The sequence below is a fragment of the Equus quagga genome, chromosome 2 (genome assembly GCF_021613505.1).
Source record: "Equus quagga isolate Etosha38 chromosome 2, UCLA_HA_Equagga_1.0, whole genome shotgun sequence".
Classification (NCBI taxonomy): domain Eukaryota; kingdom Metazoa; phylum Chordata; class Mammalia; order Perissodactyla; family Equidae; genus Equus; species Equus quagga.
Genome location: NC_060268.1, coordinates 173,241,456 through 173,308,376, shown reverse-complemented (window position 1 = coordinate 173,308,376; position 66,921 = coordinate 173,241,456). Strand labels below are relative to the sequence as shown.

General features: G+C 40.4%; 1 protein-coding gene and 1 non-coding gene across 2 annotated transcripts; both read right to left on the bottom strand.

The window, feature by feature from the left end:
* Positions 1 to 7,859: 7,859 nt before the first annotated feature.
* WDR11 (WD repeat domain 11) lies at positions 7,860 to 64,830 on the bottom strand. The gene is made up of 29 exons (XM_046653725.1): positions 64,672 to 64,830; positions 63,595 to 63,706; positions 58,504 to 58,657; positions 57,368 to 57,541; positions 54,718 to 54,904; positions 52,432 to 52,597; positions 51,913 to 52,027; positions 50,855 to 51,050; positions 50,448 to 50,551; positions 47,233 to 47,409; positions 44,649 to 44,733; positions 38,722 to 38,828; positions 36,224 to 36,299; positions 31,645 to 31,753; positions 29,234 to 29,358; positions 28,345 to 28,492; positions 24,397 to 24,503; positions 23,861 to 23,975; positions 23,300 to 23,471; positions 16,983 to 17,091; positions 16,020 to 16,082; positions 14,760 to 14,825; positions 13,773 to 13,953; positions 13,031 to 13,126; positions 12,345 to 12,510; positions 11,732 to 11,829; positions 10,922 to 11,067; positions 10,047 to 10,126; positions 7,860 to 8,829 (listed from the first exon to the last, which is right to left on the bottom strand). The coding sequence occupies exons 1-29, from the start codon at positions 64,755 to 64,757 to the stop codon at positions 8,672 to 8,674; spliced, it is 3,678 nt and encodes a 1,225-aa protein (XP_046509681.1). The 5' UTR covers positions 64,758 to 64,830; the 3' UTR covers positions 7,860 to 8,671.
* LOC124236568 (U6 spliceosomal RNA) lies at positions 19,266 to 19,367 on the bottom strand. The gene has a single exon (XR_006887799.1). It is a non-coding gene; the product is annotated as a U6 spliceosomal RNA (small nuclear RNA).
* Positions 64,831 to 66,921: the final 2,091 nt, after the last annotated feature.

The window sequence follows — 66,921 nt, the reverse complement described above, 5'->3', positions numbered from 1 at the left end:
CTCCTCCCTTCTCTTCCTTCCCTCCTCCCTTCTCTTCCTTCCCTCCTTCCTTCTCTTCCTTCCCTCCACCTCTCCTCTCCTCCCTCCCTCCTTTCTGGGACTCCAGGCTGCTCCAACATCTCCCAGGGGCTGGCCCATAAGGAGCTGTTTCAGGGCTCGGTGCAGAGGGGCGCTCAGAGCCTGATGGAGTGATGAACATCTCCCAGTGCTGTGGACGGCCCCAGACAGCACCTGCCGTTGTCCCTTGGAGGTGGCTGTGAGGCCCGCAGGGCTGCAGGGCAGGGAGAAGACCCAGAGGGCGGGGATGGCTCCTCCCATCCCTGGTGCAGGACCTGGAAGCCAGGTCTGAAGGCAGGTGGGAAGATGCACTCCTGGCAGACAAGCAAAGGGCGCCCTTACTCTCCCTGTCTAGGCTCACATTCCCCCGGGGTGGGGGGAGGGGTGGAACGAGCGCCCCTGGTTCCTCCCCCAGCTCCTTCCTGACGGTGTGAGGCTGGTGGGAACCTGGCCACTCCTGGGCCACACCGGCAGTTACTGCTCGCGAAAAAGCAGGCAGGTGACCAGGCGCTGTTCTCGCCTGGCCTCCCTGGGTTCCTTCAGTGGAGCCTGCGGGCCGAGCAGGTGTCCCAGGGGCACCTGGAGGTTAACTAATGGGAACACTAATGATGCCCTGTCCTCACTTGGCTCTTTGGGCTGAGAATGCAGAGGGGAGGAGGGTGGGCTCCTCTCCAAACCCAAGCTGCGCACAGCTCCTGTCAGGGGCGGGGAGGCCTCCTGATTCCTGCTGATGACTGTCTCCCCATGAACAGCCCGCAATGAGAGCCAGTGTCCATCACGCCAAGCTCTGTTCCCAGAGCTTTACAGAGGCGCTGTCATTAAGCCCCTTGCACAGATGAGGAAACTGAGGCACGGGGTGCTAACTTGTCAGGGATCACACACCTGGCAAACAGTGGCGCCGGGATTCAGACCTGGACCCGCTCGGGGCCCAGCACGTTGCCACCTTGGGGAGGCGAAGCTGGCAGAGCTGCCGGGAGGAACACGGCGTGGGCAGAGCGGGCAGACCCCAGGGTCCACTCCCAGCAGGGACCCAAGTCCTGGCTTTTCAGGGCAGGGCTTCCTCTAGGTCTGACAGATTTCAGAAAAGAAAATACAAAGCAACGACACGTGATTTTCCTTTCTCAAAAGTACCTTTTTGTGTATTCATTGGCTACAACAGAGGAGGTCGTCAGACTCTCTAAACACTCCAGTTAGTAAGTTTTCAGAGTTGTATTTAAACAAAACACCATGTGTGTTTGCTAACAGAAATGAAATATGATGAGAAAGAGGCGTGTGAGGGGGCTAGTTCTGTGACATGTGACAGGAAACAAACGGAAACTTTTAAACTGGGATTACCCAACACCTGTCGGTAACCTTTCTAGAACATTCTGTGGAGAGTCAGGCCGGCCTGTGAGCCTGTCAGGCGGTCAGGTGGGAAGGCCTCTGGGGCCTCAGGGGTGAGGACTCTGGCTGTTGCTCGGCTGGGGCTGCCCTGAGCCCTCCTGGGGCCCTACCTCTCAGCAGCCAGGTGGCTGTACCCTCCGTGGGTCAGACCCTTCCTCAGGGACCTAAACATGTGGCTGTCCCCCATCACGTGTGCTGAGGCTATCTCAGGCTTGCACCAGCCTTGACTCAAAGCCAGCCCTCTCTCTGGCTTTTCCCAAAAACCCAGTCACATCAAGCATGTGGTGGATTTCATAGTTTTATTAAAGATTTGTGGGGTCATGGGGAGAGAGCGTACTGCACAGGCCATGGCACTCCCGAGAAAAATCCCCATTAGGTGTGTCTTCTCTCAAGGCAGCTCCATGACAGCACTGCCAGGAGGCGCGTGGAGCAGACGTGGGCAAGGGGCCTGCAGTCCCCAGCACACGCTCCCAGAGACGGGTACTCAGCGCCTCAGTGTGGCCCGGCTCCCCCCTCCAACCCTGCTCACCTGCCACCGGGCTCAGGAGGCAGCCCTCCCCAGGCAGGGCTGGTCATGAAGAAGCCCCAAATTGCTTCTTGCTGCTGCCGCCAAGGCAGAGGCTCCCAGGACCACCCCCTAGGGAACTCTGACCTTTCTGTCCCCTCCTGTCCCTCTCTGCCTGCCTTCTCAGGCTGCTGGGGCCACTCTCGGGAAAACTGAGGCTGGGGGGGCCTCTGCATCCATTCCTCTCCTGGACGACAGATGGCCCGCACATTTTCACGCTGACGAAGAACTCGTTCACCTGCAAACCGGGCCAACAGGACGAGGGCTTGGAGAAGGAGCAGAGGTCCCACGGGGTGGTGGCCAGGCTCCCTTGCCCCTGCACAGCTTCCCTGCCTGGTTTTGTCTGAAGCAGGATATGCAGGCCAGTCCTGGCCCCGAGCGCTTCGTGCCTGGGAAGGAGTCAGGGCTTCTGCGCAGAGACGGCCTTAGGCACACTGCAGACCTCATGTGGCCCTTCCTGGTCTGAGGCCCTGGCACCTGGGCTTGGGTCCACTAAGCAGCACAGGCTCCTGGGCAGGGGACAAGGGGCAGGGACCCAGGGAGCACCTTGGTCAGGAAGGAGCCCCCGGTAATTGGTTTCCGGGGGAGCTGCTCTGACAAGAAGATATTGCCAGCCTCACTGGGACAACTTTGGCCTCTCCTGTTCCTCTGCCGCCCACCAGGCCCCCTTCATTCTGTATCCCTCCATCCAACATTTATTATCCAGGGCTTTCTACGTGCTGGACCCTCTTCTGGGATCTGAGGATTCAGGAAAGAACATGACAGACCCAGCCCTGCCCTCCTAGAGCTGACAATCTAGTGAGCGAGCCAGGCAAAAAACACATCAGGAAGGGGCCGGCTCCGTGGCCGAGTGGTCAAGTTCGCGTGCTCTGCTGCGGCGGCCCAGGGTTTGAATCCTGGATGCGGACATGGCACCGCTTGTCAGGCCACGTTGAGACGGCATCCCACATCCCACAACTAGAAGGACATGCAGCTAGGATATACAACTGTGTACAGGGGGAGTTTGGGGAGATAAAGCAGGGGGAAAAAAAAAAAAAAAGACTGGCAACAGTTGTTAGCCCAGGTGCCAATCCTTAAAAAAAAAAAAAAGAAACACATCAGGTAATGTTGGGGTTCCGGAGGAAAATGAAGCAGGTCAGGGAGTAGAGAGGGATGGGGCACTATTTATAAGAGCTGGATCAGGGTCGGGCTTTCTGATGATGAGGTGACATTTGAGGCGAGGTCTAAAGGAGGAAGAGAGAACCATGTGAAAGGCTGGGGAAGAGAGCTCCAGGCAAAGGGCACAGCAAGTGCAAAGGCACTGAGGTGGGTCCATGATTGGCACGTTCAAGGTGAGACAGAGATGTGGACCTAGGTAGGTCGCCAGGGGCCAGATTGTACAGGGCCTTCCTTATAGACAGGCCATGGTAAGGACTGGATTTCACTGCATGTGCGTTGGGAGCCACCAGAGAGATGTGACCATTATGTGTCTAAAGCATTGGGCTGGCTGCTTCGTGAATGGACGAAGAGCTGACAGTGGAAGCAGGGAGATGCCAACGCTGCTAGGTTCCTGGCTCCAGGCCTGAACTTCCTTCTCCAGTGCAGTTGCTGGGACCCACCACGGTGGTCTGCGGGACACACAGCCTCACTGCCGAGCAGGGACCCTTCCCTCCAAGTCTGTCCCTCTTGCCTTGGCCAGCAAGGCTGTTTTGAGAACACAGCTCCCCTGCTACCTGGAACAGCTGATGGGAGCCACTGCCCGGTTCTCCGGTGAGCACAGCATGCAGGGCTGGGCCCTCACTGTGCCCCCCATAGGGGACCAAGCAGCTGGTCCCCTCACTCGGCCCACCCAGCCCCAGGGGACATTTTCCAACATTCCTGAAAGGTGGAGCCAGCTGCTCATGTTGGTTCAAGGGCTATTTTCATGACCACACCTTTTTCTGTGCTGTCTCATCTGCTGGGCACCCTGGGTCCGTCCTGCTGGTCCTGACTGCACCCATCTTCCAGGGCCAGGCGAAGATACCTCCTCCCCGGGGGCTTCCAGGGAGTCAACCTGCTCCCTCTCCTTTCTGAACCCCACTGCGCCCGCTGGGCCCCTCTCCTGGTCTGTCTTCCGGTCACTCTGAGGGTTCTGTTCAGACCTCCCCTGGTCGGGGGTGAATTTCCCCGTGCCCAGGGCTACTCTGTACCTCTCTGCTCCCTCCCAGCCCCAGGCTTCCCTGGCTTTAGGGAACTGCCTCCCACAGGAGTCCCTGGAAGGTGATGGCTCTATACATACTTGGAGCCTGGTGGTTCCCACGGGCGGGCATGGGGCCGGGGATGGTGAGGCTGCAAAGGGCTGGGATGTAGGAAGGTGATCCTGAGTCTCAGGCAGGAGATTGCTGTTGGGGGGGGGGGGGGGGGGGGGGGAGATTTTTCGGGAGGAACTGCTGGAGGCCGACCGAGCAGGTTTCTAGACATCCCTCAAGGAGAGAGAAGGGGATCCACCTGGCTCCACATCAAGTTCTTTCTGCTCAAAAAGTTTTCTCCAATGCCAGAGTGGGTGACATTAGAGATGTTAGGAGTCACTCTGTCCTCCTTTTCTCTCTCCCGCCCACTCACGTTCTAATCCCAGCTCCCGCTTGTCTGTGCCACGCAAGCAAGACTCCCTGTGGTGAGTGAAGGCTGACAGTCTCATCCATCTTCCAATGAGCAGTGAGGCTGACAGATGGCACATGTTCCTGAATAACTAGTAAGGATTGGAGCATCCTCTAGACTGACAAGGCCTTGCACCTGTCGTCTCTCATCGTTCTCTCAGCCACCCTGGGAGGTCGGCAATATTAGCACCATTTTATAAATGAGGCTCAGGTGACAACTTGCTCAAGGCCAGGCTGCTGGATTGCAGGGACGCACCGTCCCTACTCCTTCCCCTTTGCTCCCGGTCTCTGGCACTGGTGTTCAGAACCACAGGGCTGAGTGGGTTCCCAGGGGGAAAGAGCAAAACCCGAGGCTCGGCTGAGTTATTGTGAGCCAGAGTGTGGCTCTGGCAGGCCCTCTGAAACATGCAATGGCATCTCTAAAAGCAGCAGCTTAGATCAGCTTCTTAGCATCACTGAAATTAACTTACGTTGGGATCTTGCTAGAATACCACCCCCTAGGACTGCTCTCTAGCTACTTAATGGGACCTGGTAGATTTTCCTTGGCTTAACTCTTGGCAAAGTCTAGCAACTTAGGACAAGCAAGGGTCTGTCGTTCAATTAAATTCCCAATTGATATGCATTCCAGAAGACCATTGGGAAGTAAGCCTAATCTGTACAACTAAATTTTATTGCTGGACACATAGTTCTTAAGAAAACGATCTGAGTCATTTCCCCCCAAATCAGCCTGAAGAAATCTTCCGTTTCTTAGGCCTTCCTCCTTACCTCACTCCCTTCCACAATGTATCTGTGCAAACTTACGGTTTGCCAATCTCTTCCTTGAGCTTTCCCATTTGACTATATCGCAGACTCGTCGGGTCTTCTCTTCTGATCACTGCTCTACAGTAGTGCCCACGATGGCTTCGGACGTAACTATTTTTCATCTTCCACCCTGCCTGAAGCATTAGGGCTTAAAAATGATGGTGGAATGTCAAAGATTGGAATAAGGTGAGGGTCTTAATAGGGCAGAGCACATTAGGAGGTGTCTAGAGGAGAACTGAGATTTGCTTAAAAATGATGATAATGGGGGTCGGCCTGGTGGCGTAGTGGTTGAGTTCGTGTGCTCCGCTTCAGTGGCCCAGGGTTTGCGGGTCTGGATCCCGGGCACCGACCTAGCACCGCTTGTCAAGCCACACTGTGGCAGCATTCCACATAAAACAGAGGAAAATTGGCACAGATGTTAGCTCAGCAACAATCTTCCTCAAGCAAAAAGAGGACTGGCAACAGATGTTAGCTCAGGGCCAATCTTCCTCACAAAGAAAAAAAATGCTTAGAATGAAACAGTTCTTGGATTGAAACTTTTCTATCATCTATTGCTGTCTTCTATCGTGGAACTGTCAGGAATAAGAGTAAGGTCAGCCTGGGTGATTCATGTTGTATGTAGTTTCCTAGACCTACTGCCACAGGGACTTGGGCCAGTGAAGGAGCTGGATGGGATGAAACTTGCAACAGCATCTTCCTGAAAAGAGGTAGGTTCTGGTGCACCTAGTCGTAGACAACTCGCAAAGGGCCTTACACTGCCCTGTACCCAACAGGGCAGCTGAACACCTGAAATTTCACCACAAGGAAGCATTTTGGACCTGGAATAGGAGTGGATAAACTCGTTCCTGTAAAGGGGCGGACAGTAAATATTTTAGGCTTTTCAGGCCCTGTGGTCTCTGGTGCAAACCACTCAACTCTGCTGAATGAAAGCGGCCACTGACGATGAGCGACGGGCATGACTGTCATCCAGGACAGCTTCTTAGCATCACTGAAATTAACCTCACAGTCAAGAGTCACTTACCAACGGAGAGACGTTCTGAAAAATGCCTCATTAGGTGATTTCGTTGTTGTGCAAACAACGTAGAGTGCACTTACACAAACTTAGATGGCAGAGCCTATTACACACCTAGGCTATATGGTACTGATCTTACGGGACCACTGTCATATATGTGGTCCATTGTTGACCGAAATGTTGTTATGTGGCGCATGACGGTATTTATACAACAGGCAGCCAGCAGGCCGAGGTCTGCAGGCTGCAGCTTGCAGACCCTTACCCTAGAGGAACAGTCACAGCAAAGAGGCCCGTTCTTGTGCAGCTCCCCTCCCCTGCCTCCACGTCAGTTCATCGTACTTGAGTGACGACTGCCATCTCAACAAGCTGGACTGTGACAAAAACCCAGGCACTCAGTCTCGTCCGCTCCACAGGTTCCTACCGAGCTGCCGTGCCTGGTCGTCTCTGTTCCCACCTCAGGCAATGCCCCACTTCCTATTTGTGGCCTCAATCCAAAGCATATTTAATCTTCAAAATGCCATCCTCTGGAATAAAATTTATTTTTCCTCTCTACTTACTAAGACCAGTATTCTTTTTTCCTTTGGCTAGTTGATGGTTGAATAAATAAAATACACCTGGGGGCCGGCCCCTTGGCCGAGTGGTTAAATTCGTGCGCTCTGCTTCGGTGGCCCAGGATTTCGCCGGTTCGGATCCCGGGCGCAGACATGGCACTGCTCATCAGGCCATGCTGAGGCGGCATCCCATGTGCCACAACCAGAAGGACCCACAACTAAAAATACACAACTAAGTACCAGGGGGCTTTGGGAAGAAAAAGGAAAAATAAAATCTTTAAAAAAGTATATATATACACATATCTGGACAGTGATTTAAATAATAAACAATACAGAGAGAACTGTGTTGGCCTATGGCCATCAGAGACTCTGTGTAACCTGCCTAGCCAAAGGAAAGGCAAGCAAAGTGAGCGAGGCACAGGACCAATGGAAGGATCTTGGGTTTGTTAGGACATTTAGCCAAAGCGTCAGCCTGGGAGCAAGCATTCCTGGAACAGGTCCTTCCTCTCCATGGGTCTCAGCTCCTTGCCTAAGGGGATAGGAGCTACGATTCTATCTAAAAATCAAACCTCCTGGTGGGTGTGAGGATACGTGCCACCCTGGACCTCTGGGAAGGAAGAGACGGGAATGCCATGCCCTTGCCTCGCCCCTGGGAGCTGGGGCTGAGCCCTGCTCCCTCGGGAGCCCTGAGGCAGAGCTGCCCAGGCGCGGGGCTTCAGTCCTGCTCTCTGTCACACCCCGGGAATTCCCACACCGGTTTCTCTGGATTCAGTGAGTGGCCTGGACCTCGGGAGGTGGGAGGTGGACTGACTCCTGAGAAGCCAGCACAGCACCTGGCCTCACACGCAGCGACAGAGAGAACACGAAGGCCTGGCTGGGATTTCCTTTCATTTATCATTTCTGTAGGTTATAGACAGACATTTAAGTTCTCAGCAATAATTTATAATAGTAACATCTCATATCTCAATTGTTGGAAGAACATAAAGACAGAAAAATTAAAGCACAAAGAGAGACTTCAAAAAGGAGGTTACTATAACATATCACGGGAGTTAAAATTCAAAATATCAAAGACTCCACATATCGGAACAAAACATAAAGCCTCAAATTTCCCCGTGAGCCTATGAGCCTGAAATTACAAAACACAGCAACTGCCTAAAGGAGGGAGGCAACGGTTCTGTTTTCAAGGTGAGGAAACAAGGAATGCTTTGGTAAGCAGTCCTTCGCGTGCAGACATTCTCGCTCTGTTGTATCTCGAATGACTGCATGTAAACACGGGCACTGCACGTATCTGAGAACAGGTCTCACCAACTTCTTCTACTATAGATTCGTCGACCATCTTTAGTCAATGAGAAAAGTGATTTAATCACTTGAATTTTAAGTTTAAAAAAATTAAAAGTATTTCCAGGGACTCTCAAAGCTCAATCTCCCAAGGTATAAAATGTTGTACATTTTTGAAATCTGAAGCCCTCAAGTTTTTTTCTCTGAGATAAATACAGGACAGAGAAGCTGCTCCTAATAATGTAAATGCTCACATACTGTGCACGCATAGCCTTAGAAGTGTGTGAAACAGCTCACGAGGACCCTGGAGGGCATCCTCATCAGTCTGGACCGTGACCGTGACACAGCTAGGCCGACTCCCCGCCCAGCCCCGCTTGCGGGGTCAGCTTCCCTGGCACTTATTAACCTGTCACTCTTCAGCCAGTTCTTGCTTGGGGGATTCCAGCTCATTCAATAAATCTCTGCCAGCCGCTCCAGCTTTCGAAGCAAAAAGAATTGCTCCCTGTTTAAAACCGAGGTTCTTCAAACTTCGGGCATAATCTGCATATATGGCAGACACGAGTTTCTGTAAGCCAGAGTTAAAGGAAAGAAGGGCAGAAAGGGCGTGACCACACTCCACCCAGGCTCCCGCAGGCAGGGAAGGAGGCCCAGCTCCGCCGGGACGCTCAGGAGGGCAGCACCGGGCCAGTGCAGGCACACCTGCTGTGGGGGAGGGCAGTTCCTGGCTGGGGAGGCCATGGCTCAGTCTGCAACCAGCTGAGCCCAAAGCTTCTCCTTCGCCTAGACGACCCAACTAACGTCCTCCCAGTTTCTCCACGACCTGAACACAATTAAAGCCCGGAACAAGACAGAGACCAGCAGAGAGACTCACATGCCCACCCTGGTGCCATCTGAAAGGCTGAGAGGCTGGCAGTTTGGGGCAGACAGAGCCCCAGTCAGTGAGGTTCTATTTACAAAGCCTGCCCCGAGGCAGCAGCTGCAGACAGCTGGGTGCCGGGTCTTTAGACGCCCTGCTCCACTGTGCTCTGACATTCAAATGCTCCTTCCATCTACAGTCAACTTCGCCAGTGTCTAGATACTTGATGTTGAGTAAGTTCAAGCTTAGTTTAATTTTCTGTAAAAAATATACAGAAAACCAATATCTGACACGTAAAGAGGCCACAGCGTAATAATTCAAGAAAAAGGGCAGTGAGAACAAGTAGGGCTCTGCAAACACAACAAACTGGGGGTTGTATTCTCAAGCCCATTCTTTTCAAGGAACAAATGTGACTCAAGCGATGTCTGGAAGAAATAAAACGCTCCTGGTTAGAGGAGGGTTAGAGGAGTGACACCTGCATGGCACATCTCCTTAAGTGCTGTGTCTTGGTCGACATTAGATTGTCGCTGTGGGTAACCGTGAGTCCTTCTTTCTTAGTTATTCCAATATGTATTTTTCAGATAAATATAAACAATTTTACTCCATGGAGTGCGCTGCTTTGAAATGATACTATTTTAAAGTAGCAGGCTCTTATACATTTCCTAAATTATTTTCTTTATCTTTAAGTTCAAACAAAACATTACAACATGTGGGATCCCACCCCTCTCAGTCCTTCCTGCCTCCCGGTCCAGCTGAGAGCTGACGCCAGCAGTGGAACGACCTTCTTTCCCTCCCTTTTCTCCCTCTTTCCTGGCTTTGGTGAATCAGAATATGGATCCTTCTTGATAAAATTTAGTTCCTGCCCAGGCAGCAAGACTGAGAGGAATTCTAAAACCCACTTTGGCATAAACACCCTGGCAAAGGATATCTGTGTCCCCACTGACTTCGATCGCGCCGTACTTGAGACAAGCTTCCACAAACAAGGCAGCTCTGTCGAAGTATCTCATGCTGCTCAACAAACAAAACAAGGGTTAGGCTTGTGATTTACGGCATTTGGGGTAGAACCATCCAAGGGCACATTTCTACGTAAAGACTTGTACCCATTTTCCCTGGAAACCCGAGTGCTACGTAAGTTGCACTAGCACCTTCCTAAGCCCTGGCTTACAGAGGAAAGGAGGGGACAGTACTCATGTCTCCAACCCTGAGCTCTTTTTTATTAATACTTAAAAAAAATTGTCAAATAGCTGAAATACACAAAAATGTACAGAGATAGAACAAATATTCAGGAACCCCGTGCTGATTTAACAAGCAATCTTTTGCCCTATTTGCCTCAGCCTACCTCCTTTAGTTTTAAATAAACCAAATGTCCCATAACAAGAGAGGGGTATTACCCTCCAAGATTTTCAGAGGGGACATCTCCAACTCACCACTTTCTGGGACCTTTCCTACCGTTCTCCAGCCTTAGTTTCAGTTGCTCCACTGAAAGCTGAATTGTCCCCAGTTCTCTGAAGACTTCTTTTACATTCAGACTTATTTTACATACAAATGTAAATTACATTTACATTACAGGTCCCTGTTAGGTCTGACTAGTATGTTGGTAGGAAAACAACATAGCTCCTAGACCAAATGAGGAATGAATAAACAAGGGCTCTTCCATTCTCTCTAGGTTTTGTAATAAACCTAAGGTATACGCTTCTCCTTTCATGCCACACATGGAGTCCCACCACCCACCCAACAGAGCCTCGAGAATATGGCGTGATCAGGCACGGCCCTCCTGACCAGCCACGGGACACGTGCGTGTACCTGTGAAGCGTCTCGGCCACGCTGGAGAAGCAGCCCAGGGAGAGGAGGACCAGGAGGGCCTTGGACTTCTGGTTGACTTGCGGAGAGCAGAGGTGGTCGACCCACCGCTTTAACACATCTGCGCACTCTTCAGAGTTCAAACGGACCTGCGAGGGAGACCAAGTTACAAAGACATCCTGCACTACACAAAGGAAAACAGAACTCAGTAGAAACGGCATCTGCTCCGATGAAGCAAATGAGGCTCTGCTTTATTAGCACACTGCCCTGACGCAGCTGCTGACTATGAACAGGAGTGAGAAGAGCCTGAGCCTGCGGGAGGCAGGGGCCCGGCAATGCCTCTGGGCTGTGGTCAGGGCTCACACCCCAGCAGGGAGAGCAGCCAGCTGCTTTCACTTCCATGCAATCTCCATTTTTCCATTAGAAGAAATGTAATTTATACTCATAAAGAACAGGAGGATGAGAGTTGTAAGAAAATATTTGCAAAAGAGCTTTACAGTCAAAAAATACTTCATAATCATGAGTCAAAAGTTCAAAACTGAATTTTTCTTTTCTTTCTTTCTTTTTTTTTTTTTTTGGTGAAGAAGATCAGCCCCGAGCTAACATCTGTGCCAATCTTCCTCTATTTTATATGTGGGACATTGCCACAGCATGGCTTGATGAGCAGTGTGGAGGTCTGTGCCTGGGATCTGAACCCAGGAACCCCGGGGCCACTGAAGTGGAGCACTTGAATTTAACCACTATGCCACTGGGCCAGCCCCAAGACTTAACTTTCTCTCCCAAATGCTCAAGGCATCATCTGGAATCACCTACTTTTGCAAGCCAGGCAGCCCGGTTCCACTCGCCGTACGTCTGCAGGTAACGGCAGGCGTCTGCAGCCTTGTCTATCAGGCAGAGCAGCTGAACCCCCTCTGGAAGACAGAACAGCAGCCCCCTCAAATGACACTGTGGCGCTGTCTCTGACAAGCCACTAAAAAGTAACATCACTATTTGACTTCATCTAGTCTTGTGCATTTCATACCTACTGAAGACATTCTCAACTTAAATTTTAAAATAAAATATTAAAATAGAGTTCTACAATGTTGAGTTCTACCACTCAGGCAACCAGCGCAGGAAGCACAAATGTAGTCCAGAAAATGGCCAGTAAATTCTCTCTCTCACTGGTGTTCATTGTTTTAATTTGCCCGGGTTTGTCCAATTTATGCTATTATTTTGGTATTTATTAATAGTGCCCCCTTTCACTCTTAAAAGTGTTCTGGTTTAGACGATAAAATTATATGGCCATTGTATAATTGGCTAGCAATAATCTATTTTTCTCTACCATATACAAAAAAAAGAGAGAAATATCCCTAATAATCACCACTTTGCTGGGAAGGGGCCTCATTTCCCAGAGTGCTGACGAACATGCCCACAGAGCGGGCCTTACCTGCCAGCTTGCCGTTGGCAATCATATTAGTTGCCACCAGCTTTATGGTGCTCTGGGAGGGGCCCGATGAGGTGACAGTTGTGACCAAACAGGCCTTCAGCGAATCACAATAATAATGCTGGTTGTCTGCACTTGTTTCCAGTAGCAACTGCACAGCTCTGTCTGTCTAACAAGAGAAACAGTTCTTCTAATTCTGAGACCATTTTCCTCCAACACAACATCTTTTAATTCAAATTTGGAACGCTGAAGTCTATTGCTGAAAGGCGACTTTCACTTGCAAAAGCTGCTCATGAGTGCTTTGTTTCCGTATACAAAACTCAACAGAGGTGCTGCACCTCTTCTTGGGACAAACGGAAAACCACAGCCTGGTTTATGCCGGTGCTCAAGGGACAGCTTATTTTAGCTCTGTACCAGTCAATTCAGAGACACACAACAAAACAAAACAGGCTTCATTTGACCTCAAGGAGGCCAAAATCACATGCTGGTTAACCACACATTTCCGGTGTCTCACAAGGTCTGTTGGTCTTATTTTGAAAGTAAGCCTAAATTTACACTTATACTTCCAGGGACGCACTATCTCACACACACACACATACACACACACACACACACACACGTGATGCTCTGAAATACGAATCAATTAGCAATTCCATGAAACATCAAAAGACTTATAAAAATTGCCGTACTTGACCCAAGAGAAGTAGCTGGTCGGTACATTTCCTTGTATGATCATAAGTTGACCGTTTTACTTCCTGTAGATTAACCCTCTCCAGCTGAAATTTCTACAGTAGGAAAAAAAAAAAAGGAAGATTTTGAGCCTGGATTATAAGACTTGAATTATTTAAATTTTACTATACCTAATGAAGTCATTTTAATAAACATTACTTTGACTTCTGAGGTCTTAGACAATCAACTTTACAGAAATCCAACAATTCAGTAAGAATTTGAAAAGAAAAAAATGTTGAAATGTAGTATCATTTGTATGCAAGTCTGCCTGCTTACAGAAACTGGCACTTGAATACAACTGGATGAAAAAACCCTGTGTATTGAAGTACTCTACTGGAGGTTAAAGAAATTATGAAGCTATGTGTCTATATACAGAGAAGTAAATTCAAACCAAGTGAAAGAAATATTTGTTATTTGTAGAAAATTAATAAAGAGAGAAAATTAAAATGAACCCTCTAAGTTAAAATGTTAAGAGAAAGAAAAAATTAAAAGACTGTAATAAAATTTTAATGTGTATTAAAAAACTCAGTGAGCGTTTACGAGCTTTTCAAGTCCTGAGTCAGGCTTTTGTAAGCTAAAGTGCCAAGGGACTCACTTCTCCCATGTGGACCTTAACTTAGTTCGGAAGTTTCCCAAATTTAAGATACTTACAAAGACCTAAGTAATCAAGACGACAGCTTTAAACTCCATGAAGTGTCCTACCTGAAAGTAGGCATTTTCACAAAGGACATCATAACATATGTCCAGTGGGTTGGTCACCCTGTGGTCCCGAGGAGCAGTCTCTGTGGTGGCTGGTGCGCTGGCTGGCGTCTCCCAGCACAAGCTGTGCAGGTAGTGGGCCGCGACCGTCCAGAAGTGCAGCTCCGATTCATCGCCGTAAAGCCTGAGGGGGGAAACCCACGTTCCCACGGAGCGCACTCAGCCACTCGCGCCTGGATGGGGGCTGCGCACCGCAGCCTGAAATGCTGGGGGCACAGTGCTGCCACATGACAGACATGAAGTGCTGGGGGCACAGTGCTGCCATATGACAGACCGTTAGGGACACTGGGTGTGCCTGGCAGGGTGAGGAAGGGAAGCAGCAAGTTCTCCAGCCCCATTACTGTCTCCAACAATACGATGGGCTGACTGCACAGGGCCCGTGCCCACGCAAGCCTCTCTCTGTTCTGTGTTAAGAGCAACACGGCGGTTCTGAAGCCTGGGCCACTGTTTACCCACACGCCTTTCAATCTGGACCACAGCTTCGCAGCAAGGAACAGGTTCCTCTTTGTAAGTCACTAGATAAGGTGTGGAAATAATTTGCAATTCATTCTTTGGGGAAAGGAGGGAAATGTCTTTTTCCTAAGGGACAATTCTACAACAGTGAGGAAGCACAGGTTATTGCTTCTAAATATAACATCGGTATAGTTAAGGACAGGCCTTTTGTAGTGGATACTTTAAAACACATTTTAAAAAGCTGTCTGTAGGAGGGACTGTTTTCAATAGGGAAGCTCTAGAGTTCACATTTAAAATATAATTTTTTCCTATTCCTATTACTACTTTCAAAATTAATTCTAAGTCAGATCTAAAGGATGAACTGATATATTTTTCCAAAATCTAAGAGTTGCTTGGTCTTAACTAAAAAACCCTCAATAAGAGAAACAAGTTAACCTGAAATTCTGTCTCTTAGACAGAAGTCTCACACAGTGTTACCTTGAAACGAGCAGGCACCTCTGCAAGAGTGTGAATTCCGGATCAAGCAAGAGTTTCTTTATGTCACTGCAGACAGGAAGCCAGGCAAAAGCAAGACAAAATTTTTGAATCAAACAATAAAACAAGGAAATGAATCAATATACTCTTGAAATGGAAAATTCCACTCAAAGGCTATGTTTAGAACTCAGGAAAGAAGTTACTTTGCCATGACCTTGAAATTACAAAAGCTTCATAGGGCTCAGAGGGTGTCTAGGCTGGGAAGTAGAACCATCAACCACCACAGGGGAGGAAGGCTCTGATTCTGGTTTACATTCTTGCAACAGTTTCAAAAACTCATGTTTTTCAAAATATGAACAGCTATCTGATTATAGGAACAAGAACGTCATTGTTGATAAAATGATTTTGCTAATCAGGAATAGTATATGGAGAGGATGCATTCAGAATTTATTTTTGAAACTATTCCAAAAATAAAATATTTAAGGAAGAAAGGCCAGTGTTTTTATAAATTGATAGTTCTAAAACATCCAAATATAGACTATTCATAAATCAGGGCAGGGAAGGTACTTTTTAAATCTATTCTTTTCCATTTAAAAACAAACGTTAACCTTTGGATACAGAAAACAATCAAGTAATTATTTTGAATTTGACATCCATAAAACATTCTATTATGGCTAATTTATTAAATATTATAATTATGTGTGACAGATTCTAGATTGCAAAAATATATTGTTTTACCAAGAACTTCTTGTAGACTCATATTTTTCTACTACCTTTGCAATATTATTCTCAATGCATACTTTTAAAAGCTCTTGGCTCTAGAGAGCACATTAACTTCTTAGGCAGCACTGTGCACACAGCGCCTGACACAGAGAGCCTACTTTAGAAGAAGGAAGCCGGCACACAAGAAGCGCCCTGCGCGTGCTCTACTCTGAGGCTTCACAGGGGACCCGTGGTGGAGGCAGGCTGCTGCAAGGACACTAACACCACAGCTCCTGCTCCTGCCCGGACACGAGACCAGAGCCATCTGATACTTCGGAACTTGTGGAAGACAGATGTTCTGTCACTGTAACTATTAAATAACTACTTTTTCTACAAAACAAAGATTCTAAAGGGAAATAAACTTCTGTGAATAGAATGGTTTTTCTCTGGGCCACTAGAATTTTCTAAAACACAACTTATTTTAATTTTAAAAAGCCTAAATTATTATATTTTTCTTTCTTATATTCTCATCTTCTAATAAAACATAGTTGGAGTGCTTACTTAGACAATGAATTCAACTGCTCCTGAAGGAGATTCTTTATTTCTTCATTTTCTGGATAATCACTGTACAGAAAAGATCCTGAATGAGTTATCTCTTCACTTATAACCATTTATTTCTTCACCGGGAAAAAGTTGTGGTAATATAGAAATAACCTCTTTGAAGTCCTTAGTTAAAAACCTAGTTATAGATCAAAATACCAACAGTCTACTCAGGAACCCAAGAATTATCACTAATAGCTGCTTCTACCTTAGTGAAAACAAAGAAATGAGTAAAGAGAGTGTCTCTGGCTATCAAGAAACCAGAAAATTTATCAGAGGGTTCTAAAAACTACCATGTTTAGATTCATGTTAATAAGGAACTTGGTGATAACTAAAGGAATCTGCTCATTCCACTCTGCAAAACGGACGTTCCTTTCTCTCATTCATTTTCTCATTCATTCATTCCTGGAGAATAGACACCTCATCGCATTACTACTTTTTTGTTCCCCAACCCATGCCTGCCTGTGCACTCCACACGGCTTAAGTTCAATGACACTTGTGAGTTTAACTAACAACCACTAATAAGTTTCTGTGAATATCTTTTTGCAATAAGGCAGGAATTGAGATTTATAAAACACAAAATACCTCTGCAGTAGGCCTATTTTTGCTGCTTTTAAAAAAAATTTTCAGCTTGGCCCCAATTCCTCTTGGCCTCAACTGGCCCTCTTCACGGTCATTATGCCACAGCCATGTTTAGACTGTGAGAGGTCCACGCAGCCTGTGTGCTCACAGCTGCCAGACGCCCACTTCCATGAGGCCCCAGCAGGGAAATGAGAGGCAGACCAGGATTCTTTCAGTGTGGCTGCCACCTCTGCCTCAGCTTGATTTTCAGGTTCCTTGCAGTACAGGCCACTCCTGATTTTCATGGGTGTCCTACAACCCCAAGAAAATTAAGAAAGGAAAACAAAAATGGAAAAAACTTACACATGAGAAATGTCCAAAGAAAACTGTCCATTCCAGGGCTGGTGTAACAAGAAAGCTTTCAAGGCGAGGGAGGCCCTAGGAACAAGCAGGTAGGGGCACCACACAGGCTCTAGACAAGAAAAAAAAAAGTTTTGTTTTTTTTAAATAAAATAAAAATTTATTCTACTACGAAGTCAGCAGAGAACAGGGTACAACATGGGGTGGGGGGAGAAACCGTGAGACTGCATCTCCTATCCCCCAACATGCTTTCACCCGGCGACTTCACACCCACTAATGATCCTTGCTTGAAGCAAGTATTACGATAGGAGTTGCAAATTGGTGATTTTCTAATTCTGTCTACATTTATCAGCCATCACTCTTCTGTACACATGAGCTTTCTCTTCTTGCCCACATCCCCTTCTCTCTCTTTGAATATTACTATGGAATGATAGACTGTTTTTAAAAAAATCAACACTGATATCAATACTACAAGTATTCTTGTGACGCCCAGGCTGCCCCAGATTTGATAATGGAAGTCCCTCGAAGCTGGTTTCTGTATCCTTATGATAGGTTGTCATTGGTTTTTGAACCCCTCCTTAATTTCTGACTCATCTTGCACATTTTCTGCCTCTGTTCTGGAACAAACTGTCTAAGGAGCCCTGGTTCTTTTCAGTCAGGAAATGGAATTTATAAACCAACATCTGGGTGCTAAGACTGCTCATTCCCATTGAAATGTCATTGCTTCTAGGCCTGAAATTAGTGTACAGAGCCAGAAAATACATTTTCTTTTAAAAGTCATGAATTTATACTGGCCCCTCCAATTCAAACCCAGTCCAGGAATGTTCCTCCTCATCACCTCCTACTCCACTTATATCTCCCTTTTCCCTCAGCAGGAATCCTAGTTCCCCCAAATTGCAATTTATTTACTAGTTTGTTCCAGCCTGTAATATGCACAAAACAGTTTCAGAATTATTAGAGCCACTGTTAACTACTCAAACATAAAGTTCAAAATTCCTCTGCAACTGCTCTTTTTCTCAGAATATAAAATGCTACGGTGCACAGTGAGACTTCCGTTTGTGTGGTTATGGTACCAATCGGTTGTACTGTTAAGTTCAACTGTTTCTTTTCTTTTCTGCGTGAGGAAGACTGTTGCCAAGCCAACATCTGTGCCAATCCTCCTCCATTTTGTATGTGGGATGCCACCACAGCACAGCCCAATGAGCAGCATGCAGGTCTGCACCTGGGATCCAAACTTGCGAACCCTCGGCTGATGAAGCAGAAGTGCGCAAACCCAACCACCACGCCATCGGGCCGGCCCCAAGTTCAACTGTTTCTTGTGTTCAGTTTTAGGGTTTGCTTTTCTTTCATCCTTCTTGTTTTCATTGTACTTTTTGAATATGTAAAACATTTAAATGGTTCAAAAGTTGAAACTATAGAATAAAGGTATACTCAGAGAAGTTTCAGTCCTATTCCCACTCTCCTCATCTTCCTACCTCCTATCCATAACCATTTTCTTTAGTTTCTGGATTATTCTTTCTTAAAATAAGTAAATGCATACACAGACTGTCGCCACTCTAATACACTTGCATTTTTCACTTACACATATCCCAGATAGCACTCTGTGTCAGTTCACAGAGCTATTCCTCATTCTACTTTACTGCTGCATAGATTGTTTCATTGTGCAGAGGTTCCCAAATTTATTCAACCAGTTTCTATGGACAAGTAGTTACTCTTTCCAAAATTCTGCTATGGTCCTATGTGTGGAGGTACATGGAAGGTAAATTCTTAGCAGAGGCCTGCTGAGGAAAGAGGCATAGCTTTGTTAGATGTCGCCAAATTCCTTCCTACAGGGATTACTCCGTGAGCAGTGTATGAGAATGCTTGTTTCCTCATAGCCATGCAACAAAGTGTATTTTCAAGCTCTTGAATTTCTGTTAATCTAACAAGTGAGAAACAGTTTCTCAGTGTAGGGTTTTTTTCACTCAATCATTCAACAACCATTTATCAACACCTACTATGTTCCAGGCTCTGGAGATACAGCAATGAACAAAACAACCCCAAATCTCAGCCTTGTGGAGCGTACAGTTCTATTTGGGGAGCAAAACAAGATGGGTAAATGAAACGTATAGGATGTCAGATGGTGTGAAGTGCTGTGGAGAAAAGGAGGCAGAGAAGGGAGACAGCACACCACACAAACCTGAAGTGTACTGCTTGGTGAAATTTTAAGCAAATCTTTGCAAGCCTCCCGCTGCTCTGGCTTTCCCAGAAGGCTTTTCTGGCCTCTTTTGTCTACAGTGACTTCTCAAAGATATGGAACACTGCATGAATTTGCATGTCATCCTCACACAGGGGCCATCTAATCTTCTCTGTATCGTTCCAATTTTACTGTGTGCTGCTGAAGCAAGCACTTTACCATGGTTTTAATTTGTATTTTTCTTATTATGGATAAAGTTGAGCATCTTTTCATATGTTTAAGGGCTATTTGTATATCTTTTTCTCTCTTTTGGACAGTCTGTTAATGACTTACAAAATATTTTCTCCCTATCATTTGTATTTTGTTTTGCTTATAGTCTCTTTTGCAATGAAAGTTTTTTTAGAAAAAATTTTTTCCATTTAGTCAAATTTATCTTTTCTTTTGTACCTAGGTTGTAAAGGAAGGCATGAAGTACCTGTCAAGAGTGAGGCTTTTCTACCTACCTGCAGAACTATTAAATCAGCCCCGGAAGGGATGAAGGTGGTTAGTCTACCTAAGTTCTTTGTTTCTATTCATCCCTAATAGATGGCCAACCATATGATCCTCATATTTTCAAGTCAGCCCCTTTCACTTTCAGACTGTAGTAGCTGCTGGCATTAGGTCACAAAATGTTTGGAAATAGTACATGTCAGAGAACAAAACGTTAGCAGTACAAATTAAACTCAGAATGGTTCAAGAAAGTTTCTATGCTACGTGGTAGTTTCTTAATCAACGGACAATGAAAAGACACAAGAGAATCTTCCTAGAAAGCAGCACTCCAGGGTTTTTATGTAATGTGAGCAAGACAACATTTACTAAGTCTGAGTAAACTGAGGGAAATGTCTGATTTTTAAAAACAAATATGTGCTATTTCTCCAAAGCAAAATATTGTTGATAGCATACCGATGAGCATTTAACAAATTGAAACTAAACTCTATTACTTCCTATCCTTTAATGAATTTAAAAGTTTCTTCTCCAGAGCAAAGATTAGCCATGAAAGAGTAACGGGCGATCATCTCACAGCTGGAGAAACTCACCTACAAGAGCTCATTCACTTCTGGAAATTACACAATTAGAATGAAAAGGCAGTTGGCATCATCGCTACTTCTCTTAGACACATTCTGCTTAGTCTGGGCTATGCTATCTGAGGTGTTAATCATGCCCAGGTGTTAGCTGCCTATCTGACAGCAATGCAGGAAATTAGAAACTGAAGAGCCAAGAAGAAAAGCAGAAAAGTGACTCCGCCACTTGGAGGGAGCCAATGTCAAGGGGAGCAGGCAATCGGGGAAGGAGAGGACTCAGCTCTGGTGATTTTGTTGACTGTGATGCAATGAGGGGGGACAAAGAGAGACAAGGGACCCTATTGACTTTTTGGGCAGAACAAAATTTTTTTTTTTTTCCTTTTTCTCCCCAAAGCCCCCCAGTACATAGTTGTATATATTCTTAGTTGTGGGTCCTTCTAGTTGTGGCACGTGGGACGCCACCTCAGCGTGGCTCGATGAGCGATGCCATGTCTGCACCCAGGATTCGAACTGATGAAACACTGGGCCGCCTGCAGCGGAGCGCGCAAACTTAACCACTTGGCCACGGGGCCGGCCCCCGGGCAGGACAAATTCTTCCTTGTCCAGATTGTTCCATGCTTTGCATGTGGTTTAGCATCCCTGGACCTCTGCATACTCATAAGTTATGACAACTTTTTCAAATGTCCCAAATGAAAACTCTTGGAAATGACCATGGAAAACTGAGGCAGACATAAAGGAGAGGTTCGTGTATGTATCTGATTTTAGAAAGCTTCTTTCTATATGTGCTCACTGAGGAAAAATGTGTTCAGCAGTGGCCCAAACAGCTGGGGAGGAAGTTAGGTTGAACAGTCTCTGACACGATGCTGATGCTATTTAAAGTGTGAGGAAACTGCATCGTACTAGAATGTTATTAAATAAGTCTCATACTCTTGAATTCCTTTTAGACGCTACTAAAAAAAAACATTAAGATTTTTTTAATGCCATTTTATGCCCCTGAAAATAAGGGAGCAGGCAAGAAGGGTTCTCCAACTCAAAAACAAGGGAGCCAGTCTTCTACGTTTGTCTGCCTTCCCCCTTTACTTGGGGGGGGGGGGGGGGGGGGGGGGGAGAAATGTGAATGGGGGGCAGGGTGGAAGGGGACTATCTAAGCTGTTCTAAGAAAATAGACTTGAATCAGTATTTTATGACATTTTCCACTTGTTATCAAGGAGGACTGAAGAAAATATATTGACTATGTCAACGTATGTGACCTACAATGATTTTATTTTTATCCCACATCACTAAGTCCAAAATACATCTCTAATTCCCAAGAATAGAAATGTATTATATCAAATATACTTTTTCCAGGACTAAATCAGCATGTATTTAGAGGTAAACACAATCTCTTTTTCCTAATTCCATATTTACACTATCACCAGTTTCTATTCTTTAACATTTACTGAGTGTTGTTCTGAGTTTCAAGTTCAATTTGGGAAATGTATGCACAATTTTATTGACCTTTCCCCATTACTATTTAAAAATTTTTTCCTTACTGGCTGAGGCTGCACCACTAGAGACTGGATAGGAATGATTTTTGTTCTCTTTTTAATGTTAGCAAAGCTTTAAAAGAAAAATGCAATCTAAAATCTGGCTGCAGGTTCAGATGTTCAAGCACGGTATCAAACATGGGTTAATGATGAGCTCCAATTCTGCAGTCAGTTTAATTTAAGAACAAGCTACCTTGGCTTGGGGGTTTTTAGATTTAAATTTTAAATTAAAGGTGAAAGAAAAACTTTTCAAACATTTAGATTATATTTGCACATCTCTTTACCTAGAACTGTAACTAAATAAAAAGAAAAATCATTCTTGAAGTTCCCTCAATTTCCTCAATACCTTTAGGTTTAAAATTGAATCAATGCTGTCCTTCTCAGGGAGGAGGCCTTGCTACTGCTGCAGAGCTGGCAAATGTCTCCAGGGCAGATACAGGAATGCAATGCCCAACTCCTGCCCTCAGCAGATGGCAGTCAGAGTTACACAGTAAGAAATGGTGGGACATGAATACAGCAGCAGGGGTGGGGCAGTGACAAAAACGAAAGCACACCTAGCATAAGTTAAAGGTGGCCCGGCAAGCATCAGCAGCAACTTCATTGTGCCTCAAGCATGAACCCAACATGAAAGGGCAGGTTTTTCAAAACACTACTGTCTCTGAATGTGCCAAAGTTTGACTCCACAGAAAAGGTACAGACAATTGCCAGAACTGACAATTCCATGCTGAAATTCAGTAAATGACCAAAACAAGTCTCTTATGAAATTTGTTACAGATCAGACAGGCTGGAGCATGTACCAAAGGTAGTCTTGGAGAATACTGAACGCGGGAAGTTTCCTGCTTTGCTTCAATTAGGATCAGGGTGTCTGTCTCCATCCCAAAGCAGCCTCCAAGGATGCACACTGCATTTCATCAGACAAAAGCTGCCTTTCAAACTGAGTGATGAGTGCATTCACAATCTCCTCATTCTTTTTTTAAAGTCACTTACGGGGTTATTTTTACTAAAATATTTTTCAGTCTGGTAAAAAGGAATCTCGAGACAACCATACAAAAAAGGGTAAAAGGCACGACCATCTAATTTTATTTTGACTGGCCATTTAACAAGTCATAAGATAGACATCAAAGTTCAGGATATTCGGAACACTCTCCAAAGTGATTTTTCAATGATATATAGTTGCAAAAGATATAAGGCTCATTATTAAAAAGCCAGCAGAACCTTACCACTAGATTCATGTCCTCTGATGAGTTCTCCTGAATTCTGAATAAGTCATTTTTGTAAATGTAAACATCTTTGATCTTTTGACAAAGCACTCAGAAAAGGATCAAAGAACAGGCACTTGCCAAACCAGAGTGCGGAATGAGTGACGTCTGCAGTTACAAAGGAGTCTGGCTTCTCAGCAGTAAAAACACTCAAGCTTTAAGCTAACAGATTTTCTAAAACTCAGATTCTTAGAAAGTAAGATTGAAACGAAACAGAAGCAGCTCTATCTCCCAGAAGACAGTAGCATGCGCAAAATAAAGCCAGGTTTCAAAGCACCCTTTCATTAGAATTCCATACCAGTTAACTCTTGCTCGTCCATTCTGAAACACGTAGACTTCATGGACATCTCCAGGACTCTGATACACCCATCATCTGATGCCAAGATCACTTTATCTGACGTACACCAGTCCACGTCCAATATCCGAAAGGTCACATTTCTCCCGCTTCTTAAACTGCTCACCATCTGAACCTTCAAGAGTGAATTTGGTTGTCACTTTCAGAAAGAAAAGGAAGATGTTTATCATTCTGGATTAAATGGTCAAGGAAAGACAGTGCCTGTGGCAAAGGCCCAGTGCAAGTTTGAAACTGAACAGTCTTTGGTAATCTATCCTCCACAGGCAGACTGCATTTTAAGGGACTCAAAGATAGTGAGAACATTAAAAAACAATCTGCTGGGCTGTCACCTTTATTTAGAACAGAATTATTATAAAGGAAAAATTTTTAAAAAAGAAAATTGTTTTAAGAAGCTTGACAAACCCATTATATAGTTTTCATTTCTAAATCAGAAGGAAGAAAGAAATATATAGTTCCTGTGAGCAGTAGCTTCACTGCAGTGTACCCTCGTGGAGCTGGGCCTACCTCTTTAGTATCCCACACTTCAGCTCCATCATTGTACATTGCTATTAATTTTTGGTTTCCTTTACCAGGAGCAAAACGAATCTTCCTCACCCAACTTCGGTGTGTAGGTATCCCTCTGAGAACAAATAAACAAAAACCAAAACACCAATGTGAAGTAGCGTGGTATCTTGTCACCAGAAACCATGTCCAATGTCTCTTTCTATTCCCCTTTTTGACAAGGTCTGATGATAGGAGAACCACTTTACTTTCTGGAAAAGGGGCTACATCTGACAGACAGGATCTGCCTTTTAACAACAGCTGGAATGATGTCCCAGTGCTTCTGCGTGGGCCACCTGCAGACAAGGTGTTCTATGAATGATCCGGAGCTTGGGTCAAAGCCCTTCCTCCCAAGTTCAGTGACACGCTGAACTTGTCCAAGCTACACTGGTCATGTTTAGTGATTCTGCTTATTACCAACCCACAAGTCTCCCACAGAACCATATCAAGAGGTTAATTCTTTTTAACCAAATTAACAAGGTTGCACTTTTGACTCATACCTGGATACTCTGCCTTTCAAATCCCAAAAATTTAAATTTCCGTCCATATCTCCAAGAACCAACGTATCACCTTTCCAAGCAATGCAGGTAACACTACCCATACTTCCCTAGAAAACAACAGCAACAAACGCATCTAAATTTCACTACTTGGTGCATAACAGAGAAATATTTTTACTTAATAACTGTGATGAAGCAGTAAAGATATTTTAATAAAACTTAATTATAAATGGTTTTGCTTTAGTATGGATGCCATCACACACTAACAGATGGACACTAAAAGAGCTACCTAGCACTAACAATTTCAACTACAAAGAAACAGGAGATTTTGATTTGATAGATGTTAAGTTGCCTGAACTACATTTAGAAAGAAGGGATGTCTTTTACCTTACAGAAAAGAAAATTAAAGGAAGAAAAAAAGAGAAGGAAAGGAAACGTTTTCCAGAGAGCTCTTGTCTCCAACTTCTGTCTCACTGCAAAAGGATAACTAAATCTACTCTGGGGAAAACTCAAAGCCGTGTTATAACTAATTGTGCAGTAATTTTTCTATGGATGGAGGATCCAGAGCTTCCCTAGTACCTTCTGGAATAAAGAAGGTGAAGAGACACTGTATATTAAAGGCATCTGTGCAATTTGAATTCACAGAAAGCTCTGAAAAGAAGTTAGAATATAAAGAATGAACCACTATTGTAAGAACTACGTGGGGAAGACAGGAGCTTCTGGCTCTAACAATGGCACAGAGTGAGAAGCCAGTGCTCGAGGTCAGCTGCCTGGGCTGGAATCTGAGCTTATTACTTAGTATGTTGTGTGATTTGAGGCATGTTTACTTCATCTTTCTGCATCTTGGATTTATCATCAATAAAGTTGAGTAAGCTCATGAAACTTGAGAGTTCCTATTAGTGTTAATAAATTTACCCAGGTAAAGGCCTTAAGATGATGTCTGCCACACAGTAAACAGTCAATACATATTAGCTATTAAATAATATTACTGCTCAATTACTTCTCCACTTATTAAGAAGAAATCTTCTTTTTGCATTTATAGAACAAAATAAAAATTCTCATGTTTAGTTCTCACGGTATCTGTAGTCAGGAGTGGGAAAGCTCCAAGGGTTTGCCAAATTGACTATCAATAGACTGGCATACACACCAAATACTGCATAAATCCAGGTTGGCAGTCAAGAAAAAACTGGATGAAAAATGAGTATTTTAATGAATTCAGTAAGTAAAAACTTAGACAGTTACGTTCAATAAATAGAATTCTGTACAGTATGAAGCTATGCTCCAATTTTTATTTCTATTCTCCTGACTATATTAACAGAACGTTTAATTAGGAATTTGCCTTTAAATTTACTTTTTAATCTTGAAAATTTTTACATTTTATAGTCTTACTTTCTAACTTCTAAAAATTAGAATATTGAAGTTTAAATTAGCCTAGAGATCAGTATTACTAGCTTTGAATACATGTGATGTAACACAACTGTACAATTAAACAATCTAGACCTTTCTACGTAAGACTTTGTTAATGGGATCCAAGCCATAGGGAGATCCCAGGGTGCTTTCAGAGGATGTGGCACACACTTGCTTTGTGGCTCCAAATAATACCAAGAGAAATAATGTAAGATGAAAACCTTACAGAGTATTATTAGTTGACACTGATGTGTTGCCCGGGTGTAAAACATGACGCTCGAACAATGAGAAGTCAGGCTGGCAGCACGGCAGAGAGACTCCTTCTCTCCCACTGCTCCAGTGTTTGGATAAAAGTAGTCAACTACAGACTCGCCATGCCAACATAATTTAAAATATGCCAAGCTTTTCTCTTCTTTTTATCACTTTATACACTTTATAGATCTGGAGCCAAATTCCAGACAGAAAGTTTCAACTTAAGACAAATGTTTAATACTTTACATTTGGAAAGAGGGTAAGATAAATATTGGATTAAAATAAGCAAATAAAACCTCTGCCTAAATTCTACATTATAGTACCTAGAACATATTTTAATTACAAAACATTAAAATAATGAATCAAAACCAGTTCCTCGTGTATTATATATAGCAGATGCTCAATTCCCTTTCTCTAAGTATAATCCGCTCTAAAACATAATTTCATTGGAGGCTGGGTCCTTACTTGGCGGGTCTTTCCTTGAGGAAGCTGCTTCTAGCTGCAGTAAATAAAAGGATCGGGCAGGCAGAACAGACTTACTATATCCTGACTTCAGGCCTCCACAAAAAGGGACAGAATCTTAAAAGCTGTGTGGCGTAATTATCATCCTGAAAGAAGCACTTATAAAAAGGAAAACTCAAGTCTAATGTCCAAAAGTTTTTAACTTGGGGGAGGTGGTGGGGAACTGGCATCTCAAAAATTATTATTTCTACATTCTAATCTCAAATGTGAAGTGATTAGAAAACAAAGAGACTGAGCTGTTGGTGAGTGGCAGGGGAAGGGCTTGGATGGGACCTTCCCTGGGGTTCTAAAGGAGGAGCTACATATGTTACTAAGAAAGTCAACTGATTTTCCAAAGTCAGCTACATTATACTGCAACTCTGATGCCTGCATTCTTTAACTACAGTTTTTCTTTCCACACAAAGTTAGGTTACTTTTCCTAACATAACTACCAAATATCAATCTTTCACATTTGTATTATCTTTTTCATCTTTCAAACTAGTGAAAATGTTTGGCAATATTAGAGATAGTTCAAAATAGAAATTACTAAGTCTCAGATACAACATGTTCTATATAATAGTAAAAAGGAAATGACAGTGTGAGAAGCACTTTCACACGTGAGTTTCTGCTTTTAGTAGAGAAGGCTGTTTGGACGCCCTCAATTCTCCTCTATTGTTGTTAATAAGGAAGATGTGGTAGCTGCCTCTAAGAGGCCCCCACTGAATCTGCCTTTTGGTATTCATGTCCCTTGGTGATCATCTCCCACAACGAATAGGGCTGACATGTGAACCGGTAGCATACTGCAGAAATGATGGAGTGTGACTTCCTGAACAAGGTCCTAAGACATTGCTCTTGTGCTCTTTGTGCTCTCTTGGATCACTCGCTCTGGGGCCAGCCAGCTGCCATGGCGTGAGGACACTCAGACAGCCCTATGGAGAAGTCCACATGAGGAAGAACTGAGGCCTCTCATCAACAGCCGGCATTAATCTGCAGGAGCCCTGTGAGGGAGCCATCTCAGAAGTGGACCCTCTTGCCCCAGCCAACATCCTGACTGCAACCTCATGAGACCCCTGAGCCACCTGTAAATGTGGGGGTTGGCATTCGACTAAAACACTTCATTTTTAAACAGCAATTTTAAATAAATACATATATTTTAAGAAATCAACTCATGCCTCCACTTAACCATTACAGTTGTATTAGTTAAAAACATTTTCTTAATCCACCCATTAAAAACAACCTGTGAGATACATGCTGACCCAAATTATTAATCACAAAACCTTAGTCAGAGGATTCCACAAGGCCATGAGAAGGATATATATATGTAAATAGTAATAATACTACTACACTTACAACCTACTATAATCTAAAAATAATACGAAGTTGTAAGGCAAATCCTTCAAGGTAATGCCTGAAATGGAACGAGGAGAGACAGCGGAGTCAGACAGACAGACCTGAGTTTAAAACTGCCATGTTGCTAAGCTGGGTCACTTTGGGAAAGTCACTTATTCTCTCTCAGTTATGTCACAGAAAAAACGGAAGTAATTACTCATGGATTATTATGGAGATAAAAATGAGTAGCAAATGGTAAGTACTTAATCAAAGTAGTGATAAGGCTATTCTCTAGCGGTATGGAACAAGTTTAATCAATGACATCTCCTTAAAATAGTAAAGTTTATTTACATTAAACTTTTCTGAAATAGCTTTCCAACTTCACTACAGCTTCACTAGACATGGAAACAAGAAAATCTTCGATGAGGACTCAAAGCAGATTTAATGGAGGGCTGGACTCACGTCTGGCGGAATCCGAGCGCTATCTTTCACGGAGTTCCCTTCAACAGTGAGATGATAAACTTGGCCGTCATTATCAGTAAACACAAAATGTTCCCGGGCAGAGATGTTCTGACTGAGCTCAGATTTACTTTCTGCCTCCTGCAACAAGCTGTGGGATAGAGACAAGTAAGATAAAGGTATTTCTTTTCCCTAGCGAGACACCCATAATTAATTAACTCGTCCAAAATGACATGCACTAACAGGAGGTCCAAAATCATTAAAAAAAAAAAAAACCTGTAACTAATCTTTGCCCAGCGAGTGATAGGAAAACAGACATTACTCCCAAATAGTCATACTACCAGAGAACATTTACCCTGTACAGAGGAACAAAGTGATTCAGACTTCAGACATGAAAAAGAAACCTCTGCTGTTTCTGCTACAGAACAGTCCTCAGGAGAAGAGAGGCCTTACTTTGACACATCATTCTCTCTGAGGTTTTATATTGGTAAAATTGGTGGGGATGGAGATGGAGACAGTACATAAATTCAGAATTCTTAGTATATTTTCTTTGGTGTACATAAATGAAAATATGATCTATCTGTATGTTCATGCCATGTGTACTTGAATCTTAAAGGCTGAAGGTTATAGAATAGAAGGGCACTGAGAAGGAACATACTCACCAGCGGACACTGATGTGTGGATATTACTGTGTAAGTGATTAACTGCACTAAGCATTCCAATAATAAAACTAACTCTTCAGTAATCTGGGTCTGTACTGAAAGACCAAATAAAATATGTTCAAAAGCAAGGTGAAACTTGCTAGTAGAGACGCCTTTGGATGACACTTGTCACATTCTTAACCATGACAAAGATATTACAAACGACAGTGGCAGGAAACAGCACACTGCACCTGATCACAGATGACTCAATGATGCTCAGCTCCGTATCTGAGACCACTGTCTGGCGAGCCATGGCCTCTCGGGTGGCCAGTTGTTTCTTTCTCAGGCTCTTCAAGTTGTGAGACGGTGACCACTCCTGTGAAGCAAAGATGGACACTCCTAGAAATGGTGTTTCCTTCTGTCAAAGAATCTTTCCAGAACAGCTGGGCATATTCGCTATTGCCAAGCACCACTTATTATTACTACACACGAATTCACAATTTGTTCTTAGGTTTTATCTATTTATAGAAAGGCTGAATGAATGCATTTTAATTAAAGCTTAAGGGAGAGGATTTTAATAATCTACCTCTACCTCCTTCTACCTCTGATCTTTAATTAGAGCTTAAGGTAGAAGAGTTTAATGGCAAACTTCTAAAAGGTCTAACCTTTTCATGCTTTCTTTTTGTACAAAATGAAAATAATAAATTCAATTATGCTATCTCCTGTTCCCTACCTCCACCCACTCCCCCTTAGGCATAGGGTAAGATAATCACATTCCTCTAATCATGGCCCATTACCATCCATAGGTCCACCTCAAACCTCGTTTTATTTACGATTTTATATTCCCACCTATTCTAACGCACTCAATGTAATATCCTCTAGTATATACAAATTCTTAGCACGTAGTTATTTCACATGCATGCATCTGTAATTTACATAAATATGTTATATATTTACATAAATGTGTTCTATATCTCATCCTGTTTTTAGCTCTCTTTCACTCAGCACAATGTATTTAAGTCCTATCTCTGTCGTTTCTGCATGCTGTATAATAATATTCCACGGATGCATCCACCAATTTTTAGTCTCTCTGTTCTATCAGCAAAGGACTCCAAGATTGCCTCCAAACTCTCATCATGACAAGTAACACTGCAGTCAATATCCTCACAAAAGTTCCTTCATGACCAGGAGTTGAAGAGCTGGAGCACAGAGGATGTCTGTGTTTGCCTAAGTGCTGTTAGCTTGCTCTGCAGAATGGCTTCAGTGGTCCACATTCCTCCCAGCCATGCATAAGGATTCCTACAGCCCATATTACACCCATATCTAAAGCTATCTCGCCTTCCCATTGTTGTTAGTCTAAAAGGTGTATCACGGTTATTTTACTTTGCACATCTCTAAAAACTGATGAATTTGAGTATTTCTTCATATGCTTGTTGGCCTTTCAGGTTTCTCTGACATTCATTAACAGCTCACATAGTTTGTCCATCCTTCCACTGGGGTTCTTGTTCTTTTCACTGTTTACGTGCAGGAGTTCCCATAATACTAATCCCCTAGGGGGATTAATTAGTCCCTTGTCAGTTTTAGACATCGGAAAGCTGTTTTTTTTTTTTTAAGATTGGCACCTGCACTAACATCTGTTGCCAATCTTTTCTTTTCCTTCTCCCCAAAGCCCCCTGGTACACAGTTGTATGTTCTAGTTGTGAGCGCCTCTGGCTGTGCGATGTGGGACGCTGCCTCAACAGGACCTGATGAGCGGTGCTATGTCTGCACCCAGGATCCCAACCAGTGAAATCCTGGGCCGCTGAAGTGGGGTGCACAAACTTAACCACTCAACCACGGGGCAGGCCCCAGAAAGTTTCTTTTTCCAACTTGTCTTCTATATTTAATGTTGACATTGTTGCCCTTCATTGAAAGGAAAGCATCAATTGATGTAATTAAATGAGTTATTTTTTTGCCTTGTGGCATGAACTTCTGACGTCCTCTCCTGCCCCCAGAACACAAAAATATTCTTTTATGTTTGACTATATTAATTTTATAGCTTTACCGTTTTACACATAGGTCTTTAATCCTATGGGGCCCACCTGTGAGTATGGTACTAGGGAGAGATCCAGTATTTTTCTCCATAAAGTGAGACAGTTTTCCTGATACTGTCTACTAAGCAGTCTGTCCTTCCCCTTGGGTTTGTGTGCTCCTTTACTATACAGTAAGTTCCCAAATGTTCATGGATATGTTAATGAACTCCTTATGATGCGGGTCCATTTCCTGTTCTTGGGCCAAGAAGACACTGCTTTTGTTTCTCTGGCTTTGTAAAAGATACTGTAACAAGGGGGACGGCCCCACCCCCACCCCCTACATCACTCCTTTCTTCAAGGCTGACTTAGCTATTATGACCTTTATTCTTTCATAAACATTTTAGAATATGTATATCACCTTCCTCAAAATATCTAAATGAAATTCTAACTGGAATTGCACTAATGTAATATTAGCTTAACCCATCCAAAAAAATAAGAGTTATCTCCATTTACTTAGATCATCTTCTGTGAACACACATTTTTAACAAGAAAATACATGGCAGTAATGATTTCAGTTCAAGCTAGAGAACAACATTCAGCACACACACACACATCTAAATAAACTATTCAGCTCTCCAACTGTAACTTACCAAAGCGGTCACCGCAGGGAAGTTTTTGGACATTTCTCTAAGAAGGGTACAAGTCCTGACGTCCCATAATTCCAGAGGTTTATCTTTGAATACAACTGCCAAATACTGCCTAAAATAAACAAAATTACTAAATAAGCCCCTTTTGCAAGATATTCACCATAAGTAGTACAAATCAAAAAGTTCAGTGAATCAGAAAACTCAAATGACAATTCTAAACACGGACAATTTACACTAACATTTAATCCTCACGATCAATACTCATAAGAAGGTAAAGGCCTCAGACAACCTCTGAGCGCCGCAGAGCTGTAACTAGGCAAGCGGCCTCGCTGAGAAGAATGAGAAAAGGTGCAAGTTCACATCCTAGTGACACAGCTTACTGTAACCCCACTGAGGCTCAATTTTCTCATACATGACATGAGAATACTACTATCTCAATGGATTGGTATGTAGGTTACAGTAAAAATTAAATAAAAAAGTAAGTAAAGCTTCTGTCAGGCTGACACTGAGGAAATGTAACAGAGCAGGAAGATCCCTGTACTCATTGTATCAAAGGACTCAGGTTCTCCTGCTCAGGACCAAGTCTGCCACTGGATAATTACATGGTCTCAGACAAACCATGTAACCTTTTGAATTTTATTCTACTTGCCTTTAAAATGGTGTTAATAACACCTGTCTTACCCACTTCACTAAATGCTATAAGGACAACAACAACAAAAAAAGGGGCAGCACACATAATTTTATAAACCATGATGGATTATACAAATGCAATACATCATATTTTTTATTACATCTAATATAAAGGCATGTACGTAAATAACTAATATAAGACAGAATCTGGTAAATGCTACAAAGACCCATTACGAAAAAGGAGATTAATTCTGATAATAGGGAAATGGCATTCTAAGCAGAATTACAAATGTGACAAATGGCAAAAGACAGGAAAGGACAGAGCATGTTTGGGGGAACATGCTACCTGAAATGCAGAGTATGTGAGAGAAATCATCATAAGAAAGATTAAAATGTGAATTCCAGACGGCATTATAAAGACCTGAGACACCCTAAAATGCCAGGTGAGGGTATACAGAGATTTACTCTGCAGAGAATAGTGGATCACTGAGCTCTGAAGTAGGGGGATAATGTGGTCAGTTGTTTTAGATGTATTACTTTAGCAGGCATGTGTAGAGTCAAGACTGACTGGAAATAGAGGAGACTGGAGTCCAAATAGTTACCTGAGCAATTGTCAAACTTTTTAAGTCTTAAGAGTCCTTGACATTTTAAAAAATTATTGAGGGCCACCCTCAAAGAACTTCTGTTTACGTGGGCTACAACAACTGGTATTTCGGATATTAGAAATTAAGACTGATAAACTAAGAATTATCTTTATTAAGTCATTTAAATGAAAAAAATAGAAAATAACCAGCAAGATGGTAGATTTAAACATAAGCCATATTAAATATGAATATAAATGCTGCCATTAAAGCAAAGATTGTCAGAGCAAATAGAAAAACAAGCCCCAATTATATGCTGCCTATAAGAAATCAACTTTAAATATAAAGACACAGATAAGTTACAAATAAAAGGTTGGAAAACGATATACCATGCAAACAGTAATCAAAAGAAAGCTGGAGTGACTATACTAATCAGACAAACCAGATTTACTTCTGAATAAAGAATATTACCAAAAACTAAGAGGATATTTCAACATTGATAAAGCAGCTGATTAATCAAAAGGACATAATATTACTAAATATGTATGTACCTAATAACAGAGCTTTAAAATACCCAAAGCAAGAACTTCAGTTCTTCAAGAGAAATAAACCCACAATTAAAGTTAGAGAGTTCAACACTCATCTCTCAGTAACAGATAGAAAAGCAGGCAGAAAACCGGTAAGAATATAAAAGACTTGAGTAACTATCAACCAACTTGAACTAACATTTATGGAATATTCTGATCAACAACAGCAGAGTACACAATCTTTTCAAGTACCATGGAACACTCACTAAGAGAAACCATATTCTGGGCCATATAACAATCACATTAAATTTAAAAGAATTGAAACATATAAAATATGCTCTCTGACCCTAACAGAAACTAGAAATAAACAGAAAGATATCTGGCAAAATCCCCTAAATATTCTAAAATTAAACAGTGTACCTATAAATATCCCATGGAAATTTTAAAATATAAATTGCACTAAAATGAAACATCATATCAAAAATTGTAGGGTACAGGAAAATTAGTGCTTACATAGAATTAAATGCTTATATTAAATGCTAAAGATCTGAATTTAATCATCTAAGGTTCTACCTCAAGAAACTAGAAAAATAACATAGTAAGCCCAAAGTAATCAAGGAAAAAAAAAAGATCCTCATGCCAGTTAATGAAACAGAAAATAGAAAACCACAGAGAAAAATCAAAGAAACCAAAGGATTTTCTTTGAAAAGATCAATGAAATTGACATAATTTACTGATATCAAGAATAAAAGAGACATCACTCAGATCACACCAATAATGAAAGAATAAGAATATTATGAACAAGTTTACATCAATAAATTCAACAACTTCAATGAAATGGACAGGTTACCTGAAAAATACCAATTACCAAAGCTCACTGAAAAAAAAACTACCCTAAATAGCTCTATATCTATGAGAAATTGAATTTGTATTTAAAAACTTTTCCAGAAAGAAAATTCTAGGCCCAGATGGATTCCCTGGTGAATTCTTCCTATCTAAGGAAGAAATAATATCAATTCTATACAAAAGCACACAGAAAAAAGAGAAGCAAATATTTCACAACTCATTTTACAAGGTCAACATTACCCTGATTCTAAAACCAGACAAAGATATTACACAAAAACTAGACCACTATCTTTCATGAACATTGATGCAAAAATCCTATTTTAATAAAATATTAGCAAATCAAACCCAGTAAAAGCAAAATATTAGTAAATCAAATTCAGTAATACATCACGACCAAGTGGAATTTATCCCAGGAATGTAAAGTTAGTTTAATATTTGAAAAATCAATCAATGTAATTCACCATATTAGCCAACTTAAAGAACAAAACAAAAACACACCATACGATTATGTCCATAGATGCAGAAAAAGTATCTGACAAAATTCACTACCTATTCAATGATACAAAGTTTCAGCAAACTAGGAATGGAAAACTTTCTCAATCTGATAAAGGGCATCTACAAAAACTCTACAACTAACATATTTAATGTTGAAAGACTGAATGCATTCTCCCTAAGATCATTAACAGAGCAAAGATGTCAGTTCTCATCACTTCTATTAAACATTGTACTGGAGGTCAGTCAGTGCAGCAAACCAAGGGAAAAAGCAAAGGTCCACAGACCAGAAAAGAAAGATAGAGAAGTGTCTTTACTGGCAAACAACACAATTTGTCTATATAGAAAATCCTAAGGAATCAACAGAAATGCTACTAGAACTGACAACTAAGTTTAGCATGGTGGCAAGGTCAATGTCAAAAAATTAACTATTTCAGGGGCCGGCCCGGTGGCACAGTGGTTAAGTGCGCACGTTCCATTTTGGTGGCCTGGGGTTCGCCGGTTCAGATCCCGGTGTGGACATGGCACCGCATGGTAAGCCATGCTGTGGTAGGCGTCGCACAGATGTTAGCTCAGGGCCAGTCTTCCTCAGAAAAAAGAGGAGGATTGGCAGATGTTAGCTCAGGGCTAATCTTCCTCAGGGGGGGAAAAATTAACTATTTCAGTATACAAATAATGAATAATTAGAAATTGAAATTTTTAAAAAGTCATTTATTATAGCATCAAAGGAAAAACAAAAAATAATTAACAAATTATGTGCAGGACCTATACACTGAAAACTACAAAATATTACTGAAAGAAATTTAAAAAGACCTAAATAAGTAGAGAGATACACCATGTTCATGAATCACAAAACGTGTTAAGGTGTCAATTCTTCCCATATTGACCTATGGATTCAATGCAATCCCAATCAAAATCCCAGGAAGCTCTTTTGGTAAAACTGATAAGCTGATTCTAAAATTTATATGGAAATGCAAAGACCATAGAAAAGCTAAAGCAATTTTGAAAACTATTTTAGAGATTTTCTCCTTTTGCCTTTGTTCTTTTTATTGGTTTTCATTCAGTATCTATTTTTAATAATCCTGTTTTACATGTATTTTTCCTTGAGACAAAAAACTCAAAAACTTACTGGAATTAAAATGGGTCTAAATTACAAGTAAAAAAAATGAGTTCTTTCACTCAATAAACCCATGTTGAGGTAGTAATGCATAAGAACTTCATCAGAGAACATCAATATAGCTATAACGGAACAATACGGGGTTACAGGTTTTACCAATCCAATGAAATGTTAAGATTCATACAAAAGTTACTCCATCTTTTTAGAAGTAGAGAATTAAAAGGAAAAGCAACTTAATTTTGTGATTAAAATATTTTGATACAGCTGCATGCGCTATCACAAAGAAATTCTATATGCATTCTAGTATATTCTCACTTCCTTAAATATATATATAAATCCCTGAGATTCCACTGTGATAACAACATAGATATTTTTAGGTTAACACTTACTTCAAATGAGAAACTTTAATCATTTCAATGGGTGGTTCATCATTGCCTCGTTCACCTCGAAAAGCAATGCTTCTACCTTTAATTGCAAATATTAAAGAAAAGTGAAAACAGCACATAACACACGGAAGAAACAAGAAGCTATACTAGTGTAATCTGATTAGTGCTACCTTCCATTCTCCTGTTCATTCTTCCATCTGCTTCTAAGCTTCCTAATAATCTAAATTCAAAAAGTATTCTCAAAAGTTATTACAAGTTAAAGACCAATAATTTATTACTTACATTCAAATATTTATTTTATAAAAATATTCTCATTTTTTGCAGTTTCTTGAATTCCTTCTGTGGTTTCTTTCAACTAATTTAATTTTAGAAATTCAGAAATACCAATTTCTAATGTTTTAATACATTTACAATAAAGTAATTGAAAAAACTACTGGTATATTTAAAGTAAGATAAACATCCCATACTTACAAATATTGACTAGTGGGGAAACCAGTCTTTAAATAGGTATTTAAGATTTCTTTTCCCATGTGCAAAATACTCAACTGAAATATTTTGACATGTTCCTATCAAAAAGTTTCTACAAACTGAAATAAGGGAATGATAAGAATCAATTAACCACCAAAGAAGCCAAATGGTTTTCTGTAATTTAAAGAATGCAAATTCTACCTTATGTTTGAACAAGTATATTTTAATATCTCCTCCTAGGTTTTTAATTGCACTAAACAAAAGAGAGGACATATTCAATCCAAAGACAAGTGAACGCCTGCTTGCCTCCCTGCTCCTTAACGCCATCAAATGGGCTCCCACTATTACTATTTGCCAAACACCCCGCATCCTTCCCAAACTCTGCTAGCCTGCTGCCTTCCTTAGAAGACCAGGCTATAAAAGTCTATAATCAATGAACTTAAGTGTCCCACTTAAGGAAGCCAGTAACTATCACTTAGAAAATTGTTCTTCAAAAATAAATCTGTGAAAGAGAGATTTTAAGTTATCTAACAGTCCTGCACTTAAGCTGATTAGAAAACATGAGCAGGTATTTTTTTGGTGAATGATACTAGAGAACGGCATTCCATTCCTGGGCTACCAGGAAACTAGAGAGACCAGTGCCAGTTTGTTGGCAAATGGGGAATCTGGGGATCACTGGGCAGGTCACTTCCAATGAGAATAGAGCGATACTGGATTAAAGGTGGGGCTGACTCCTTGAGATTCAGTAACGTACTCTGCTAAGTAAGAACAACTACATCTTGGAAATATATACTGAGAATAAAAGGAAGCAACTATATACTTGATTTATTACACATACATGTACACACACATATATATCTTATTGGTTAAAACATTTACATATATTCAACCGCTACATCATTTTAAAGAAACCCACAAGAATTTTGTTAAAAAGATCTATTTAAAATCGCTGCGTGCGTTATAAAATAATTTGAAACCCTCACCTTATTCTATTTTCAAGATCTTCATTTTGAAACTCATTGGGTTGTATGTTTTTAACAATTTTTCAAAAGTTACTTCACTGGAATGTTTCCCATTGTAAAGTCTTTAACTCCTAATTAAGTTTCCCTATTCAGTCAGCCACAGACCATCAAAAGTTTTAAATTTGTGCATTTGAAAACAATCCTTACCTATGTTTTTTAAGGCTTTCCTACAAAAGTGAAAATTTTTAAAGAGAATCTAATGAAGTCTAACTACAAAGATTTATTTTAAAACTGTACTTTTGGTTATCTACGTCATCCTACAAAAACAGAAACTAGTTTAAGAAGTAAAGTGATTTTCTGGGATTAAAGAACTGCAATTCAGGGAGCGCTGATTCAGGCAGAAACCCAAACAGCGACCCAATGACAGGAGAGGGTTTTACAGGAGGAAGTGAGGACGAGGTGAGTCCTATTAAAGGAGAGTTCCTTGGTGCCAGATGAGGTCAGGCTAGGTTGGCGCTGTACAGACCGGCCTGAGGTTCCATCAGCAGGAAAGGGCTAGACTTGTCCTTCATTGATTGGTTAGTGATCAGGACATCAGCAAAGCCTAGTTCCAGCAGTCCTTACAGACAGGATATTCTTGTCCTTACTGATTTGGAATGTTGGCAGTTTGGTCCAGTTTGGAAGATAAAGAAAATAAGACACGTAAGGCAACTCCTCTGAAACAGCTGCTCTGGCTCTATTTTAATACGGCTGCACTCATGTCATCTTTCACATCTACAAAAATGTACTTAAAAGTAGAACTGGCATCATATTAGTTCATATATCTGTCTGTTCAGGCTAATGGCACTCCTTTTTACCTTGCACTTGAGTTAACACAATTTCCTTACAAACAACGATGAATCTTTTCTAGGACAATTATTACAGAACTACAAAAAAATGTATATACAAACATAAAACAAAGAAAAAAGGCCAAGGTGAGAGAAAGTACTTTGGAACATGTTTTATAAATAGCAACATCTTTGATCAATATGACCAACACTGTAAATCTTTTCATAGTCTAAATACACAAACCTGTTGGGAGATCAACCAGCTGAAGTTCATTTCTCACTAATCCCATATTGTTTGGTGTTGAGGTAGCAAAAGAAAGAAAACCAGTTAAACTCGTCCATTCAATACCCCTATAATGAGAAATTAAACAGATTAATCTAATATCCTTTTTTGTTTGAAAAATTCATTTGAAAAATAAGTTTTTCCTAAGACCTAAATTTTATTATACAAGTTAACTAAGAAATAATATTAATGACCTTTTATTTGAGACTATATTACTATACATTTCCAAATTATATGAAATTATTTCTAATTAAAACTTTATCTCCAAATTTAACAGCAAGATAGTTTAGTTATTAGGATTCATAGCAACATTAAAGTAACTATTAAAGGGGCTGGCCCTGTGGTATAGTGGTTAAGTTCATGCACTCTGCTTCAGTGGCCTCGGGTTCGCAGGTTCAGATCCCAGGCATGGACCATCAGGCCATGATGGGGCAGTGACCCACATACAAAACAGAGGGAGACTGGCGCAGGTGTTAGCTCAGGGACAATCCTCCTCAAGCAAAAAGAGGAAGAATGGCAACAGGTGTTAGCTCAGGGCCAATCTTCCTCACCAAAAGAAAAAAAGCTATTAAAATCTGGCAAAGGAGAAAGTCACATCGCAGTAGTCTCCAAGAATTCCACTGCTTAAAAACTAGAGGTATAAAAATATTCTGAGTAGACTACATAAAACTGAGTACACTTAGAAATTTTATCAAAATTCCTAGTTGGTTAGGAAGCAGAAATTCCTGAAGCAAACATATGAACTGAGCTGTTAGATCTGGAAGTGGCTGAAAGATCCAAATGGTATGTATATTGATTAGGGAAAAGCAGAGAAGAAAAATTGCAGAGAGAAAGACATGTACAACAAGACAGCAACCTACCAACCTAACGCCCTGGGAGTCTCCTTTATGCGAGACGGAGAGTAGGTGGGTCCACATTTTTTCCCACTAACATAACTGGGGAGTGTTCACCATCATGGCTTGCAGAGAATGGAAGGGGGGGGGACACAGGACAAGTGGACTCATCAGTCAGGAAAGGAAGAAGTGAGAAACACTCTACTATTACCTTACATTGCTTACAAGGTAATACAGGTTGGCTGGGAGGGAAGTCTAACCTTTGTTCTCTATTACAATTGCACATCAGCCTTCATGAGACAACCATTTTTAACAACATATTGTATATGGCTGCTTTCATGAGACAATGGCAGAGTTGAGCAGTTTTGACAGAAATTTTATGGCCTGCAAAGCCTAAAATATTTACCATCTGGTCCTTTACAGAAAATGTTTGCTGATGCCTGATCTAGTTTATCCACTTCTACTTCAATTGGAATGCTATTGCTAGATTTAGCATTAAATACTACTCTGAATATGTCTCTCACTTGTCCAAGAAGGTACAATGGCTTCCTACATCACAACTAAACTTCTCTGTGACTTTCAAGGCCACCCAACCATTTGCCTCATCCTACCTGACCAAACTTAGCTCTCTCATCTGAACCTTGTCTGCTATTTTAACTGGAGTACTTTTCCTCATTGACCCCTGCGTGTCCACCTACTTGTCTTTCTCAGAGGGGCAAAGATAATCCCAAGAGAACTGAAAATTCTATTTATGACAACACGGAATTGCTGTAGTTATCAAAGTTTATAATTCTTTAAATGTAAAGTTGTGTTGAAACACTCAGATTAGGCTGCTTAAACCTTAGTACTCTTGAGAATTTCCATGCCTGGAATGCCCTCCCTCCCCCCCTTTTCAAGCACCATTTGAGCTCAAGTTCTGGCTCCAGCACCTACTAGCTCAATGTTTTCTCTCCATCTCAGTTTCCACATCTGTTGTGCAGAAATAACAACACTGAGTGCATAAAGAAGGCCTGGCACATGGTTAGTGCTATATGTATTAACAATTACCATCACTGCCATTATTACTCTTATTTCAAGATCTAACTCCAGCCCTATTTTCCTCATGAGGCCTCTTCATTCACTAACCTCAAACCATACCTATAGGGAATACAATATAATTTGGTTAATTATTCACTGGAAAAGTCCCTTTGTCTCTTGTTTCTCTTTCTTTTCCCTGACCTGTAACAATACTCATTAAGTTTTCTGTTTAGAATGAAAAGGAGAGAAGAATCATTTTGGACTTATTCTGCTCTCTATGTAAGTCTGGTAGCTTCAGTGAGATGTTTACCCACAGAAACCTTAAGAGACACTCTCCAAGTCTTATTGCTGGCAATCTGAACTACTTATACTTATGCTCCAGTATAGTAATGCCACTATCTCTGGATGTTAAGAATTGCAGTCCTCCCATTCTTTATTCATTATTTTTTAAAATAAATCTAAGTACCCAGTATAGGCTAACGACTGTGCTACCAAGAACCCAGTATGTGGCAGTGACCCTGCTAGACACTGGGAATACAGTTGTGAATGGGACGCCTGTATCTGCTGTCCTTCAGGAGTTTATGATCTAATAGAAAAGAGACATTTACACAAGTGCATTCTGTATTACTGACTACAAAAGAGAGTGGCGCCCAGTTCAAGAGGAGCTTGTAAGAGCCACACAGAATCTGATCTCAGGGGCCAGGCAGGGCTTCCCGGAAAACCATTAAAGCTGAGACCCAAAGGGCAAACAGGGTTTTGCCTGAAAGCCTGAACAACTGAGGAAATAGTGTGACTGGCTGAGAAACACTCACTAGACTGTATCCTCGTCGAAGGGAGGTACCATGTCATTCATGTCTCTCCAGGACATGACAGGCACTCCGCAAATTCTGTTAAGAGTAAACGAATGATGTCCAAGAAAAGCCTAGCACTCCTCCTTGCGGTTATTAGTGCAATACATATGCAGAGCAGTGCTTTCCCCACCGTTTACAAGATGTCCAGGGCATCACAGAACACGGGATGGCTGCTTATTTGCAATTGAGCACTACAAGCATGCTGCCTTTGAGCAGATTCCAGCAGCACCTTATATATCCAAATCCTACTGATCAACTGAATAAAATAAAAATTAAGTTGAACTTTAAAGTAGATTAGATAAGGAGAGGATTAGTTATGAAAAGAAATGAACGAAAACTCTTGTCAAACACAGCTGAGTACCACCACAATGTTCCCAGAGTTAGAAAACTACCGTCTAGGTTTGAGTATACACGGAGCTCTATAAAAATGTCGTAAGAACTGCAGCTCATTTTCCAACTCGATCTAGGATTGTTCTTAGGATTCCTACCTATCGGACAACAGCAACCTCAGAATCTATCAGCAGGCATCGGAGGTTCTGACTCTTACAGTTTCCCACATGGGCCTGTGGACCTCCACTGGGATGCTACAGAGGCTACTTCTCAACACTAGGTGGCTGAGGGAAGCACACACTTTCTCAAAGGCTTTCAAGTCCTACGATTATATGAAACTAACTTCTGCAAATTTACAGATGGACAAAACAGAGATCATTTTATTTTCCACAAATCACTCAATTTGCTCAAAGTAATACTGAGGCAATGTTCTGATGTGCATATAAACTACTGTTATAATAGTTTTTGACATTGAAAATCATAGTGGGTTATATAATTATAAATTTAGCCTATTGGACAAAGACACAAACTAACAATCTAAGAAAACCTACATGTACCACTTGCTTCCTTCTAGGTATCTTCCACTGGATTATAAGACTCAAAGATGTTGTCTGTTTGCAGGCATACAGAAGACGCTCAATACATATTTGTAAAGCATAACTGGTTAAACATCACAGTTTTAAAAAACCACACAGTCGCAACTATCCAGTTAGGCAGCCCCTGGCTATGTGTATGCATAAGGTTCAAGTGCTTAAGATAAAGTGGTTTTAAAAAACACATTTAGTACAAGGTAGAAAAACAACTTTCTAAAAGTTGGCCTTTAATTTGCATATGAATATCTAGAATGTACTGGGTTTATTGCTAAGAAGTTCAGCAATTTTTATAACACATCTGTGAAATTTTTATAATGGCTTTTAATTGTAATACTATAACTGCGTTAATTGAAACACAAAACCAGCAGGATTTCAGCATCCTCTTGGGCACCATCACTGGATATAAAACCTGAATTATCTTCAAAATGGCAATTAGGAGGGAAGATTCACATTAAAAAAAGGAGCATATCTGTGTGATCATTCACAACACCAACCTGTCTGTGTAGCAGATCCCTCAGATTATTTGGTATCTCAAGTAACACTTTATAAATTTCAGTGTTACTCAATAACAAATATTATCATAGGATGTGTAAGTCATGTATTTACTGACATCTACGATCTGACTGATCCAGGATAACAAATCTTACTTAAAACGAATACCTTGCTGATAAACTAGCCATTGTACCTTTATTGAAGATTGTAGTGTTCAGGAAAAAATGCACACGTGCTTGACTTTCCAGAAGCATGTATCAAATTCTTAGTATAAATCCTGGTTCAATCCACATTTTTGTCTTATTCCCAAAATGTTTCCTACTAATCTATGTGCATTTTTTAACTGGAGATCTAACACATATACCATAAGTATAAGAGCTCAGCTCTGAAGCCTGAAAGGCCTAGATTGAATTCCATCTACCTTTTCACAGATTATAATACTCAGTTTCTTCTTCTGTAAATTGGGAATAATTATAGTGCCTACCACAAGAGTTTTAGTGAGGATCAGTGAAATGCATGCAAAGTAATAATACTTAATGTAACTTTAGAACAAGTACTCGTTAAATGAAGAGTTCTGATTGGCTGGTGTTAGCCATAAAAGGAAACACTACTCACAAAAGTGTGGAAGTGGTGAAAAGAAATGTCAAGAGAAGGGTGTAGGCAGGAAAGAAAGAGAGAGAAGATACCAGCATTGGCAGCAGGGGCTACTGGAAGAAGAGAAAGAAGATGAATAACAATCTGAAAGGGTCTGGATATCTATGTCGCTGCATCCTAAAAGCCTAACGCTTTGAAGATATTACCACCCCATGTAAACGTGTTTAGGGAGGTACTGGAGGGCACAGCATCAGGTGGCGATAAACAGTCACCCAGGCTGCACCACCAAACAATGCACTTGAGAGAATAACTCACTGTAACCTTTTCAGAAACTTTCATCACAATCCACAGTTGTGATACTTAAAGGGTTAACTCTTCTCCATTCAGAAAACGCATTTACTCAGAATAATGTGTTCACTAAGAATTTTCACATATACGCGAGACCTATTCTTATACAACATACAGAGGACAGAAAATGGCCTTTCTTATACTTTTGTTAAAAGATCATCAAAAAAACACTGGCAATTTAGTAAGTTTATATGATACATGTGTAACTTTACAATCCGTCATTGCTAGGACAAAAAAAGGAAAACAGCTATACGATCAGCAAAATAATGCCACAGAGCAGATATGTATGCACTTTAAAATAGAAAGGAAGAGGCATTCTTCTGTCATTTTAGCCCTCCCTCAGATATTTCTGCATACACAGCACTCATAAAACAGATCACATCTCAAAATGAAAGAATAAATGCTATATACAGTTTTGGTCCTTTTCTGATGGTGTTTAAACAAAGAAATAAATGAGATTAATTAACAATTAAAATGACTATTCAAATTTTTCATGAGCAATCTTACTGATGGATCTTTATAAAAACGGAAAACAAACTAAATAAATCTGGACAAGAGAAAACAGTGATTTCCAGTAGGAAAATAGCCTGGACCTTAGGAGAAATAAATAAGATGCAGCAATAAATGAAAAAATTCTCCACTGCATAACATCTTTTACAAAGCAAACTATTAGGACTCATTTTGATTAGCATAGCCATTAGTTGGACATGAATATTGATTTTTCAAAGTTTTCAGTCAATCACCAGTGCATAGCATTCAGTGTGGAAAAGTCTACGAGAACTTTTTTCTGTATTCCGCATGTGATCTCAATGACACAATGACATACTCACTTGACTTCACAGGAGTGGATGCTTAACTCCTTATGCAGCAGCCCACTGGTGAGATGGTACACCAGAACAGAACCGTTACTTGTACCTATCAAGATGACGTAACAGAAGAGCATTCATCCAGTGGGAGTTCCAGATCTTTCCAACACATCTTTTCTCAAGATTTTAATTATTTTACAAAATTTACCTTTTATAAAAGGGACCCGAGCTATGTGTTAAAAAAGACTGAATTTCTCAGTCTTCCTTCTTATCAAAACTGGGCCTATTCTCATGTGCTCTAAAATCCTACCTAAATCCAGGGATAGATTTTCACAGAAAGGCTTCAAAACCTGAGTCAATACACATAAAATATGAAGAAGCAATTCCCTCAGCTTTTTTACACATGGGATTATACTTTTTGAGATCCGAAATGTTTATTACAGCCAGTCCTCAAAAAGGCAACTCATTATCCAGATTTTTCTATTTTTCTTTACAAAGATTTTGGTTTTTACATTAAATAAATCATAAAAGGATGGTGAAGTGGTGGCTGACTTGGATTCTGAGTTCAAAAGGCCCTGGCTTTGCCCCATGCACTTACAAATTGCCTCCCCACACTGAATCTGTGTTTTTCTCCTTCTGTCGAGGGAATAATAGCACATCTGCCGGAGATTAAACGAGAAGACATACGTAAAACAGTTCACTACCTGGCACAATGTAAGCACACGATTACTATTTCTCTTATCACCGTAATTATGGTTTGTAGTTACTGTTATTCCTAAAGCTTTTTATGGTCTCAGGTAGTCTGTCTAAAATTTAACTTGGAAGGGACATGGCCATTCTTGAGAAAGTAACGTTTCAGTCTTTAAAATGTTTTTCTAAGTTAAGAAAAGTAAACAGTGTAATTGGTTGGACAAATACTTTCTCACTGCACATGACTTAAAAGGATTAATGGATTCATACAAAGCAACAGAATGCAGAAATACTAATAAAACAACAATAACAATAGATATAAAAATGCCAGGCAAGTTCCAATTTTAGCTTACTTACTGAATAAAGCCAGAAGTGTTTTGCAAAACTACTCTAGACAAATACATTACACTTGTTTACAATTATCATCTATTCCACAATATCTTCTAATACTGAGAAAATACATAAAGAACTACTAAACTTTTCAATTAACAGATCTTCATAATAATCAAGTGATTTCTAAATTCCACAAGTTTTGATGACGTTGACCCTATGATCTAATACTCTAGGGGCACCACGAGGAGAAGTAACTCCACAGTCACCTCTGCTTTTCCTCCCTAGTGACTCTGCAAAAGTTTAGGCACTTATTTTATATTTTTGCTTTTACTTTATTATACTAAACTCAATAAATGACTGATATTCACTGTAAACTAGTATAATACAACTTATTCCATAATGGAAATCTCAGACCCTGACTTAGCTCTTATTATCTAGTTATCCCAAGAAGTAATTTTCTCCAAGAACATGACAAAATCCTAACCGACAAATTAGGTATATGACAATGTATATGCATGTACATACAATGTATGTTGAGATATCCTAATTAAAATCTCTGTAAGAGGTTTAATACAGATCAATAGTTTCTAAAGCAAAAATTAAACATTTATCTGCATTTACATAAATCTGAACATATGGACACATGGACTACTAAACCTGTAAATTCAAATCACTTTCAGAAGACAGTAACGGAAAAATGAGAAAATAAGAATAATGTCAAATAGTAATATTCAATGAGCCTTTAGCACTCACAAGTCAGCCATTAAGCTGAGACATATACTAGTAACAAAATAAATGTGCTTTCTTTCATTTTAGAAAGAAAAAAACAACCACAAATCACATGTTTGTAGACCTGGGGAGGAAGCCAGAAGCTAAGCAATAGCATCTTTAACAAATGTTGACAATTTCAAACAAATACGGTATTTTTCAAAATTTCAGAGAAATATATTTTAACCTTATATACTTAATACCAAATTAAAATTTGGTTTTCTCTATAAAGGAAATTAGGTTACTCACATTACCATGAAATTAATGTAACAGTAAGTTGAAATCCAGACCAATTTTTCTATCTACAACATAAAAATACGCAATTTCAACCCAAAAGGCAAATCTTTACAGAGATGATAGCCACTTTAAACAATGTTTAGGATACAATTCCTAGCAAATGAAGACCAGTGCTGTTATTAAACTATTAACTATGACTATACTGTTAGTTAACAAAAATCCAATACAAAATGACATGCCTGGAAAGAGCCTAAAGTGGACCAAGAAATGACAAGGAGTCGGATTTCGCCTCACACAGGGACTATCCTGGCATTTCAGAAACGCGCCCACAGTGTCAGGGTCTCTATCACCCAGTGTCAGGTGGATGCTACCATTGTGATTAAAAATGAGTAACTAAAAAGATTAAAAGGACAGAAAAAAAAGTATTTCAAGATGAGTATTTACATGATTTCACTCAGCCTCTTCCTCCTCTTAAAGCATTCTCAAAGAGAATAAAGGATTTTCCAGTAACTAGGAAACTTAGCTATCTTATAAAATATAAAACAAGCATAAAGAATGAAAGAACAGGTCCGATCCTCACCAACAGCAAGCAGTGGCTGATACATCCTGATGTTTTTTGTGGTCAACGGCGGGCACATTCGGATGGCAAACTGCGGCGAGGGCAGCCCTGACAGCAGCCCCGTCAGCAGGAATTTGAGGTGCACCTCCTGCAGAACGGAGCCTTTGGGTTGTTCTTCCCCAGCAATTGCGCTTTGCCCTGATTTGTAATGAAAAATACAAATATATTAATTATAAAGTGTGCTGATCTTAAAAATCTAAGAAACTTTCCAGTGGAAACACTCTTCAGGTCTAGGAAAGACTCGGCAGGCCTAGAAGAGCACATTCAAGTCCAGAAGGTGGAGTGTGGCGCTCCAGGGACTTCGCCACACAGTGGCTCTGAACCTGGCTGTGGGACTTAAACTGCACCTCTGACGTCTCTCAGGACAGGTTCCTGCAGAGGGCTGCTGCCTGGAATTCAGGGACCTTGCTTTCTAAGAAACAGCTTCAGCCGAAGTTCCTGGTATTAGGGCACCAAAGGCAAACCAAGAGGACTGGGGTTAGAGAAGTGTTTCCATGGAGTGGGCGGCTGCTGCTCGTTCCTGTCTGAGCACCTTTCTAAAGTGCTACTTCTCAATCTGATGCACTGTGTAAACTGCACAGAAGATTGGTAATCACCAACAGCAGGTTCAAAGGACTCACCTGGCTTTCTGATACGAAATCTTCATGTGTCGATGAAATTACAAAATTTAAGCTTTATAATTACTTTATATATAAACATGTAAAATAAATATAAAAACGTATATATTAATACACAATATATACACTGTCACTGTTGAGAGTTCTCTTAAATGGTATTATTTTTAGATACAGCATTTGTACTTAGTTTATCAAGTCTCAAACTAAAAAGAGGACTCGAATAAAAACCATTATAATGAAAATGTGAATATGAAGAATATAACAAAATGAAAACCATCACTAAACAGGGTATATAAATTTTCTTCGTATAAACCATTATTGAATACTGTGCTGAAGTTATCAAAAGTACATAATAAAGAATACGTGTGAGTGTATATATACATATACACACACATACTGTGAAAGGAAAAAATGTAAATAATTACTAGGAATGGGAGATGGGATTCTGATTGTAACCTTTTGAGGCTGTAAAATTGATTCAATAATAATGTTATTTTAAAATCTGTAAGATACACAGAAAAAATGACCACCAATTTAATCCAAATAAAATGATCTCTTACGATCAGCCATACAATTGATATTAATCTTCGGTAACAAAAGATGGGCTCTAAAGGAATGGGAAGTTGCACAGGTAGGCACCAGGTTTACCAACCCTGGCAGCTTGGAGCTGACTCCAGGAACTGCCTCCTCCTCCAAGCGTCTTCTCTGAGACAACTCACAAGATGGGGCAGATCAGGCCTTAATAAGCAGCAGTCTTTACCCAATGAAGATAAATCAGGCCTCTGTATTTAACTGAATTGCTTTCCATTATCACTAAGTACACAGTGAATTGCAAATTAAAAGTTTAATTAAAAGTTTTAATTAAAATGTTTTCAAGTAACAAAGCTTTACTTATTTAATACTTTTAAATCAACTACATTGTCAAGAACTGCTATACAATCTGTATCCTTTTGGCTCTTAGAAAATGTAATTTATTATCATTTAGTTACCTAAACAGCATAAAATTTCAACCTCCTATGGGCTTCATATGACTGATTAGTTCTGTTCATGTGTGTTTATAATTCTTTTCACTTTAATATTCTATATTAAGCGCAGACAAGGTCAATTAACTCAGAAAATTGTGTTACTGATAAAATGAATTTTGCAAAACAATTATGTGTCTAAACTTCCTCATATGGATTTATGTCTGGAAGGTGAAGAGAAACAATTTTAAATATAAAAGTTAGTGTCATTGAGTGAAAGGATTTTACAATTGGCAGGAATTATGAGAAAACCAAGGCCTGGAGACGTCAGGTCTTGCCTCAGATGACAGGGGAGCAGCCAGGACTGGAGGCCATGGCAAGGAGCAGGCTCCAGACTCAGATGACGGAGCTCATATTTTGGCTCTCCCACTTACCGGCTGTGTGGTTTTGGGCAAGTTTTTTCAATCTCTCTGGGTCTCAGTTCCCACACACATAAAATGGAAATGATGATAATATCACCTACCTTCTAGGGTTGTTGAGGTAATACACAGAGCATTTAGCACAGCACCTAACACAGCATTAAGCACCCAATGTCATCTCTGATTAAAAAGAGTACTAAGGAAATGTTCTAGTATATTACCTATCTAGCATTTAAACAAAAAGACCTAGTAAATAATCTCTATTTTCAACTACATCATGGAAGAACAAATGATACAGAAAATCCTTTCTAAACCACAGCCACCGTTTTTAAAGAATCAGACATCAAAATTGCTCGGCATGTTCACAATTTCTAGTTGTATAGTATTTGAAATAAAAAATGCTCATTCTACCTTTAATATATACTGACTCTATAATAATTAAATAACTTTGAAACATTATTTTATCTGCAAACAAACATGTGTTGAAAGAATCCCCAACATGAAAATAAGAAAATGTATGTCAAAAAGTTAAAATAGTCTTTTCTAATATTGCTCCGTTACTTATTCCTTCAGTAAACATTTATTGCACATCTAGAATGTGCAAGGCCCCGTGCTGGAGATACAAAGTTGAATCAAACACTGTCCCACCCTTGGGGAGCTTCTAACTTAAAGGAGGAAATAGACAAGTAAAATCACAATTACTATCAGCTGATAACTATTAGGGACCACAAAAGAACATTTAAATCAGGCTTGAGAGATGAAAAGAGCAACAGCTGAGCTGAATTTTGACTTGGGAGTAGAAGGGGGAGAGAGGAAGCAGGTATCCACCTCTGAGCTGGGGGACCAGGGAGCACGAAGGCCGAGAGGAGGGATGCCTGGCTCAGCAAGGGCTGTATCCACCACCCAGACGCCTACTGTCACCTCCTGCATGTAGATCAGTCTCTCAGGAAGGAACATTTTCTAATTCCTACACTATAATGCCAATCTATACTACTTCGGGCACTTTTATGCTTAAACATTTTATACCTTTCTGATTTATTTAGGAAAGAATGATTCCACGTTTTAGTTTTCTCAAGTATTAACTTTTGACTTTATAATAACTGCAATCAGTGAGTCGATTAATTTTGCCCTTCAAAAAGAATACCTAACATGAAAGTTACAGGAAAAAAGCAGCTTACCAATCATGTTATCTAAGGAGAGGTCTGGGAGTTTATTCTGTAGCACTCCTACAGGAATTCCACAGAAAGACACTGGTGAATACAAGGGGGACACACCAGAACTACTGCAAAGACATAACAATTAGGTGGTTTTTACACACTTAAAACCTGCATTGCATGTCAGTAACTCCAATTACTAATTTCAGATCATGGCATTCTATCTATTTTTACAGTATTTATTCATCTTACCAATACGTGAAATATCTCTAACAGGTGTATATAATTCCCTAATAACTGAAAGTCTTAATTAGCACTTTAAAAATATTTTTTATAGAAAAATGTCCCTGCTATTTTTACGATTCTGGTAATGTAAAAAAAAAGAGGAAACAGAAAACAAAACAAAACAGAGATCCTACTGATCCATTTACCTGTTCCGTGAATTTCGATTACAAACAGCAGACTTCAGTTCCCATATCATGACCCTGCCGTCACTCACTATGAGGGCAGCTGCGTTCTCATTGACAGGACAACACACCATACTGAAGGGACGCACCGTTTTTGTCACCCTGATTGCATCACACTGGCTTCGTAAATCATAGGTAAGCTCCTGGACAGGATCTGGATCTGAGCATAGTATGGTCTTTCTTTTAAATATCAGACAGCAACCATACCAACATCACTACTATTTGTTTTAGTTTAACCTCAACGACAAAGCATATCATTCTTCCACTAATGCAAAGTTTGTCAAGAATGGCCTTCCTTTTTATAATTACTAATTTCTTCAGAATATAAAGATAATTCACTTAATGACTGTCCAAACCAAGTTTAATTTCCAAAATAATGACTATAATCAAAATAGCTTATTTTTTAATGTCTTTAAAATAAAGGAAATACTTTGAAAAAGGATCAGCAGTGATATATGATTAAATAATGAACAGTGCACTAGAGACCATCATAATTCACAGTGATCTACACTAAGCCTGAAAATAACTGTACTTTACAAAAGACATGGAAGTCACTTTTACCTTTATGTAGTACATCATTTCACCAAAACATTTTTATTCTCCAGGATAAGACTAAAACTGACAACTGAATGTCCTGGAGACTTACTAACCTGTCACTTTACCATGGACATTCCTAGAGCAGGGGAGAAGGCAAGGGGGTAGAACAATAAAGGATATACAAGGTTGGACTGGGTATTAAAGAAAAATTCACGAAAGATAACATCTACTTGGCTCACGGATACAATCAAGAAGGAATTACAAAATATTACTTTCCTTGTTGTATATAGAGGTGCGATATGACAACACCAAGAGATGAATTTTGGGCTTGTGCTTTTTTATGCCCCATATTACAACCATATTCTATTTTCTCAAGGCAAAGACTGTCATTAACTCTATGCTTTGGCTGGTACTTGCCACAGGAAGCTTTATAAAATAATTCTGAAGAAGAACGTATTTAACATTATTGTGAGATATACACTCACCTGGTTCCTCATTTGAAGTGGTAAAAACACTATTATAAGATCTTCGAACACGCAAGGTTATACACCCATTTTCATGTAGGCAAAATAAACCATCACGCTGAAAGCAGGGTATTACCTTTAAACAGATGATGTATTTATTTTTAAAAACACTATAGATTAAAAAGTATGTAGAGTGACATTCATATGGGCAAAAAACAAAACAAAAGAAAAACAAAATACATAACCCCCAAGCTTTAAAACTAAATAAAAATTTTAAAAATCCGTTTATAATCCTACAAAATTTGCTTTTATCCATGTAATTAAATAGTTCAGTAAATATCTCCAGATCAGTCAGAAGAATTTCTAGGGTAAATCAAACCAATCAAACGTGCAGAAAAATAAGGGATGTAAAATAACATTATTAATCTTTAAATAAATAGAAAAGAGAAATTAGAACTACGGATTTTTGCAAGATTATGGTTTCCTCTATATAACATTCATAATCAACTTCCGGTGATATAATTTATAAATTGTAGATACCTGCAGAAATGGAACTCCTGTTCGTTCTATTGCAATCACACCCACTGTTTGATTCACCTCAAGGTCAAGGATTAAAATCTCTCGAGGATAGAGTAACAACATGTGATTCCTTTTGGAAGGCAGATATGCCAACTGAAGGCAATCATTAAGAGTCATGAATTCAGCACTGAAAAAAGTAAACATTTACTTTAGGCGTTGAGAAATGAGTCGAAGACTTTATTCATGTCAGAAAAAGCTAATAAAGGATTGAATTTTGAACTCTCCACATTAATAACTGTCAATGAGAATGTTTCCTGAAATGACCAACATGGGCTAGCATCTAAAACTTAAGACCTCTCCTATGTGTCAAACTCCAAATTATGACAATAGTAATATATAGATTGGAAACAGATGTGTTTCTAAACTTTTGAAAAATTTAAAGTAGTAAGTCTATGATATGAGATGGTGAGTGACAATAATATACTGGTATTCTTAAGACAGTTTTATTTTTATTTTGCAATTAGAAGTACTAGACAGACTGCTGAAATCAAGACTCAAGATTAAAAGAAAAGCATTTAGGGCAATTGGGGCTGGGCTGCTGGATAAGAGTCAACGGACTATCTGTATGGCCTTGGGCAAGTCACTTCCTCTACTCTGCCTTCATTCACTTTTAAGCTGTCTCAAACCTTTTTTGAAACAAAGTAGAGTATTTGTCCACTTATCACAGCATTTTCTTCTGTGTAAATAACATAAATGAAATGATATGAAAGACCCTTAAAGTCTCAAAAATCATTTTAGTAATTTGTGATTGTTGTATATATTTAATCACATTTTTGTATTAAATATATTTCAATAGGAATAGACATATAATTAGGTACTATTTTCTTTTTACATAATAATTTTATTAAACAGTTTTGAAGTTTAAAATAAAGTTAGATCAGAGGATTAGAGAGAGGGATGTAGAGTGCATTAAAATCCTGGCTCTACCATTTCCTAGTTGGGTGAGCATGAGAACCGTATTTAAAACAACACAGGACTCAATTTCCTCATTTATAAAATGGGCACAGTACTACTCCCCAGGACTGTAGTAAGATTACATGTAATAATCTATGTGAAAGCACCCACAGCAGTTCTATTTGAAGGGATGAAGAATGCATTTCCCCAATACTCAAGATGAACACACGATTCATGTGAGAGAAAATATAACATATATAAATCATAACATAAAACTATTTAGACTACAAAATATTTATGACAGAATCAATGAAAAATAGAAAGCCCTCTTAAGATATTTAAGGAGAAATCAAATTATTTTGGCATAGGGTGGGAGATAAATTAGTGACCTTAACCAGCTTATGGTTTAAAATATAAAAATGCTATTTACATTTAAATTCGGAATTTATTTGTAGAGCAATTTGTATTTTACCATATATTTTTCAGGTAATGACCCACAAAGTCTAGATAGGATAATCTTAGCACATTAAAAATAAAGGCTTTTTCAAAAAGAATGCCAAAAAAAAACAACTGTCAAAGCAATGAAAATTTAAGAACAATCATAGCTGTAGGAAAAAAGGCAGAAACCTATTTCTAATGCATAAAATTAGTTACTTCAAACAAAACTTATTCAGTTGCAATTTCTGAAATAAATAATAGCTAGCATTTACCAAATGAATGCTTACTAAGTTATCACACACTGTTAAATTCTTAAGTTATGATATCTATTAATCCATACAAGAACCCTGTGAAATCCTTAAAACATTATTCTAGAGATTGGGAGAGTGAAATGTGAGCAAGATTAAAGAATTTTTTGAGTCATATAGCTACAGCTTCCCTAGAATCCTGGCCCTTAACCAGTAAGGGAAACTTCTTTATAAGCATAAGAGAAATACCCATATTTACTGGCTAATGAGATTGCACAGCGTTTAAGTCAGGAAAATGTATTTAAAAGGAAAATCCAGCTTTTGTCCCCAAATTTTTAATATATTCAATAGCCACAATTTTAGAATCTTGACCTCAGATTTTCAGAAGTAAAAATCAGTAGCAAAAATTTTAATCTGTAAAAATCAATGGGGGGAGTTTAGCATAATTTGCAGAAACAAAGGAATCATGTTAAATGCTGAATCTCAGGGAGGAGACAAAAACATTTTTCCTCTTATAAATTCAAAATGAGAAAAAAGAAAGGGTGAGATGAAGAAGAAAATCAATCTTAGTACTTCCCCAACAACGATGTTTTCATGAATAGATGATAAATAGATAAATGCTGAATAAATGAATGAACGCTGGTGTTAGTTTACACTTGTAACTTACCTTGGTTTCTCCTGAGTGATTAAGATTTTCACTTTATTGAGAGCCTTCTTTGCCCCTGTGGCTGCAGCCAGCTTGTTGTGGGCTGGGCTGGAGTGTGGGCTGGAAATATAGACTTTTTTCCCAGGGCCTGAGGGAGGCCGGGCTGGAGAGAAGTCTGAGATGAATACAATACCCTCACTGGTGAGCACTATATTGAGAGAAGGAAAACTCTGATTAAAGTTTAATCAAGTTTAGCACAGAGTTTTATTCCAGTACAATTTTGAGAGCAAAGTAACAATAATTTTAATACAGAACTGGCAGTGTTATGCAGTCGTAACATATCGGGAATGTTCTCCAAGCTGAAGTGAAACAGGTGGTCCGTTAAAATTCATCAGAGGCCTCTGAGCTCAGCATTCTAAATTAATGTTTTATATTAAAAAGATACCAGAAGGTTACCGGCAGAAAGAGCAAATGTTTGCTCTTTCAAATAAATTCAGTGCACGGACTTTCATTAAAAATCTTTCCTCATTCTACCTCATAACTTCAAAATCCAAATACTTCAGAATATAAAATTCACAGAGGAAACAAAAAAATCCCGTATTAGACTCTGCATATCACACTTCACTAAGTTCAAATATTTGATTTGATGACACTAACTTTTTTGATTAGCATGAGCTACCCAGTCTAAATCTATTTCCTCCTTCTTCTCAAGCATCATGCTGAACCCCAGGATGTGTAAGGAGCGCTCTTTTTCTCTCTAATCTAGAGTAAAAGTAGAGTGCTAACAGTGCCTTACTAAGTGTAGAGGAAACAGAAATAGTCAAGGAGGCGGCACCACATTTAGTAACACAAATTATGCCTTTTCATGACTGAAAAATATGATCTCCCTCAGAACTGGGGCTAACTAATGCTCACACATATCTGAGCAGAAGAATCTTCTCTTCTCTGGCTCCCCACAGTTAGTGAGACTGCTTTCTGCACAGGAACAAAGAAGTATTCAAGAGTTATGATGACCCTAGCACATTCAATACCAGTAAATCAAAGACGTTAGGTCAACTGACGCTGTGAAAAATATGGCGCTTTCATCAACCAAATTACAGAGGTGCAGTAAGTTAGCCTGAAGCCTTGTCTCCTTTCCAGCTTACAGAACTCATCCTTCAAGTTCCCTTCTTTTGTGGGATGTCCCCCTCCCTGACCCTGCCAGCTAAGCCACCCTCCTGTGTTCCCACAACACTGCATTTCATAGCAAACCAGCGAGAGAGTGAGAGTATGAATGCATCCAGTCACAGACACACATCTACATATGCCAACCCTAGACACACTGTATTGCACTTATTTATACAGCCACGTTCCCCATTTTAATTTCTACCTGTCTACCCTTCTCTTCCTCCTTCAACACACACATATACACACCCCTCAATAAGTGCTGGTGGATACAAGTTAGCATTTTGAGTCACTCAAATCCAAGGAAAACATTCTTTACCATAGCTAATTCCTTTACCTCCTTCAAGTTTTTGATCAAATACCAAAATGAAGCCTACTTTGAACACTTCTAATACAACCACCTCCCCACTCCCATTCCCTCCCATTCCCTTTATCCTGTTTTACTTTTCATATCACTTATAGTCCCTTAACATAATAGAATTTATTAATTCATGATGCTCATAGTTTAGGATCTGACTCCCTCTGGCTAGAGTGCAAACTCTATGAAGGCAAGAATCCTTGTCTCGGTTCACTGATAACATGCCAGGTTCTCAGAGCATGCCTCACATATAGTAACAGCTCAAGAAACACCTCTTGGATAACTGAATAAAGAATATTTTCTAGGGGGCTGGCCCTGTGGCCAAGTGGTTAAGTTTGTATGCTCCGCTTTGGCGGCCCAAGGTTTCACCGGTTTGGATCTTGGGTGCAGACATGGCATTGCTCATCAAGCCACACGGAGGTGGCGTCCCACATAGCAGAGCCAGAAGGAGCTACAACTAGAATATACAATTATGCAGTGGGGGGCTTTGGGGAGAAAAAGAAAAAAAAAAAGATTGGAGACAGATGTTAGCTCAGGGCCAACGTTTAAAAAAAAAAGAATATTTTCTAAATAATTTAGTCACAAAAATATCTGTCTAAAAACAAATCTAATTTTTAGATCATGAGCTCAGTCAACATCTAAGGCACACTGGCAAAAACAACCTCTGCAAGAAAAAATTCCCTTGGGCTTATTCTGTTCCTTACGTGTGTCTGTTTAAGGCATTCAAAACGCATGGCATGAATTAGAAAGATTTTTTAAAAAGGAAGAACCGAATTTGGCCAGACTAAATGAAATCCTTGACTCAGGTTCTTTAAATGTTCCTAGAAAAACAAAGTTAATTAAGTCTGAATTAGAACAGCACAGCAACTCTCTCTCCCTGGCTAATCTAATTCTATTCACAAATTCAACACAGTGACGGTCTAGCTTGCAGACTTAAATTTCCAACTATCAACATATCTGCAAATGCTATGGGGTTATGATTTAGTATCCGTATTTAGAGCTGCAGACATATGGACTAGATGTGCTTCTCCATTTTGCTCAGTCGTTTTAACATTAGATATATGATATGTGTTGTGCATACCCCATGCATACAGCAATAACTATACTATAAATACCTCAATTCATTTTCCACAAGAAACTAGTACTCACAAGTTAAATGTGAGGGATCAAAAGGGTCAAAAGAAAAAGACAGGATGTTATCTGCATAGCTCTTCTTCCACAGTTTGGTGCCAGTATCTGCATTCCAGAGCACAATATAATTTGGCGGGTGGATAGCAAGCAGTAAATCTCGGGAAGCATCTTGATTCCACAGCCACTGAACATCTGTAAAGACCAGATAAATAAAGGCAGAATTCAGAAATTACCCACTTCAAAACACTTGGCTAATGTGTTCTTAATATTTAGGTTTGTTTTTCTTTTTTACATAATCCTTAAAATCTTAATTCCTCTTCTCCCCCCAAAGGTGGATATGTATGGATATGTGTGAAGATTACAAAGAAAAAGCTAATTTTATATAAAAATGAGCTGTTTGGACATTAGAATCTCAAGGTCAACATTTTCTAGTATTCTGAAATATGTGAAAGAAAATACAAGGTAATTTGCACTAATCTTTACTTAAAATTTTATGTCAAAGACTGTCCTAGCCATGATCTCTAATGTCATTCTCCTAACGTTTCTGTGTAATTACTTAATGGCACTGGGCAGAGTTTCCTATTTTCTCACAATGATAAACAGGGTAAAGATCTAGTTCAGTATGCAGTACACAGTACTCAATAAACATTTTTTAAATAGTCATTTAAAAAATTTACTCAATCAAGAGAGCCACTCAGTCAAAGCCTTGAGTCTAAAGAATACTGTATTGGTTTTAGGTCAGTAATACAAACAAACAAGAAAACAAATCATCTATGTGAAAATGAAAATAAAATTGTGATAATCTCAGTTATGGAAAGTAAGCACAGAGGGATAATTCAAGACAGCAGGTCAGCCAAGTTTACTTATATTAAGCTTAGATTACAAGACTGTTTACACCAGCTTAATTTTTCTCATTATTCATGAGGTTGATGTTGAAATTAGCAAATTTCACCAAAGCACAGATCAGCTGAGATGTGAGGAAATACTGATTGGAAAGTGCTGATTAGGAAAAGAAAACTAGATTCAGATCAGTAGAACAGGCTAAACAATCAAGAGTTAACTGGGAAGTGATGAAATTAAATGAATGGGGAAAAAAACCACTCTAAGAGTAAGTGTATCACTATAAACACTTAGCAGAGCCAGACTTTCCTCACCCTGAATAGGTTTGGCATGCTCTTGGATCTCACACTGAGCTACGCCTGCTGCTACATCCCAAACGATGATCTTTCCATTGACGTCAGCCGAAGCTAAGCGCAAGGAATACGGTGAGCCAATGTTATGGTGATAATTCTCCCTGGCCCATTTCACCTAGTATCAAGAAGAAATCAAAGCAAGTATATACCTGCACTGGATGAAACCAAACATCATTTTCATAAAACATCAACCAGAACCCATACTACATTCCACACCGTATTACAAAAATATTGAGAAAGAATAAACAGGAAACTGGTTTCCATCTTGAAAGTCACACATTTTTATTATTTATGGTATTTTTTAAAAGTTGCAGCTGAAAGTATTTTTGAAAACATCACTCTGTCCCTGCCTTTAAAGTATGAAAAATGACACATAGCCTTACTATTTTGGGAAATCCGGGTAAAAACTCCAGAATACCATATCATAAAATGGTAACGACCACTGGTATGACCAAATGATACAATCATAAAATCTAATTATGGCAGAACATCTAAAGTCCTAAATTGTTAAGTAGAATGCTTTTCTGTATTCTATTCTCCTAATTAAAAGCAGATAACCTTAGAGCTACAAAAACCTTGCAGAGGGAAAAATAGGAAAAAACAAAAGCAAACAAAAAACTCTGCTGTCCCTTTTTCATAAAATTGCAAAAAATGTTAATAGATTTTTCTCTTAAAAAAAAGGTATACTTCACACTTTTAGCAACATCATAAGAATAGGATTTATAAAATAAAAACCACAAGAATTGCAGTGCAAACTGGGTTAATCCTGAGCATTAAATACTGACAGCTAGCGTCAGGAATAAAACACAGTCCTCACCCGGAGCCAAGGCCTTCCCTGGCCTCCTGCTTGGCCACAACCTCCTCTCTCTTCTAGCTCAGCATCCTGCTTGTTTCCTTCAAAGCGTTCACCACACAACAATTTGTAATTATTTTATTTACTTTGTTTTGACCTATCACCAACTCATGAACTGTAAGGCAGGATCATGTGGGCCTTGTTCACATTTCAATTCCCAGACCTTAATATAGTGCCCAAAGCTGGTGTTCAATAAGTATGTGTTTAATAAACGAACTTAAATACCACAGAATCTTCAAATATATACACATGTAAACATATGCATCAAGACTCACATGTGTGTGTATATACATGTAAACACTCACATAATGCTAAAGTAGAGAAGTATGCTAACCAATTCCAATAGTATTCATGAAAAAGTTGGAAACAACAAGTTTTTTGAACTCCATTGTTAACAAGCCTTAAGGCTCTACTGTAATACATCTTTTCCTCAGGCAAGAGGTTTTTTTAATGAAACGTGTAGAGGGGTATGTGTATGCATATATGTGTGTGTATATATTTGAGTGTGTGTATATTTATTTTATATATACGTGTATGTATATAGTCAATCCTCATCTTCAGATTCTGTATTTGTGAATTTGCCTACTCACTGAAATTTGTGATTTTATTTGCAAATCTTTTCTTGTGGTCTATTTATGTGTTTTGCATATTTGTGCTTTTTGTTGATGATTTCAGTTTCAAATGCACAATGCTAAAGTGCTGTCTAGTGTTCCTAAGTGCCTTATGGGAAAAACATGATAAGCTTTGCTCAGGCATGACTTACAGTGCTGCTGGCCATGCGGTCAATATTAATGAATCAACAATATATATTAAAGAAGATGTCTTTTACCAGAAACACATATAAAACAAGGTTATGTATTGATCAGTTGATGAAAATATTGTGACTAGAGGCTCCAGGAACCTAACCCTGTTTTACCCCTAGGAGCAATCAACGTTTCAGTATTCACTAATTCGGTGTTTGTAACAACTTTACAGAATAAAACTACCATGGATAAGAACTGATTGTGTGTGTACGTATATTTATATGTACATAGTGCTTGAGTTTCACTTATGTATACCTCAAGAAGTGTATATATATATTTTTTAAATCACCTAAACACATCATAATAAAACTGCTGAAAACCAAAGATGAGAAAATCCTGAAGGCAGCCAGACGAGAACAATACACTGCACACAGAGAAGCAAAGACAAGAATTTCTCATCAGAAATTACACAAGCTGGAAGACAGTGAAGAGATATCTTTAAAGTACTACAAGAAAAACAAACTGGTGAAATACTCTTTCAGACAAAAGCTGAGAGAACCAAACACTATTAGATATGTACTTAAAGGAAATTCTTCAGGCAAAGGGAATGTAATACCAGACTGAAACTTGGATTTAGCTACTCAAAGAAATGAAAACCTCAAAAAAATCCTATACCTAACATCAGACAATGGTGAACGGCTGAATGCTTTCCTTCTAAGTGCAGGAGCAAGACAAGAATATCCTCTCACCATTCCTATTCATTATAGTTGAGGTCCTAGCAAATGCAACATGGAAAGAAAAATAAATAGAAGACATGCAGATTATCAATGAAACAATTGTCATCTGCAGATAACGATTGTCTATATAACAGCCCCCCCCTCGCAAATTACTAGATCTAATGAGTGTAGCAAGATCACAGGATATAGGTCAACATACAAAAATCAATTCTATTTTTCCCTACTTCACATTACATTCAAAACTTAACTCAAAATGGGTCAAGAATCTAAATGTAAGAGCTAAGGCTATAAAATTCTTAGAAGAAAACAAAGGTGTAAATCTTCCTGACACTGGAAAAAGCAATGGTTTCTTAGATACAGCAACAACAACAAAAAATAGATAAAATGGACTACATCAAAAATTAAAACCTTTGTGCTTCATAGGACACAACCAAAAAAGTGAAAGACAACTCAGAATGAGAAAATATTTGCCAACCAAATATCTGATAAGGGACTTGTATGTAGAATACATAAATAACTCTTACAACTCAATAATACAAAGACAACGCAATTTTAAAATGGGCAAAGGATTGAACAGACATTTCTCAAAGAAGATATACAAATGGCCAATAAGCACATGAAAGATGCTCAACATCATTAGTCATGAGGGAAATGCAGACCAAACCAGAATGAGAACCACTTCATACCCACGAGGATGGCTAAGACGGAAAGGACAGACAATAACACGTGTTAGTGAGGATGTGGAGAAACTGGAATCTTCATACACTGCTAGTAGGAGTGAAAATGGTGCAGGCTTTTTGGAAAACAGTCTGGTAGTTCCTCAAAAAGTTAAATATAGAGTTATCATATGAGTCAGTGGTCCCACTCCTAGGCATATACTTAAGAGAAATGAAAACAGAGGTTCACACAAAAAATTGTACACAAATGTTCACAGCAGCATTATCTACAATAGCTGAATAGAGGGAAATACCCAAAGGTCCATCAGTAAATAAATGTGGTGTATTCATATATTGGAATACTATTCAACAATAAAAAGGAACAGAGTACTGATACATACTACAACATGTATGACCCTTGAAAACATTAGGCAAGATGAAAAGAAGCCAGACACAAAGGCCACATCTTGCCTGATTTTGTTTACGTGAAATGTCCAGAATAGGCAAAGCTACAGGACAGAGAGCAGATTAGTGGTGGCCCAGGGATGCAAGGGATAGGTGAAAGGAGGTGACTGCTCACAGGTACAAGGTTTCATCTGAGGTTATGGAACTGATTGTGGTGACAGCTGCACAACTCTGTGAATATACTAAAAACCAGGTGAATTTGATGGTATGAATCTCTCCATAAAGCTGCTACCAAAAAAAAAGCCCCCAGATCTCTCTCTCCAATCCTAACCTCTCTCCTCAAATTTCAGATCACTCTAATTCAATCGCCCCAGATCCCTCACACTTCACATGGTAAAACTTAAATTTATTGACTTCATACACACTTATCATAGCAACACTGTCAGTTACTCAAACAGAAACTTTGGAGTCATTCAACTCTCTGCCTCTCCCTTAAAACTGATTACTATAAAGGCTATCAAGTTTACCTCTTAAGCAGCTCCTAAATAGGACTCCTTCATGCCTCCGCTTTATTTTATGCCCTTAGAATTTCCCCCCGAAATTACTGCAAGTCTCCTAAATGACCTCAATGCCTCATCTTGCCTTTCTCCAAAAGATCCTCCACCGCTGCCCGAGTGAGCTTTTCTAAAATGCAAATATGACCATATCAATCTCCTACTTAAAAATCCTAATTCCTTCGTGATCTTACAAAACTTTCAGGGCAAGTGAACTTCTCTGGCTGCCTCCTCCTTCATCACTCCTACACGTGTATCCCTCCTTTTAGCCATCTTTATGCACTCTACTTACCTTCGTGTGTATTCTTCCTTCTTCCTGTAGTGCTCCTCCCCTAATTTTTCACTTGACTAACCACTGTTTACCAGTCCCTAAAAGGGAAAGACTTCTGTGACCCTCTCCTGATCCCTACAACTAGGTGATATGTAGCTCCTTTGTCTTCCCACAGCCTCTGATGCAAGTCTCACTTATCACACTGTATTTGTGTGTTCTCTTTTCCTCTTTCCTCATCAGACAATGAACTGCTTGAGGGATTTCATCTTTACATCCTTAGCAAATGCGAAGTTGCAAAATGAATGAAGGAATGAGTGGTCCAGTGAATGGTAGAATTGCGTTTTCCTTCAGCTTTAAAATGACCTAAAGGGGCCAGCCCCGGGGCCGAGTGGTTTAGTTCGCATGCGGTGGCCCAGCGTTTTGCCGGTTCGGATCCTGGGCACCGCCATGGCACCGCTCATTAGGCCATGCTGAGGCGGCATCCCACATGCCACAACTAGAAGGACCCACAACTAAAATATACAACTATGTACTGGGGGGATTTGGGGAGAAAAAGCAGGGAAAAAAAAGAAAGACCGGCAACAGTTGTTAGCTCAGGTGCCAATCTTTTAAAAAAAACAAAAAAAAACAGAAAAAAGACCTAAGAACTAGCATTTAATAGCTCATCCTGGATTGACATTAAGTCATATACATGGAAATACTTAGGCTACCCCAAACAGATTATTATATTTAAAATCTATTCAACATTTGTACATACGACAATGAGATTCTAGCGATATTTACAACTTTAGAATAGATTACATGTTCTAGGGTCAAAGTAGAATTTGACTTACCTTGACAACATCAGCTTTATGTTTCTCTAAAACTTGAAGAGTCTGGGCAGTATTGGAATCAATCACTACCACAAGGGAATGACATCCATAAGCAATTAAACCTTGCCAGCCCCTAACAAAACAGCAATGTTCAAATTTAAGTACCAAACAAAGCAAGACTTAACTTCCCTCTTGCCAAGAGGCATCCTAAATAAATCTAACGAATATGTACTACCATTAGTAAAATCATTATTTAAGCCCAAAGGCCAGTATTTTACATTGTCCCATTTACATAAAAAGTTGAGGTAAACTTAAAAATGCTTGTTGAAATTCATTTTCCATTCGGATAAAAAAGGTTCTAAGAGATGAGCATACAGAGGCGTGAGGATGTGCAAACACTCCTGCCGCCTACTTGTCTTTCAGGGCATCCACCTTGTCTTATTCAACCTGGAACCCCGAGCATCCACAAAGCGCCTGGCATCGCGTTCCCTAGTATCTGCGATTAGCCCTGTCCTTCCAACAAGATACAGAGACAAACCCTGGACAGGAGGTTCCGGTCCTCTTGCCAACATGCCCAGCAGCCCCAGCTACAGAATTTTGCTTTATATTTGTCTTAATTATTAATTTTCAGAGCTTGCAGTGTTACTTTATAGTGAAAAGATAAAGCTGAAATGAGGTGAAGCAAACAGGCGCCTCGCCCGGGCCTGGCACCCTGTTGAATGAATAAAGGGATGAGAGAGAGAGACAGCTGGGAAGAGAGCGGCCAGGGGCAGGGACGGTGCAGGGAGCGGCCCGAGACCCGAGAAGAGGCGGAGAGGGGAAGGGGATGGTAGAGAAGGACGTGCGGGGAAAGGGGCCAGGAGAAGCAAAGATGGGAGAGAGAGGGCACGTATATTTGCACGGGGCAAGTTGCGACACGGGGTATTGCTACCACTACAGCAACAACAACAATCCAGCATTTAAAAGAACCCCTCCACGGTGTGAGGGCGGCGCCCAGCCCTGGCGAGGCCAAATCCGCCAGGGGGTGAAACCTCCCGTTCGGTGCCCTTTCCCTCGCGAACTGCCGACGGCGGCTGCCTCGACGCCTGGCGCCCTCACCAGTCCACCGCCGCCTTGTTGTGGGCGTTGAGCGCCCCGGTGAGGGTGCGCGCGGACACCTTGAAATTCACCGTGTAGGGCAACATTTCGGCGGCGACACCCGCCCGCGGCGCGCACCCACAACCAGGAAGCGGCGCTAACTCGCTTCCGTGCCAAACAGAGTCCGGGTGGTTCCGTGGGCGCCGCCGTTTGGTTCCGGCGGATTCACAGTTTCACCGCCCTCGGATTCCGCCGCCTTCAGGTTCCGCCGCTCCCCCGTTCCGCCTCCTTCAGGGTTCCGCTGCTCTGCGTAGGCCCGGGCTGTACCTTGGAGCAAGTGGTGCTGCCTCCAGTCGTGGGTGTTTTCTTCGTACTGGGACTGCAGAGGCCTCTGAGCCCTGCTGGAAATCGTGAAAAAAAGCAACAGCTTAAACGTCCCAGTTAGCCTTTCTACCTTTGGTCAATTTAGGGCGACTACGGATGCCAGCGCTGTTGTAGGCGCCCGGGGCGTAGTGATGAAGACGGCGTCTGCGCCCTCAAGGAGTTTATAGAATAAATGAATGCATGGCATCGGTTGATGAAATGGAGAGTGAATGAGATGGATGGCCCAAATTTGACAATTTCCAAATATAGAGAACACTCCCTCTCTGGTCTTGGAAATACTTGAAAAAATAGCATTACTCCGGAGGCGAGTGCCAGTTTGCCTGTTCATTGGTGAGCTTTATGTTGCGGTTTCTCCTCTGCCCTCTCCTTCAAGTCAGACTCAACCCTCCCTCCTCTGTGCTCCACACTTCTTTTATGCCCCTTACTGTAGCTCTTGCTGCAATGTTTTCATTCCAACGATGTTTTTTACAGATGTGTTTCCCTTCCAATACATTGTTAGTTCCTTGAGCAACAAAAGGGAGAAAATATTGGTAATTTTGTCATCTCAGGTCTTTGTGTCCACTTTATTGCTCTTATAAAACAGCTTTCTCAAAGATCACCTCCAATATTCTCTTAGGTGTTAAAGCCAGTGAACACGTTTTGGTTCTTAGTCATTCCCCAAAACCACAGACGTCGCTGCTTACTTCCCTTCCCTTGCTGTCTTTCCTTCCCTGCCCCACGTCCTTCTCTACTTGTGCTTTTGGGGCCACCAGAGATGCCCATAACCACAGATCTAAATTTGATGCTTTCCGTAACAGAGATTGCTAATTGGCTCCCTAAATTCATTCTTCCCTTCTTTCCTAGGAACATAACCACAATTTGTATCTAGGCACGTTGTCATTCCATTAAGTGAATATATATCCCAGCATCCCTTACAACTAGATCAGGCCACGAGACTAAATTCTGGTCAATGAGACGTAAATGGAAGTGTTGTATAGTGACCTCTGAGAAATTAGTCTTCTGTGCTGTTCTTCTGTGCCATTTTGATATTTATACCCTTCGTTATTGTTATCTGCAGATACATCTTTCTATCAGGGAAGGCTAATACATTTTTAGGCAACGGTAATATAGGGAATAAATACACCCTAGTAACTTAGAATTCCTCTCAGAAAGGAATCAAATTCCAATCTTCCTTTTGTCCCAATGCCTAGCACCCATACTGGTCGTCAATAAATGATTGATGGTGCAGGAGTTTTAAATGGCCATAAGCATAAAGTCAACCAACCAAACACGAGGTGACCATGAGGAGTCAGTGCAGGAGTTCACAGATGGAGAAGGGCAGCAGGTAACCCTCTTGGAGGAAGAGGGATTAGTTAGTTTAAACCTGTAAGCTACCTTGAGGACATGAATGTGGAATACTCGGGGCGAGGATGGATAACCAGCTGGGGTTGGGACAGCAAAATGTCTCCCATGGTACAAGAGTGTGAATTAAGTATGTTAATGGATTTTTATGGCCGCCTCTGAAGCATCTGTCTTGGCCAGTGTGGAAGACAGAATATTGAACACACTGGACAGTTGTTCTCTTTAATAGGACAGAAACTATGCTCCTCTTCAATGCCTGAAAAACTACCATTTCACCCCATGCCCAATGACATCAACTCCAACACCTGGTAATGTGCACTCAGTGCATCCTTCCACCTCTATATCATTTACGTCCCTAAACTAGGACAACTTTTTTCCTCTTTTTTAAAGTTGGTGGAGATAAAAGTATAATGGTGATATTTCTGATTCCTACTCTGCTTGGGTCGGGGAAAGCAGAGGAAAGGGATGAAGACAGAAATAAGATATTTCTGAATAAATCACTTACTTCATAAGTAAGCTTTCCAAGGTCACTTCAGAGAGAACACT

What these genes read in the sequence shown, in the direction of transcription:
- WDR11 (XM_046653725.1), bottom strand. Translation starts at nt 64,757, where the DNA reads ATGTTGCCCTACACGGTGAATTTCAAGGTGTCCGCGCGCACCCTCACC. An exon ending in ATCACTCAGGAGAAACCAAG is followed by an intron (nt 52,598 to 54,717) that starts GTAAGTTACAAG and finishes TACTTTTTTCAG; the next exon opens with TGCTGAATTCATGACTCTTA. An exon ending in TCCCTGCGGTGACCGCTTTG is followed by an intron (nt 29,359 to 31,644) that starts GTAAGTTACAGT and finishes TTTGCTTCACAG; the next exon opens with GAGTGGTCACCGTCTCACAA.